At 46.8% G+C, this 66,439-nt stretch overlaps 9 protein-coding genes across 16 annotated transcripts; 4 read left to right on the top strand and 5 right to left on the bottom strand.

Annotated features, from left to right (window-relative positions):
• The first annotated feature begins 8,737 nt into the window (after window positions 1–8,737).
• On the top strand, window positions 8,738–11,561 carry prss23 (serine protease 23). Of its 3 annotated transcripts, XM_011610474.2 has the most exons (3): window positions 8,739–8,877; window positions 8,958–9,093; window positions 10,044–11,561. In XM_011610474.2, exons 2-3 carry the CDS (start codon window positions 9,037–9,039, stop codon window positions 11,196–11,198), a joined length of 1,212 nt encoding a protein of 403 aa, XP_011608776.2. In that variant the 5' UTR covers window positions 8,739–8,877; window positions 8,958–9,036; the 3' UTR covers window positions 11,199–11,561. The 3 variants fall into 3 exon arrangements, with proteins under 3 accessions (XP_003970223.2, XP_011608776.2, XP_029702743.1); XM_003970174.3 differs by having other exon boundaries at window positions 8,738–9,093; XM_029846883.1 differs by lacking the exons at window positions 8,739–8,877; window positions 8,958–9,093 and adding an exon at window positions 9,131–9,930.
• A 211-nt stretch (window positions 11,562–11,772) lies between these two features.
• On the bottom strand, window positions 11,773–17,321 carry cfl1 (cofilin 1). Its single transcript, XM_003970173.3, has 4 exons — window positions 17,163–17,321; window positions 13,669–13,979; window positions 13,506–13,582; window positions 11,773–12,789 (listed from the first exon to the last, which is right to left on the bottom strand). Exons 1-4 carry the CDS (start codon window positions 17,163–17,165, stop codon window positions 12,677–12,679), a joined length of 504 nt encoding a protein of 167 aa, XP_003970222.1. The 5' UTR covers window positions 17,166–17,321; the 3' UTR covers window positions 11,773–12,676.
• Window positions 17,322–18,707: 1,386 nt separating this feature from the next.
• On the bottom strand, window positions 18,708–24,885 carry atl3 (atlastin 3). Of its 2 annotated transcripts, XM_003970200.3 has the most exons (15): window positions 24,729–24,885; window positions 23,467–23,682; window positions 22,887–23,021; window positions 22,636–22,740; window positions 22,514–22,564; window positions 22,355–22,411; window positions 22,176–22,268; window positions 21,962–22,100; window positions 21,762–21,889; window positions 21,618–21,674; window positions 21,457–21,528; window positions 21,198–21,389; window positions 20,881–21,120; window positions 19,993–20,073; window positions 18,708–19,132 (listed from the first exon to the last, which is right to left on the bottom strand). In XM_003970200.3, exons 2-14 carry the CDS (start codon window positions 23,671–23,673, stop codon window positions 20,011–20,013), a joined length of 1,539 nt encoding a protein of 512 aa, XP_003970249.3. In that variant the 5' UTR covers window positions 23,674–23,682; window positions 24,729–24,885; the 3' UTR covers window positions 18,708–19,132; window positions 19,993–20,010. The 2 variants fall into 2 exon arrangements, with proteins under 2 accessions (XP_003970249.3, XP_011608774.2); XM_011610472.2 differs by having other exon boundaries at window positions 18,708–20,073.
• Window positions 24,886–25,166: 281 nt separating this feature from the next.
• LOC115252336 (forkhead box protein N3) lies at window positions 25,167–29,186 on the bottom strand. 2 transcript variants are annotated; one of them, XM_029847227.1, is made up of 6 exons: window positions 29,053–29,186; window positions 27,457–28,073; window positions 27,255–27,376; window positions 26,941–26,996; window positions 26,256–26,588; window positions 25,167–25,832 (listed from the first exon to the last, which is right to left on the bottom strand). In XM_029847227.1, the coding sequence occupies exons 2-6, from the start codon at window positions 28,036–28,038 to the stop codon at window positions 25,642–25,644; spliced, it is 1,284 nt and encodes a 427-aa protein (XP_029703087.1). In that variant the 5' UTR covers window positions 28,039–28,073; window positions 29,053–29,186; the 3' UTR covers window positions 25,167–25,641. The 2 variants fall into 2 exon arrangements, with proteins under 2 accessions (XP_029703087.1, XP_029703088.1); XM_029847228.1 differs by having other exon boundaries at window positions 25,167–26,588.
• Window positions 29,187–29,284: 98 nt separating this feature from the next.
• yif1a (Yip1 interacting factor homolog A (S. cerevisiae)) lies at window positions 29,285–33,711 on the bottom strand. Of its 2 annotated transcripts, none has more exons than XM_011610468.2 (9): window positions 33,455–33,711; window positions 32,970–33,049; window positions 32,464–32,708; window positions 31,890–31,994; window positions 31,293–31,371; window positions 31,165–31,222; window positions 30,919–31,074; window positions 30,735–30,828; window positions 29,285–30,119 (listed from the first exon to the last, which is right to left on the bottom strand). In XM_011610468.2, the coding sequence occupies exons 2-9, from the start codon at window positions 32,998–33,000 to the stop codon at window positions 29,961–29,963; spliced, it is 927 nt and encodes a 308-aa protein (XP_011608770.1). In that variant the 5' UTR covers window positions 33,001–33,049; window positions 33,455–33,711; the 3' UTR covers window positions 29,285–29,960. The 2 variants fall into 2 exon arrangements, with proteins under 2 accessions (XP_011608770.1, XP_003970221.1); XM_003970172.3 differs by having other exon boundaries at window positions 32,970–33,021; window positions 33,455–33,709.
• A 1,642-nt stretch (window positions 33,712–35,353) lies between these two features.
• On the top strand, window positions 35,354–38,426 carry fosl1a (FOS like 1, AP-1 transcription factor subunit a). 3 transcript variants are annotated; one of them, XM_029847230.1, is made up of 5 exons: window positions 35,354–35,370; window positions 35,468–35,860; window positions 36,101–36,355; window positions 37,084–37,191; window positions 37,271–38,426. In XM_029847230.1, exons 2-5 carry the CDS (start codon window positions 35,753–35,755, stop codon window positions 37,814–37,816), a joined length of 1,017 nt encoding a protein of 338 aa, XP_029703090.1. In that variant the 5' UTR covers window positions 35,354–35,370; window positions 35,468–35,752; the 3' UTR covers window positions 37,817–38,426. The 3 variants fall into 3 exon arrangements, with proteins under 3 accessions (XP_029703090.1, XP_029703091.1, XP_029703089.1); XM_029847231.1 differs by lacking the exon at window positions 35,354–35,370 and having other exon boundaries at window positions 35,407–35,626; window positions 35,748–35,860; window positions 36,104–36,355; XM_029847229.1 differs by lacking the exon at window positions 35,354–35,370 and having other exon boundaries at window positions 35,409–35,626; window positions 35,748–35,860.
• Window positions 38,427–39,166: 740 nt separating this feature from the next.
• ccdc85b (coiled-coil domain containing 85B) lies at window positions 39,167–41,686 on the bottom strand. The gene is made up of 2 exons (XM_011610467.2): window positions 41,288–41,686; window positions 39,167–41,187 (listed from the first exon to the last, which is right to left on the bottom strand). Exon 2 carries the CDS (start codon window positions 40,903–40,905, stop codon window positions 40,303–40,305), a length of 603 nt encoding a protein of 200 aa, XP_011608769.1. The 5' UTR covers window positions 40,906–41,187; window positions 41,288–41,686; the 3' UTR covers window positions 39,167–40,302.
• Window positions 41,687–43,367: 1,681 nt separating this feature from the next.
• On the top strand, window positions 43,368–47,088 carry fibpa (fibroblast growth factor (acidic) intracellular binding protein a). The gene is made up of 11 exons (XM_003970169.3): window positions 43,368–43,767; window positions 43,889–43,973; window positions 44,150–44,348; window positions 44,449–44,575; window positions 44,982–45,082; window positions 45,241–45,374; window positions 45,762–45,870; window positions 45,975–46,038; window positions 46,132–46,218; window positions 46,302–46,399; window positions 46,856–47,088. The coding sequence occupies exons 2-11, from the start codon at window positions 43,889–43,891 to the stop codon at window positions 46,923–46,925; spliced, it is 1,074 nt and encodes a 357-aa protein (XP_003970218.1). The 5' UTR covers window positions 43,368–43,767; the 3' UTR covers window positions 46,926–47,088.
• Window positions 47,089–48,297: 1,209 nt separating this feature from the next.
• efemp2a (EGF containing fibulin extracellular matrix protein 2a) lies at window positions 48,298–55,908 on the top strand. The gene is made up of 11 exons (XM_003970168.3): window positions 48,298–48,527; window positions 51,442–51,702; window positions 52,032–52,080; window positions 52,145–52,336; window positions 52,844–52,966; window positions 53,341–53,457; window positions 53,554–53,673; window positions 53,788–53,907; window positions 54,053–54,179; window positions 54,907–55,102; window positions 55,193–55,908. The coding sequence occupies exons 2-11, from the start codon at window positions 51,601–51,603 to the stop codon at window positions 55,364–55,366; spliced, it is 1,320 nt and encodes a 439-aa protein (XP_003970217.1). The 5' UTR covers window positions 48,298–48,527; window positions 51,442–51,600; the 3' UTR covers window positions 55,367–55,908.
• The last annotated feature ends 10,531 nt before the right edge of the window (window positions 55,909–66,439 follow it).

Raw genomic sequence — 66,439 nt, 5'->3', positions numbered from 1 at the left:
GGGTCTCTTGATCGTGTCTGACACTGTGTAAACAAAACTGAATGGGATTAATGGAGCTAGATCCAATATTTGGCAAAGCTAAGATGATTCTTTTCCTGCAAACTGTTCTTTACTTGTGTTTCAATAATCTCATTAAAAACTTCCAGATGAAGAACAACAAACAGGGGAGGTTATTAGGAAGGAAGTAGCTGGTATCATGATTGGAATCTAGTGCAGCCTCGTCTATTTAGAATAAATGAATGATAGAAAAGCTGCTGAGTCAACAGGGGGCTGTTGATGTGTTATTTTCTCTTAGGGGGGATTTGGCTCCATAAAACCGGCTCTGACTACTTTGCTATCTGCTAATTTACTCCTGTATTAAAACCAGCTGTCAACACACACACACACACACACACACTCATATAGGAAGGCGGATATTAATACTTCTGTCCCAACCTGACGTTCAGCACGTCAGGACAGCTTGTGTGTCCACGTGTCATCATGTGTCCCCTGGTGTGAACACACCCGTGTTCCTCTGGTGGCCCCTGAATAAAAGGGTTCAGGAGGCCAGTGTGAAAACATACACACTGATGCAGAGGTTGAATTAGCCCAGCAGGGTGTGTGTGTGTGTGGGGGTGTGTGAGAATCTCCCGGCGCCGCCTTTGTCTCCTAATTGGGAGAAGGACAGCGGATCAGGGTGACTTTTAGAGATCCATCAGGATCTTCCTCATTAGAACGTCCCACTTTCTGTTTGACTTGTTGATTTTTCCCTCCTGCACATCGACTTCTGAAGACCAACTTCATAATCTGCTCCTTTTTCCCCATAAAACATTTTAACAAACGAATCAACAACGAGCACATTGCACAAACACCGGGACGGCCTTCTTTGAAAGTTCTCTAACCCAACAGGAAGGTCGTTAAAACGAGCCCTTTGTCCCGTCAGATCATGTGATCAGCGCTTCTCCTGTGTTTACGTTGGGGCTGTAGGTTGTGATTGGCCCTCAGGTGCCTCTGCTTTCTCCATCCTCACGCTCCAACACGCTCCCTGACCGCCCTCCAGACGTCGCTGGAGTGGAAAAAAACGTTTCCAATTGCTGAATTATTTACCGTGCTCACATTCTGTATGATTATTGCTCAGTCACACCGGACGCTGACCCGGGCCCGTTTGTGTCTGAGGCCAATGGAAAAACGCTTCCGTGCCCTTGTTTCCATCTTTTGCGGACTCTTGGATGCTAAATCCACATTTTGTGTCGATTCCCTCCTCCTCGGGTTCTGAGTGATCTGCTGCTTTTTGTTTAACTATATTGGACCTGCTGTGTGTATGTTGTTCATTAAGACATCAAAATGTTTTACACTTCGTTGCTCTTTTACACCGCCGGCTGGAGCTGGAGCTGTAATTCCAGTTAGTGAGGGATCAGATGGAGGTCAGCACCGGCCTGTGGGGGTTGCAGTGCACCACAAGTCCACCCAGCGTCTCTGGACTACATTACAGCTTTTATCCTCACTAATGGGATCTCTTGGTGGGGAATCCTCGGGGTGATGGGGATTAAGATACCTGGCCTCGCTCCCACGCGCCGCTTACCATGAGGGGTGGGGCAAATATGTTACGCATGCTGAGGCTGCTGCCTTTACATGTTTGGAGAGATAGAAGACAACCAGGGGTGTCAGGACCAGATGGCCGGGGGTGCGCGCTGCACCCGTCTCCGCCTGTGCACAGGTGCAGCATTTCTGCCTCCACCCGGCTGGGATCGGATGACGGAGGCACGAGAGCGGCTCCAAACGCTGAGCGAGAACTTCTGAGCTTCTGTGACATTGTGGGATGGGTTTTGGAAGTTTCCTGGCACCCGAGAAGCAGGAAAAACAAGACGAAACACTAAAGCGAATGGAGAAAGGAGGGTGGAGCTGGTCCCAGTTCTCTTTGTGTGGGTCTTACAGAGACCAGTCTGCGAGGGAGCTGTGTAGGAGAGAGGAGGGCCGAACAGCTCCGATTCTGTGCTCCTTTGTTTGTCGGGTGTGGTGAACGCACAAAGGTGTTTTTTACTGCACAGTGACGTGTAGCAAGGCGGCAGTAGGCAGTCAAGGTCGGGGTGGATGAGGCCTCCTGTGAGGCCAAGATTCGACAAAGATTCGGCTGAATTTGTCTCACTTTCATAATCTCAAAGGCACACCTGCAACAGAGGAGGTAAAGCTCCTGCTGCAGACGGAGGGTACGGTCTCGGATGTCATTTTGGAGGCCGTCAACAGCCTCTGGCAGCCTGTGGACTCTATCCCAGCTCTTTTAGAATCATTTAAAATCACTCCCGAGCGTTTTAATTAAGGCCCACAATTTAACCTTCACTGCGTCCCTGAGCAGCACCCTGAAGGTCATTCACGGGCCGCTCGGAGCCGCCTCTGTCTGGTTTTTTTCCCACTGTTCATCAAACGTTTTGATCCTCCTCTATGCTGACAAGTGTTTCCCTCTGATAATGACTCCATAGCAACTCCAGGAGCCAGGCGGGATCCTCCTGCTCTGGCATTTAATTAGAGGTGATTGCTATTTGTTATGGCCCATGTTCTGTGTTGAACCAGCGCTGCTCCTCTCTGGGGCCGAGCAGCAGCAACAGCGGCGGCGGCGGTGGCGGCGGCGGCCACGCTGGTGCTGAGAGCAGCAACAAGGAAAGGTCAGGTGGAGTCCATCGTTGCAGAGCTGCCAGGTTTGTGAGTTGGGGGAAGCAGGTGTCTGAACTCGCTGTTTCCATATTTTTGGTTCACATATCAAAGGATAAAGATATGATTATAACGCAGTGGGAAGGGCGGCGTGCTGATGGGAGACGCCACGGTCAGGAAGCAAACCAGCAACTCTGACACAGTTCATCCCAGTTTACGGGCTCGGTGGAGAGCAGCGCCTCCGGCCTGGCTGGCGTGGAGGCAGCACCTGCTGAACCGGGAGCCAGGAGGACGCCCGGCGGGTGAAGTGAGGCCGGTGAGGAGGCAGAGACGCGAGACGCCATCTCGGGACGGTGATGTCATTTGCGGGTCGAGGTCAGTTTGACCGTCACGAGCTGCTGGTCTGAGCGACCTTTAATGCGGAAAAGAACGCGCTAAGCTCTCTGTGGCCATCGGGCTCATGTCCGGGTTGGGAAAACGAGCTGATTCTGACTGGCTGAACGATTCTACTGCTCAGCTTATATAAGTGACACATTCCAGAAATCAGAATCATTAGAAATAAAGTCAGCATTTTTAGGACGGATCAGATGGAATTCCTCCATCTTGAGGGAATCCTGAAGCCTTCTTTATTCTATCAATGACAGAAGCTGCTTTATTTCCTGTAGAGGAATCCAAAATGTTCTCTGGATCCTCCAGTGATGATCACTTTACGACCGTTTCATCGACCCACAGACACTGAAGGCGCGATTTTGGACCGTCTACAATCAGGCTGTTTGGTGTCTTTTCGCGAAAAAAAACGTGTCGAGTTCCCATTTATGAGGAAAAACCCTCCTAATTCAAGAGGTTTTCATTTTCAGCGTCCATCCATCACCGTGACAGGAAGGACGGACGCAAACACGAGGACGAGGACGTGCAGCTGCGGCCCAGCCTCGGCCTGACGTCACAGTTTGGCTCCATCAGAGACGCCTGTCCCCCCCCCCCTCTCTGTCCCACCGCCAAAGCTCCGGGGCAAAACCCTGATCGATCCTTCCAAGCGGTTGATTTATTAGATCTGTGAGTCTGAACTCAGATGGGTTTTAAAAGTTGGGCCCCGTGGAGACGCGAGCTTGTTTTCCTTCCTGGTTTTATAGGACGTCTCCTGCGTGTGGATCTGTGGTTGTTGAACGCAGCTCAAGCTTTTCCGTCCAACTCTGGGCTCTGAGTGATGAACAGACGGAGCTTTTGTGACCGTCCAAGATTCCCGAGCAGCCTCCGCCTTTTGTTCATCCGGATCAGTTTCCAATTAACCAGCTGTCACTTCGGCGGCGGCGCTGCAGCCTCCACGTCTGTGTGGGGCGATTATCCCAACTGTCGGTTGGATTTAGAGCCCCACCAGGCACGGAGGCGATGCCCAGCTCCACCTCTCTTCCGCAGCGTGCTCCCGGCGTGCAGGGATGGCGGCAGTTCCAGTTCCCAGAAGTGCAGGAAAAGCTTCCAGTAAAAAGCAGACGGCCAAAACCTCAGTGAATTCCTGACCAGGGAAAGAATGCAGCCAGGAAAGCCGCGCGCTTCCTCTTGAGCGTTGGAAACCTCAGCGAGCTTCCAGAGCTGGCCCGCTCCTCTCTGACAGAGGCTGAAACGTCTCTAAAAACATCCCTGAACTCGACATCCTGGGGAAGAACAGCGGGAAAATGTTTTCCCTTCGCTGGGCCGATCGGTCGGGGCCTCGGATTTGCCAGCAGGGCGGGTCCGTCGGCAGAAAACTGCGAGAAAAATTGGCGATGGCGGGGAGCGTTTTACCGCCACCAGATTAATAATGTGTGTAACTGAGGATTAGCAGCAGCAGCCCAGAACAAAGGGACGACATTTGGCAGCGTCGGAGCTGCAGCTGGTTTATCGTGCGTTCACGCAGAGCAGGAAGGTTCAGAGAGGAGGCCGCAGAGCTGCAGAGTGGCGGAAAACAAAGAATAAACGAGGAAACAGGAAAGAATCGTGTCTTCTTCAAAAGCTCCTTTCTGCTGTTAGTGAGAGCAAACACACACCAACATTCCTGCACTTCTATATTTGTGGGGACTTACATGGACATAACCTAGTGCCCATCTCCTTCCCTAACCCTCCCGACTAACCCCCTGACCCAAACCCAGGTCCAACCCAACCTTAGAACCAAGTCTTAAGCCTCAAACAGTCCTATGGAGTTGTGAGGACCAACAGTCCTTGCTTCCCAAAAATGTCCCCATTTTGCTTGTATTTCTGTATGCATGATGTAGCAAGTGGAACACACACACAGAGGATTGAAATCGTCTCCTAACAAACCACAGTGTGGCCGACTGCAACATTCCTTCTGGAAACTTTAGGGTGCAGCTCAAAAGCGAAGGATTAAAGCCCAAACGATGTGTTTCTGTCAGTGTTTCTGACACTTTAGGGTGCGTTTAAGCAAGTGAAGAGGACGGTGCAAACGTTGAGAGCTATGTTGAGAGATCAGCTCGATTAGTCGTGTCATCAGCGTTTCAGGTGTAGGTTCAGATCCTTGCTGGGTTCCGAGCAGACGCTTGACAGCAGGGAAGGTCCAAACACACTCAGCTGAGCCCACGCCAGAGCTCCGCAGAGCAAATATTGGCCTCTCGCCACCCTGAATGGATGCTAACGTTGCTGCTAACGATGTGTTTCCAGGCGTCTGGCAGCTTTTCAGTGGCAGAAAAGGAGAAAAACCCCTGCGAGTGCGGCTGGAAGCTCCCGTCCTGTGCAGGGTGATGGGCGTCTCGCAGCCTCGGCGGGAACGTCCCCTCCTCAGGCTGTAAATATTTGGCTCTGTTTACAGAATCCTTTACACCGCATTTGTTCCTGCAGCCAAGCGACCCGGGTGCTCTGTTTCCGTCCCCTCCGTGGCAACAGTGGCTTCATCTCCTCTCACGTGGCTCCCAGATCAGCGGCCTTTTCTGGCCACCCGTCGCTCCCGCACGCTTGGCCCGTCACAAGAGACTCATCCGTATTATCTAATCTCACAAGACTCCTCCGATCCTGATCTGCCGTCTGGTTTCAATTAAAAGCAACGGTCGCTCCACTCAGAGACGATCTGGGGAGGCATGAAGGGCGTCTAATTTATTTACTCCTATATGTCTTGTTGTCAGGCTCATCGTGACTCATGTGGTGAAATGATCCGACTAAAAATAAACAGATTAAAGAGTCGCTTCCATCCATCCAACGACACAACAGGCAGCTTGCGTCATCTTTTTTTTTTTTAATCAAGATTTGACTTGTACTTTTGTGATTTATTGTGTTTGGAGGATGGAATCAGTCGTGATCAGGTTGATATTTTCCCCCTCCGGAGACTCGATTTCTGTTGAAACTTGACTCAGCCTCACGCCCGCCTCCATTAATGCCGTTATGACTTCCAATACCACAGACTTCTCTCCTGCAGCCTTCAATCTGCCCAGACTGGTTAAAGATACGAGCAGCAACCCTCCATCTCTCCCTCCTGGTGGATTTCATCACAGCCCAGTTCACATTCCTTAGTTCTGTTATTTCTAACTGTGTTTTTTCCCTTTTTTCTCTCCCCCTCCTCTTCTCTTCGCGGTTCAGGCAGCCAAAAACTAAATGACATCATGTTGAAGGGAAGCTGAGGACGTACCCACAAGGCCCTGCAGGAGAACCAGGCACCAGTGGCAGGAGGAGGAAAGTTAATTAAAATCAGTGAAGGAGTCAATGTTTTATAGTTGGTTTGGCTAGCACTAGCAACATAGCTGATGCTGCCTAAACCTGCACCCATGACTTCTTAGCTAGTTGAAAGTGCACCGCCAGCTATTATTGTGGAGCTCAACATACTTTGGCATCCAGACCGATCCCCCTGCATGCACGTAGGCTTGGACAAGGTCAGTGGCCCGGTGGAATGGCGTATTGTGCATGCAAACACACTCAAAGTGACACGAGCTAGGCTGGAACATTCTTTGCATTCATACGGTCTCTCTTTAAAGGAAAGTTCTGGCTTCGGCCAGAACACTCTGATCAGGAGCTCCGGCAAAGGCTCGCGCCGCTGTTTTGATCACTTGTTTGAATCTGAAACCAATTATGGGATTAAAGAGTCCAGAGAGAAGCCTGTGATCCAGTTGCTAAATCCCCATTTGCTTACAGAAACTGTTGTGGGGCCCTCCCAGCATGGCAGCCGGACGGTCACACAGATCCTGATCCCTCGGCCCAGCGTGACGGCCGGAGCGCAGGCAGAGGCAGCGCGGCTTTACCCACCGCCTGAACTCTGAATAACTGTGACGGGAGCCAGCAGAGATGAGCGCTAACATGCAGGCTTTAATAGAACAATAAAGCAGCGTCCTGACAGGCGGTCACACGTTGACGAACACGCGGTTCTGCTGAGGTGTGTAAGGAATTCTGTTCCTAAGTGAATCTTCCTGGAGTGTGAGTACGCTTCACAGAGAGCGACTCCCAGTGTTGTGGATGGGGGAGTTTAGGGGTCGCTGACCTTCAGGAGGAACCAGCCGCACAGCTTGAGTTTTATCTTGCGCTGCAGATTACCATAGCAACACAAGCTCACGCCGGCGGTTTCGTAGCTAATTTTGTGACAGTTTTGTCTGAGACATTGTTTTTAATGTCACAAGCTAATAAGTCAGCATCTGCAGGAGTGGGAAGGACTCTGAACGCTGAACCGAGCTCATCCCAAAGTGGGTTTTGGATGTGTTTGCAACACAGGGCGGGAGATGACGGCATCCGTTACGAGCTCTGTTCTGAGTCTCGCTGGACAGCTTTTGGATTCCCGTCAAGACTAAATGTTCATTAGTCTCCAGGGGATAAAGCTTCTTAGATTGTGTAATCGTCGATGGGTGATATTTCTGATACTAATGCACATGTCACCACAGTTATCATTGTTTTTCTATGGTGTCATCTGTTCTTCTGCAGATCCAACACACACCAGATATTGTGCAGATGTTAGCATTTAGCTTTAAAGACGCAGGCGATCTATCATTAGTATAAAATGGACAACTGTTTATTTCATCTTGTGCAAATTGGACGCGAGTTATATTCGATGCACCATTACATCATAGATGACAACAACATTCCCAACTGATGTAATTTACATTTTTGGAACATTTTAGGAGAAAAAGCTGCAAAAGGGAAAGAGAATTCCAAATTCCAAGTTTAACAAACAAGCGCACACATATGTGGTCACACGCTGCAGTAACTCTCTGTATACTTTAGAACTAACGTAAATTCCACTTGATCTGCCACCACAACACAGTCCCGGTGCAGAAAGATTCCCTTCTGAAGGTTTTATTACAGGAGCAAGGTTCAGGCCGTGACTTCTCAGGCACGGCGTTTTCTCCGGGGACAACAGCAACGGCATTGTACCGACAGCCCGAGTTGTGTCCTTGTTGGGAGATTCCTCAGCATTCCTGAAAGAGCTGTCGCTGTGACTGAGCGCTCTGTTCCAACACCCCAAGCAGCTTCCGAGGCGCAACTTCTCAAATTCCACATGTTGTCACCTCATGGAGGTGGGAGTGACGTTGACCTGCTGGGGTCACGCAAGATATCCCCCTGGAGTTTAATCATTTATCAAATGGGGAAAATGGTAAGGGAATTCTAAATAATTTTGTCATAGATGATTATTATTTTCTGTACTGCAAAACCTTTGCATGATTGGGACCTTATAAAGCATCATGGAAGGAAAGTAAGAGATGAACTAAATCATTGGGATGAATGCAGCCCACTGATGTTTACGCTGTTTTTATTGGTGCAGTTGCTGTTTTTATTCATTTAGATTTCACATGCATTCCGATGCAAATGTTGAAATGCTGACATGAAGGCAATAAATAAAGGCAATAAATAAAAGAATAAATCATATATTATCTAATAGCAGGTAGCTAAAATGCGCGCTTTGTCCAAATGTGTGTTTGTGAGAGCTTTATAAATAAAGTTGAGTTGATATGTAGCTATCGCGACTTTGCTTAATTTTAAAACATATTAATACTCTTATTTTCAAAGGCATCCCAGGATTATTATCCCCACATAACTATGGTATTTTAGGTGGGTGTAAATGATAAATAATGGCCTTTTATTGGGCAGTAATGAGCTTTTTACGGTGTGTTCTACCGAGCAGCTAGCGATGCTAACCCGGCCCCCTGGCGGACAGCCCGGGCGACCGGGGCGTTAGGACCGGGAGGCGGGTCGCTGCGCGGGGAGCAGACGCTCCTCTCCACACCAGCCGTTTATTTGTGGCTCTCAGACAGAGTTTGAGGAGGATTTCGACGAAATTCTGACGGTGCTCTGGTACGAACGGTACTGAGAAATTAACCTTTTGTCTGGTTTGACGGCAGAAGTGTAGAAAGAAGTTTCCCTGTGGGGGACAGGTAGGACCAGGACCAAGTACCTGCAGGGTAGCGGCGATGAGGCGGACAATCTGGGCAATAATCCCGAAGGACGCGGTTTATGGGACAGAAGAGGCGACTGGGATGTGAACACCGACCACTCACCTCCGACCAGAAGGTACCAGATCAGATTTAATGGTTTCAGATTATGTTGGACCTCCGTGGAGAGTTGATGTGAGGAAAGTCCATCAAGACATTCAGAGAATTGCAACATTTTTAGGCTTCAGATGCAACAAGAATCTCTTTGACATCGTGTTTTCATGCCTGTTTTTTTAAAAAAAAAACAAAAACAAACTGACAAGTCTGAGTTCAATTGAGGAAGTGGATCACCTCTAGAGAGTCAACCTTCTGCCCCAGAAAAGGGTGTTTTGTGTTAGTGCGGTTGCCCAAATCCCAGTTCTGCCCCCCCAGCTTGCTCTTCAGTAATACCCCAGTCTCAGGGGACAGGTTACGTCCTTCCCGCCCTTTGAAATTCCGATTTAATGACTTTCCGCATGGATATGATCAATACTCTTGTCCCCGTGTTCCTGCAGCTGCTGTCCTGGTCTGGAGGAACATCTGTGTCCTCTGCTTCCCCCGTAGCCTCGAGTGGGACAGGAGACGTGTGGACACACCCCAGCCTGTCTTGTGTCAGGATCTAGGTCTCTGTCTCTGCCTCGACTTGTTGCTTTTCACTTAACACACCTGTTCTCTGGGGGCCGGCGGCTCCTCCGAGGGGATCGAGTGTCAGAGTCAATGTTTGATGGATCCCGTCTCCGTGGTTTTTGCTGTAGAGCTTTCTTTCAGGGTGGATCCCTGCGGGGGCTCTTTTACAGGCCGGCGCAGCAGCAGCAGCCTCTCGCCGTCCTCCTCAGTCCAACCTTTTAGTCCCGGGGGAATTTCATAAAAAAACGTGTTTCTCTCCGACGTTCCGAAATCGGATTTCCCTGGTTAATCTCGCCTGCGGGAACAAGAGGTCCGTTGTTGCTGCGTCGCACTCAGATTGTGCAGCCCGGCCTCCACATTTCTGTGATTACTGTGCGTTTGAGTCATGGTTCGAACTCCGCTCTCTCTCGCCTTTATCTGCAGTGTTTTGCAATCACCATGACGACCCCCTGGGAGACCTCCCTCCTGACTCACCTGCTCCTGGTCCTCCTCCCTCTGGCGTTGTCTCTCCTGCAGCCTCCCCAGCGCCAACCCCTCCACGTCCCGGCGCTGCTCCCTCACGCGCCGACGCCTCTGGCCCGCTCCAGGTTCAGCGCCCGGGCCGAGCTGGACCTCACCTCCCACTGTAACGCCAGCTGCTTCCGCTGGAGAGAGCTGGAGACGCAGCGGGAGCAGCTGGCCGACAGGCTGGCCTTCGAGACTCTGTACGCCGACGGCTCCCGCACGCTCACCACCGTGGACGTGGAGGCCGAGGACGAGGCAGACGCGGCTCGCCTGGCCCGCCCTCTGGCCAAGAGGAGGCCGGGGACCAGACGCGTGAGGAGGCAGATCTACGGAGCCGACGGACGCTTCAACATTCAAGGCGACGACTTCCTGCTGGATTACCCCTTCTCCACGGCCGTGAAGATCTCCACCGGCTGCACCGGCGTCCTCGTGTCCAAGCACCACGTCCTCACCGCCGCTCACTGCGTGCACGACGGGAAGGATTACGTCAAGGGGGCACGGAAGCTGAGGGTGGGCTTCCTGACGCCCCCATCCGTGAACGGCACCAGAGCCGGTCGCGCGCCCGCCAAGAAGCCTCTGGTGCGCTGGGCGAGGGTCAAACGTACGCGCGTGCCGAAGGGATGGATCCAGGGCCCTCTGGAGCTCGCCATGGACTTTGATTACGCTCTGCTGGAGCTCCGCTGGCCCCACCGGCGTCCCTTCATGCGCCTCTCGGTGGCCCCCTCCTCTGACGACCTGGCAGGGAAGCGCATCCATTTCTCAGGTTTCGACAGCGACAGATCCGGCGAGCTGGTGTACAGGTTCTGTCCCGTGGAAGAAGAGTCCAGTGACCTGATATACCAGCACTGCGACGCCCGACCCGGCGCCAGCGGCTCTGGGGTGTACGGGAGAGTGTGGGACAACAGTTTAGAGCGCTGGGAAAGGAAAGTCATCGGGATTTTCTCTGGACACCAGTGGCTGGAGATAGACGGGGAGAACCGCGACTATAACGTGGCCGTGCGCATCACTCCTCTGAAGTTCGCCCAGATCTGTTACTGGGTGCACGGCAACAGAGTGGACTGCAGCCAGGAATGAGACCGAACTCACAGTTCTTTTTCTGCTTCTGGTGCCATTAAACACATATTCCTATGAGATCATCACCACGGAATCTTTGACCGCGTTCAGCCACATTAATAATAAGCTCCACGTTGCCACTGTACGAACACAAACCTTTTTGTACGAGTGAAAAACCCCCACTTTGGACACTTTTCTGAGGTCATTTGCGCTGTTTTATGATTTTCTGAGCGGTGTTTTCATCGGTACAAAGGTGTTTAGGGTGTTAAGGACACTGTTGTTGATATGTTAAACTCGTTGTGAGTTGAATATTAAAAGTGGTGATTATATTTTGGTGAAAAGGGTTGATATATTTTAATAAACCTTCGTTATTGCAGGGGTCAACGCTGAGCTTCATTTAAGGAGGGTTGTGGCGCTCCCGTGTGGTGGCGACTGGTACTGCACCACCCCAGATATTTAAAACAAACACCCCCACCCCCCCCCGCAAAATAACAAAAACCCTACATAATCTTCATCTGCAGATTATTTTCAATTCTGTTTCTGTTTCCGAAAGAGACGCATTTCCAAACAGAAGTCGACAAAAAGCATAACGAGTCAGTAGTTTAGTGCTTTTTATTAGAGATAAGGAGACGATACAAAACATCCACCATTCAATATTCTGTCTCAAATCTGAACGCTGGTCCTTCATATAAACATCGCTCCCCATCAAACCATAACACCAGAGTTTGTTTTTAATCAAGCATCCTGGTTTTAACAGGTACAAGGAATGTTGTCTTCTCACTACATCAAATGCTGCGGTATGCTGACCCTGGACTGGAAATAAAAAGGAATCGCTCAAGTTTTGGAATTTGCATGTTTAAAAATGGGGGGAAAAAAAAAACGACAGTGGAATAACAAAACAAAATATATATATAGATATATATATTTAACTGTGTTCCCCAGAGAATGTTTTGTTACATCTTGTGCAATCCAGAGTGAATTAGATCACATTACACCTACCCTTACCTACACACACTTAAAAAAACTTAACTAGAAGTTTGGCAAGATAAAATAATCATTTTTTTTTTAAAAAAAAAAAAAAGGTAGTTGGAACAATTATGTGTAAGGAACCAATATTTGGAAAACTTTCCCTTTCTCCCCCAGGAATCATTGAGTGGGAACATGGAACTAAATCCCTCCATACACATGAAAAATAACCAGTGTGTCACCTCTGTTTATCCCTCCATCTTTAATCGTATCTTAATTTTTCGTTTAGTGCGCGTTTTGCGAATCTCCAAGTTGTGTGGACTAAAATGACAGCCTGCCTTTGTGGAATTTACTTTTTTGTCAGTCGATTTTACCCTGAACCCGCCCACGTCATCCCACCCACACAGTCCCATGATTGGTGCTGATTCTGTATTTTGCCCTTCTCCAAAAACCGCACAGGAATGAACAGCTAAACTCAACAGATGTGTCTGAAAGGCCTCGACTGAAGCCGGCTGAGGGGGAGGGGGGCATATTTATATAGGAGATCCTTCCAGGCTGACCACCGATGAGCCACCGAGCTTTTCTGCTAGGGTGTGCCGGTCTTTGAGGTCTTCCAAACCGTTCACCTGCCACTCGTGCTTAATACCTAAATAAAACAAATGAAAGTTGCATTAGATATGAGAGGAAGGTATCAAGAGATGATACAGTAACTATATAACGAGGGAGCGTGGTGAAGTGTGTCAGCGCGGGCGACTGATGTGCTGCGGCTCCTCAGAGATGAAGAGCAGGCCTAAGAGCTTTGGGACAGCGTGGAGGAGGAAGGAGGGAATTGGGACGCGGTCGGCGGAGGTATAATATTTACTGATGGAGACGTTATTGCAGTCTGATCAGGCTTTCTCTTTAAACACCAGTCTCTGCCATCCGCAGTGCGTTACCAAACCTGACCACTAGGTGTCGCAAGTGCTAAAGCTGCTATAATGGAGTTTTAAAGACCACAAAAAGACAGAGTGAGAAACTCTCCCATGACCTCTGTGAAATATGCTCTGGCTTGATATTAACACCTAGCAGGACAATAAAAACCCATTCAGACTGACCATACAAGTATCCATACAATTATGATGTAATCATGATGTGCAGTTTGTGTAATGAACAGTGCACGTGGTACTGCCTACATCTTTATCAATATATCAATATATAAGTAGGCGTTGCTCTGACTTATCAATAGGACCTTGGCTACCACTAGTAAAAGAATAACCCTCAGTCATTATGACGCTAAGACAAAGATAAGTCTGTCAGTACAGGGTGCCAAACCTATAGATTTGAGCTAGGTTTGTGTCTCCCATATGCTGTCTGCTTATTCACCTTCAAATTTCCTTTTGATGGCATCTTTTGAGCTGGCATAGATCATCTTGCTCTTCAGGGGGGCGTTGTCAGGAGCCCTGCAAATCAAAAAAGCTTCGATTAAGCACACAAGATCTCCGATGGCGTCATGGGTCACCTGAAGAGTGAAAAACCTTGCTCCTACCAGAAGATGAAGACCAGATCCTCCTTCTTTGTCTCCTTGGTCTCATAGGTGGCGTCATACAGGGCGTAGCGGCAGTCCTCTGGTGGCAGCATCTTCACAAAGTGCTGGTAGGGGTCCTGAACGGTGGTTCCCACTTCACCCAGCAGGATCTCTTTACCTTCATCCAGGACAATGTTCTTGAGGTCCTTGCTGAGACAGAACAGAATGGCCTTCTTCCTCTTCCTCTTCTCTTCCTCGTTGGCAAAGGCCTTACGCACCTTCATGTCATTGAAGACTGCGATAACTTCGTCTGTGACTTTCACGCCGGAGGTCTGAGGGGAGAAAAGTGAGTTTACACTTGTGATTCTCAGCAGGAATCTTTCTGATCATCTGTTTAGAAAAGGTGAAGAAGTTAAAGCAAAGGTTGGCAGCTGAGAGCAGCCGTCAGTATTGCAAAAAACAGAACTATTAGTTACATCTGAAAAGAAAGTTTGCTTGAAAAGTGCACGCCCAAAACTGGTTTCATTTGAGGAAGAAGCTTCAACTTGATGTAACCTCCATCGTACCGGAAGGAGCTCGGAGTACGTTGGTTTCCCTTGTGGTTGCTCTGACATTTGCCTGTTCTTCTCATTTCAACCCTCTATATTTAAACCACTTTTTAGCTCCACACGCTAACTTATGTACCAAACGATTCATATTTTAATAGCTGATTAGAGAGAGGGTTGCTGTGATGGTCATGCTGCTATAACATTCCGTTCACTTTCCTTTCTGAATAATCCGTGCACGGCTCCAGAACACATGATCACACGCATAGATGGCCAGATGTGGATGTACATTGCAACAGGGCCATGTCCTGAAGGCCGACATGTGATACAGCATCTCTTTCCGTTCCTGTCTGCTTGTTATAAGTCGGCAGCGGTTGACGTCACACCGCACACGTGGTACGTTGTGGTGTTGAGCGCTGTAGCGGCCAAAGTAGACGGTGTCCTGGGTTTGGATCTACAGGCCCTGCACGGCCTGATGTTTCTTGATTTACTTAAAATTGTTTCAGAAAGCTCCATCAACACTGGAGGAATCAGAAAACATTGAAAAGGCACCGAGCCTCTTGACATTTGGGAGGTCACAAATCGATTATGGCTCAATGAAACCTGTTAGTTTAGGCTTTACTGCGGTCACAGCTGCCTGAAAGGGTTTTGCAACCATCTTGAAAAGGTCATGAGAGCAAACAGGCGCAAACACAGACGCTGCGAAGGAGAAAAGGAGTCTGAGAGGAGAACACATGACTACCGCAAAACCACACGTACTAATGAGCCCCAGTTCAAATGAAAAGGTTTGGCTGTGACCAGGTCGCTAATAGTGTTGATTTCTTTAACACAATGTACAATAAATCACTGCCAACACAGCTCCAGCTATCACCCGTTGGATTTCATTTCTCCTGGATCCAGGACATGAAGTGAAAAAGAAATTTGTGGCAGCCACAAATTGTGTCCAAAGTTCACCTCACACATGAAAGTTGAGCAAACAGGTGTGGCCGTGAGCAACGGGCATAAAAATATTGCATAAGTTTCTCTCTGCGAGCACAAGTGACAGCCATAGAGACCGGCATGTGGGTGAGGTTACAGTCAGGAAAATAAGGTTTCAGTTCAGGGTTCAGCGGCAGACAATGGAGCTTCTGTCAGACTATAGAATTGAAGTCACGTCGCTCAGTCACAGCAGCTCCATTCAATCAAGTCTTCTGACTCAGTTTAAGGCCTCCATCAACGGGGAACGCTCGCTCGGTAAAAGGTGGAGGAAAACTACTGTCCCGCGGGGCGTCAAAGGGGGGGAGAAAAGACAATAATGAAAAGGAAATCATGAGGCAGGAAAGAAGGAAAAGAACCCAGACGGCAATAAACAAAGCAGTATGGAGGAGTGTTTGCTCAGGGCCTGAGGAAGATATGAGGAAACATCCATGCCCGGTTCCTTAATATAGCTGTACAGAAAGAGCTACTTTACAGATCTTAACACCTTTTGTTTGTGTTATCACAATCATTTTATGGACCCAAAGATTGTGTGATGTGTTTTTCACACACGCTGCAAAAAAGTTTCCATTCTGCATTGTACTGGCCTTTCCAATTTTATTTTATTTTATTTTATTGGGGGGTGGGGGGCTGCAGCCTGTTAAAATGATATTGCTGCATCTTTTATGGCTGAAACTGTCAGTTGATTATATAGCCACAGCTGTTAAAACGGCACGACAAACAAGAACGACGTTATTATCGTGCGCTTTCAGAATGAAAAGATAAGCAATTCGGATAAACCTGCTGTATTTACGTATAATAAATGCGTACTACGCCACTAGGGATGCATGTATTTGATGTTGTCGATGGTTTATTTCCAGGTGACATTAGAAAGCGAGTCTTCAAACGTCTTTAATTTCACATGCGCAACCAAAAAAAAAAAAAGAGGAAAAAAAAAAGAAAAGAAAAAAAGATGCGCAGCAGTGACGAGGATTCGGGGCCCGTTAGCTCCAGCTAGGCAGACAACAGCAAACGGCCGTCACATAATGGCGAGAATTCGGTCCAATGTTCTATGTTTTAACCCCCAAAAGGCGAAATCGGAGCTGGTTTGTTAGTAAAGTCACCCAAACTGCGGTTTCCGCCATAATACGACACAACTAATGGTCCTTGCACCAAATTCAGGGTGGGGCCATGAATGCAGCACGCGCACATGTGAGCGCTAGCTTGCTATATAAGGGAAGGCTGCACCCCGACAGCCCCTCGGTTTGTCGATTCATTCATTTTGTGAGCGAGCGTAACTCGACAATAAACCCGTAATTATCCCTCTGAGCTGATGCGAGTGTAAAGTGAACTGATTGGGAGCAATGGGGGACACACAGCGGCGCATATACGTGAGGCAATGAAGCCGCTGAGAGACAAAGAGCGAGTAAATCACAGCTAGCACCGGCCATAATGGGCTTCATTTTATGCCACTGCTAATGTAGCTAGCTGGGCTAACAATACAGTTAGCTAGTTAGCCCCGGGGCGCTGCTGCACCTGCCATCATCCAGAGCCGAGCTGTTATTCTGTTCAATCATCGGCCAGCTTGGGAGGAAATAACGGTGCCAACGATGCGGCCGACAAGACGCTCAAACGCCGCTGAATTAATACAGACAGGACTTTCTGCTTTTGTGGCGCAAACACGGGCAGATAAATGAAATGGCGTCCGGTGTTATGGCCCAACGCCGTTATGTCCTGTACGGGTTGTTAGGGAAATGTTTTCATTCCTTTTAAAACCCCTACAAAGGCGCATTTATTGGACGTCTAAAGCATCGCTGCCGAGGATTCTAACGCAATGACGCTAGCGGCGGATCCTGCGGCACAAGACCGGCTTTTGAGCTCGGGTGCTAAAACCGACAGAATTACCGACAGATTCTACATAAATTGTCCAATAACCTCACCGAGCACGCTTAAGAAATGAAGAGTGTGCGCCAGTGAAAGTCAGCAGGGCAGAGACTGGTGTAACGTTAGACTTACCATTGCTGTAGCTGTGGATAGGTCAGCGTCTGAGTAGAAATTGAATGGACTGTGATGATGAATTGTCGCTCTCGCTCACACACTGGATAATAAAGGGGACGCGCCTCGAAGCGCGTTCCCGCCGCGTGCACGACCGACTGTCCGGTTATACGTATTGTGTTTACAATTGACCTATATATCCTGCCGCTTTCCTTAAAAGGGCATCGAATTCGATTTTTTTATCGATCAAATCGATTATTTCCGGCGTGTTGGAGACGAATAAGAAATGTTAATTGATGTGTCGGGATTTGTTTATTCAATGATCACGTGGTGCCACTACTTTGAATAAAAATTTTTTTTTTCCTAATAGTGAATTTTCAATGCTAGTTTACATTTTAGGACCGTAGGAGTGGACGTGAATGAGGAAGCAGAGAGCATGATGGGAACGCGTGTTTTATAGCGGAAGGAACCCTTTCTTGGTGATTGTGCGAAACCTGACACGCGATTAACGGGAACCTGATGAATAATTAAACTAATGCGCCGTTAGATTTTGATCCATTACAGCCAGTTTCTGTATCGCTGCGCGCACATTCGCACCGTCGCGAGTACGTTCTATCAATTATGACCCTAATGGCGCGGTGAATCATTAATAGGCCGGTTAGGACGCCATAGAGCAGACAGAGCGACTTGTAGGATGGAGGAAATGCTGTGTCGTCCCCTCTCCTCCCTCCCTCTCTCCCTCGCCTCCTCCCCTCGCCTCCTCCGTTGGGTTTTTGTTGGACTCACTTCCAAATATGGAAGCGAACGGCGAGCAGCGACGCTCGGTGCACGCGCCTCGCTCACAGCAGCCGGAGGGGCGGGGCCAGGGCGCCGATCGCCATATAAGGAAACAAGGGACACGAAATATCGCCGGAGCGGATTTTTGTCCACCTCTGCGAGGGGAGAGAGACGCCACACACAGCCGGTCAGTGTGAGCGGGGACGCGGACACGAACGCTCCTTACTCCCCCCCCCCAAAGAGAATTATAATGTACAGCCATATCATTACAGCACAGGCCAGCTCAAGTGATGTCATTGTTGTTTTTTTTTAAATTTAATATGATGTGGGTCGAGATGTAACGTAAGTTCATTACGCCCTATAACACCAATATGTGAAGGGAAAAAAAATCTAGTGATTGCTTAACCGTTTACATTACATTAGAGTCAGATTGTCTCGGCTGGCTTATTTTGATTTTGTTTTTTTAATGTGTCTATAAAGCCTTCAACCTACTGACATCCATTGAATAGAAACCGTAGACATTTTCCAGCTGTGTGGTGTTTGGCACCACCATGCTGCAGAAATACAGATTGTAGAATATCTGCAAACTGTCAGACTCTTGGAGAAGCTACGGTGGCCTTTTCATAACCACATTAATGAAGATTTGCTCTATGGATGAAGGGTTTCCTTGGCCAAAACCCTCACAGTGACCCTTTTACTGGTGTGGCAGCTGAAATCCTCCGAGTCCATTTTTTTAAGATAAAACTCCAACTGAAAACCACGGTTTATAGAACAGACTGCGGAGACACATTTAAGAAGGTCAAACTTTATTCTTTCCAAAAGAAAGGTGCCCATAGCCCTGCAGGAGATGATTACCGGTACATTAGGCTTTACTACACTTTGCATCAGCGTGTTTATTGAATGAGTTGTGTGAGGCGGAACAGGAAAACAACACCTAAGAGGAGATAAAGTGTAAAACCACATGCTTGTCAAAATATGGAAGTGTCCTCTGGAATGGGAATGACTTGTGCAACAAGATAAATGTGGTTTCAGATTAAGAGCCCCCTTATTCCCAGACTTCTTTGTTGGTCCTGTGGTCTGACCGTGAGTCAGACCTATGATACCATGGAATAATCACAGTGATTCTGAAGACCTTTACGTTGCTGAAAAGACGGTGGAATTGTGGATATAAATTAAACGAGGATGAGCCAGGCCACATGTATCATTTCTCCTTCCTGTAATAAAACATTGAAAAAGCCACTCAGCTGTTTTTTCCATAAACTCTGACTAAAGATTATTTATCTTTCTTATTCTTTCTCTAAAACATTCAGAATAATGCTATTCTCTTTGGCTGACAAGTTTAAATATACTGAATATTGTTATGATATCTTTGGAGGTGGAATATGCTACATAAAATGAGCTTATCTGTCGAACCAAAATGTTCAGTTTAACCGTCACAACCTACAAATTGTAACACTTTCCATCAAAAAATGAGCTAAAAAAAAAAGAGAGAAATAAGATTCAACTGAATTCCAACAACAAACATCTCCCAAAACACTTTAGCTAAAATGTGTAGTGTCCTCTTTTGCTAAAGCTAAATATTACAATGAAATGGAATGTTCTTAAGGCCACAAAATAACGTTTTTAGCCAATAAATGTAAATGTATAAGCATTAAAGCTAGCTGGTTTAAAGGTTATGTTTTAAGGATCCGGCGCAGATGTTTCGAGAAGCACCCTGACTGACCCTGCTGAAAGTGAAGCTTTGAAAAGAAAATGTGCGTTGCAGAAGGTTAAAGGTAAACAGAGACGTGTCTTTTTAGACCAGTTGTAAACTCGATAGCAGTGTCTATATAAGATAAACCGCTAGGTTGGGATACTTTGATTTCCTTCCTCTTTAAATCAAATCAAGCTTATATACAACCTGGAACTTTAACAAACTGTGGCGTGTTCTACAGATGCTGGTGTTTCTGATCAACATGTTTTTGCCTTGTGTACCAGTAGCCATTTGTTTGTTCAAGTGGGTGGAATGATAAGGCTTTAGTGCTCGATGTGTGTGCTTGTGTCATGTGCTGGTTGCATTGCACCAATATTACACCGAGGATTCGGGGATTCTCTAGCTAGATTTCTTCTCTTGGATGGCGCTCGCCCCTCTGGATTTGTTGACCATCACGGTGGCCTGAAAGCACACAGGGAGGGTGGTTTACTGGATGCAAGTCTTACGCAACACTTTCGGACTTCGTTATACACTTGTGGGCTCCTGCGTATTTCTGGGAAAGCACTAACACTTCAAAACCACAATGGGCACATGAGAAAAAGTCAAGTTTGACAGTCAAACGTATTTAAAAAACAACAGTTAAGCTGCGCAATGTGAACTCTGACCAGCCATCAGTAGAGAAGAGTAGAGAACAGAAATGAGGAACACTGACGACTCTTCAACCACTGATTGCTCAAACTTGTCATCTATAGCTGAAACTAATGCTGACAAGTGTTACAAGGGACAGTTTCGAAGGTACTAGGTACTAAAAGAGGTGATATTTCCTCTAAATGTAAAATAATTACTATTTATAGGTGCTTATAACTCCACTAGTTAATTACACATTAGTAATGGGCCAAACATGTCAGCCAGTGTGGAACATGGAACATTCTACATAATCTGCCAACACAGCAGAAAACATAAATCTTCCTGTGGGAGCAAAAACACTTATTTATTCTACTTTTAAAATAAATGACGGCCTCCAGCAGCAACTGTGCAGTAAATGCAGAGCAACGAGGCCATAAACAAAAATACATAATTATAAATCACAGTAATATAAATCACAGTACGTAAGCATCCTAAAAGCTGCTATATTTGTCTATATAAAATGTGCCTTGTGCAACAACTGAAGGTTAATTTAACTTATCTTGGCTGTCAGAAGGGATGAAATATAAATAAGAGAGAGGAGATAACAGTGGCTGACTGTCATCCAACCGTCATTAGACTCACCTGCTCCAGAACGACACCTGCTGCTTGGTCGATGGCGCCTCCAACGCTGCGGTATCGGCCAGAGTAGCGAATGAAGGCCCACGTCAGCATGGACATCATGACCACACCCATAGTGCAATCACACACCAAGGCAAAGGTGGTGAGGCCGATGAAGAGCAGCACGCCAGACAGCACGTAGAGGAAGCACACGAGGACGAAGAGCACCGCAGGTGTCCGGAAGGCGCTGAAGAGATTTTTAGACTATGGAGAGAGGAAAAAAACAGATTGAGACAATTTCCAAAACATCAAAACCAGATGGAATTCTGGAGTCTTTTAACCTCATTGTGCTTGCAGAAAGACTGCCACATTTCCTCCAGCTCCTTCTCCAGCTGTGCTTGGTATCGGTCACAAAACTCCTGTCCACCCATCTTCTTGGTGGAGGAGAAGGCGTGAAGGGCCTCTTTGAAGTTGAAATGATGCTTTTCCTCCAGAGATTCAGGAGACACGTAGGGCAAGTCTCCACCACACACCTGAGAAAAATAATTAATACAAAACATTCATGTCTAGAAAGCCTCTTTACCATTTTCTGCGACTTACTTTCTCCATGTTCTTGTAATACTGATCTTTTGCTGTTGCCACGGCTGCCAGGTTGTTGGCCTCTGCCGTTGCCTGGCGAGATGAAATGGGCAGGTGTTGTTATTTATTTATAAAAGAAACTTGTCAAAGCTTGAGTTAATTATGGCTAATTTTGTAAATACCATGAGCATGGTCTTTGGCTGTGGCAGGTCTTCCCCCTGGTAGATCTTGATGTAAGCCTGATAAGGCAATAATTCATACGTTAATCATTTAAAAACAATGGTGTGAGTATATCAGGGGAAAAAATCAACAACTAAAAATGTTACCTTGAAAAACTCCAGCAGGCCGCGACAAGTGACTTTGTTTCCATTTATTTCCTTTTCAGCCAGATGATCCGGATGCAGCAGTTTAGGAATCAGAACCTGCAGCTGGTCTCTGAACTCTGGGGCCACGTCTGACATGACACACATACATCAGAACGCAGCTCAGAACATTACATATTTTGGTTAAAAAAAATAAAAAATACCTTTAAGTTGTCCCTCAAAAGATGGGTTGGTGGCAACCTTTAACCCAGGGTGAGGTAACAGGAAGCAGGAAATTTTGGTGAAGCACGAGTGGATGTGCTCCCTCACTGTCTGCAGCTCCTCATGCTGGTTTTCTTTAACCTTTAAAGACAAATCAAACATTGTGGCCAAACTCCTACACCACCAGTTTTGGTAGGCTCGCTGATGAACTGGTACCTGTAATCGTTTGTCCAGGAAATCGTTGCCTCCATTGAAGCCATACAGATATTCGTAAGGAAAGCTCCAATCTCTGATTAAGAACATTAACGACTGAGAAAAAGAAAATCTTTACTCAACACCTCCATCTGAGAAACCTCATCTGACATCAGCAAGAATGTGTCAAGGTTTTCTCTCACCTGAAAGGGCTTCAGAAAGATCTCATCCATGGCGAGACGGCCGTATTCTGTGAACAGCTGTGAGGGGGAGGCAGCAGTGATGCTTGATAATGAATACTGAGAAGGAAACATCTCCACAGCAACAGTGATGAAACAGCATTTTAATCACAGTACACTCACCTGTAGCTGCTGCAGGTCGTCCTCTTGTATGTTCTGTGACAGATTGTAAATCTAAAAAAACAAAAAAACCCTCTAATATAAGCAGCAAGAGTTGATAGTAATAATAAGGTGGAAATATTTACTTGTACTGAGCTGGTCATGGTGCTGAGAGCAAAGATAGTAGCACAATCCTTCACAGTGGACTGGTTGTCAAAGGCACCCTGGGTGTCCATTAACACTACCGCCACCTACAGGGGGAGAGGGGGACGTACAGGACATTCATCAGGGACCTGCTGAACCAATCAAATGGACCATGTGTGCCCAGTGATCTACATTTATTATCACCTACTGTATTTTAAGTACAGGCACGCCATGATTCCTTTTTTAAAATTACCTCTTCTCCATCATTCTTTGTAATAGGGAAAACTTCACTCCACAGCTGGATGCCTGTCGTCTCAGGTTCAGAACCACCTCTCCAGGAAAATCCTGTCAGTGGCTCATCGTCCTCGCCGAGCCAATCTTCATCGCCCTTTAGAAACACAATTAGCTCTTTTGATAGCATGGCTAGGGTTAGGACTGTATTATATTAAAACGTATCAGATCAGAAGAAGACGCCATGCGTCTGACTACTGAACTAATGTTAGTTCAAGAATTTCTATTGACTAAATGACACAATGAAGACAAAGCCCTCAGAAACTCATACTTGTACACTTAAAGGAAAATATATATTTTTAAGGACACCATGCATATTGTGGATATTTTTATGCGTACTCAACCTAAAACTTTGTTGATAGGAAGGGCTGAAGTGCTGTCCCCTACTGCTGTAGGGCAGATTACACTTTACAGCTCTTGTGTTAACTTGTCTGTTCACATGTTAATGCAGGGAGGATCACTAAAGTTGGAGAACTGGGTCAGGCTTTTTGCTACCTAGAACGCACGTTTTAAGCACAGTTTGAGTCCAAGGTGTGATTTACCTTCCTGTACATGTAACGCAGCATGAAATCAAGCAGGAAGCTCTTGCCCTTCCTGAAGGCTCCGGCCACAGACAGCACCACCACATTTTTGTCTCGGACCTGAGGAGCCAGGAGAACCTTAGCCAACGCCTCGGTGTCCAAAGCGAAAGAGTGGTTCTCCTTACACACTGTGACAATCTGAACTGGGCCTGGTTCACTTCCCATCATTAATGGTCCCTGTGAAAATCACAACACAATATAAAATCAGTGCCATTTACTGGAATCCTCTAAGAAGAGGGGTGAGTGTTATTGTGTAGTTAATATAATTACATCAACCTTTTTGTTGGCTTGGGCAAAAGGCATTCCAATATTTTCTTTTATGACTATTTTCTGTTCTGCTTACCATGAACCTTTAAATATAGCCTGGTCATTAAAATATTTGCACAATGAACCATTACGAAAAGGGACAAATCCCTTAAAGAATCATCTCTCCTTCATTATAGGCATACAAAGCTTGTCTGTGCTCACTGAAAAATAACAAATGTGCAGAACCTTGAATCAGACCACAGTATATGTAAATGCTGAACAGACTGTCAGGCTGCTTGGCCTCTGGCGAGTGAATTCACCATGCTTTGCAACAAACAGCTCATTTCAGCTGCTTCAATGGTCGTTATTGTTATGATAATCCCCCCTCCAACTCGTGATTGTGGAATTGCTTTCATAACCCCTTTGCCTGCACCAACACTGCCCAAAGTTCTGTCGTTTTGCTAAAAACTTGCACTACACACAAACTAGGTAAAGTTCGAGGCGAGGCACCCTGCACCAGCATACCTGACATTTCTGGGCAGTGAATGTGCTACAAGCCAGTTGAGGCACTAAAGCAAACAATAAGTGCAAATAATATTCTACAATTGTACAGCTTGCTGTCAGCTTGTGAGGAAATATCGCTTCACACCTAAAAAAGCGGCACAGTCGTCGCCCGGTCATGAAACCAACTGCCGCTTTGGTTGGTGTGGATGCTGGCGTTGGCCCCAGCAGAGCCCAACACTCCTCTTATGTTAATCAACCCCCTATCCAAGAGGGTGAAAGTAGAAGCTAACACCATTCCCGTGGGTAATAAATGTTTAAAAGGAAAACATTGCAAACCTAAATCTGCTAGCTGTTATGACTGGATATGTTCACGCAAACGTTGCAGCAATGCCCTGTATTCAAGTTAAATCCGTGTAAAATAATACGTATACCACCCGTGGTCAGTATTTCATTGGTCCCAGTATTTTCATTACCTTTGATGTCTTCAAGTATCCTCAACACAAATTTATACTAGCCGAGCAACAACAGGAACAGGAGGTTTTTTATATTGGCATGAAAACAACTATATGAGAACTTTTTTCCACCACGGATTACACTCTCTTCCGTCTTTTGGAGCCGCAATCTCTCATGGGAAACGTAGTTTTAGTGCTAGTTCCTGTTGAACTATGACGCCCTTTAGGACTACATTATCCAATGTGCCTCTCGTGTCGCCACACCTCTAAATTGTAGGAAATGTAGTCTTTCTTGTGATGTTACGACGACGGAACTAGTTAGCTACAGTATGAATACTTTGTACATAAGGTCTGTTGTGTGAACAATGTCTTTAAAAGACGTCGTCGCTTGATAACAATATAGCTTTTCACATATATTAGCAGTGCACAAATGACGACACCATCGCATGTGGAAAAAAGTGAGAATTTTAACAGTGTGTCAGTTTTTATTTTTTAGATTACAAAACTATATGCATTTCAAACATTAAATTTACAGACGGACATAATGGAGGAGAATGGGTGAAACGGCAGTATATCGTCAAAAAAGAACACAATTTTATGTTGACATTACTTACTTTAACATGATCAAATGGTAACAAGGTTTTCAAGAGTCAACTTGAGGCATTTTACGATTCAATACCTGGGTATTTTACACAAAATAAATTGAACATTTATCTGAACAAGAAAAATAGGTTCAAAACCTCTAAAGGACATAGGATCAATGCATATGTGCTGTCGATACTGAGTGCAATCTACAGTCAAAACTGTAGCATATGTTTAATATACAGACTAATTAGTACTACATGTGACCACTTTTAGAATGTTTAGAAACAGAAAAAAAGAACTATTAAATGACTGTACATTTATGCAATATTTTCATTATTACATGCACTTTCTATGGTGAATTATGCATCCCTGAGGCTGAATTTCTTATGTTACTAATCGAGTTGTAAATATATAAATAAACTTTATTGAAGACCATATGGTATGTTGTGTCAATACTCAAAATATCCAGAGTATCAAGTTTACACTGAAGTCTCTGTCCAGGATGTTCATATAAGGTCATAAATTCAGCAGTGAAATTCCCTGAAAATGTGAATAGACCCCAGTTATTGTTAAGAAGCAGCTGACTAAATACAAGTTTATCTAACTAGAAATCAGCACACAAATGGCGAGTATCAAGTAAAACCCAAAAAGCATCACTCTGTGTCATCTGGGTTGTCGCAGTTTTAAGTACTCAGAGTACTTTAAGTACCCGAAGGCAACTGATCTTAAAAATACTTGAAGAGGTTTTATTCCATCCTCTTTGGTTATCTAACCGCTGTTGGGATTGGAAATGACCTCAACTGACATCCTGCATTTTCAGGAATGGGCAAAGCTAAACTGATGCCTTTGACTTATGTCATAATCATGATACAAGGCATTAAAAATGCAATTACTCTCTTAGAAACAAATTAAAAGGATCACCAGCTGTGATTCTTGAATTAAACAAACATTAATACCCCCCACCTGCTAAGTCCAGCAGAGACCCAGCAGCCTCTTGGGCTTCAGCATCAAGCTGAAGGATTTCCACCGTCTCCAGGTCCAACTGGGTGTCGCCTGGCAGAACCAGATACTGCTGAGTCTCATAGTAATGCAGTTCGATGTACCCGCTGTCTGACAGGGGGTCGTTCTCCATTCCTCCGCTGACCTCCTCCTGCTGGTACTCCACCGCCTCTATGGTTACCAGCTCTTCGTGATCCGGAGTCAAAGCGCAGGGTGGAATGTCAGAGAAGGTTGAGTTGTCACTGGTCAAGGATTGTGGTGAATTTGCAGAAAGGAGGAGGTTCTGCGAGAAAGGATCTGCACGAGAAAGACAATCATTACTATCAAACCATGAGGAATCTTGTGTTTGTTTTCTTTTCAGACTCTCCAGTTGGCATGCGTGTCCATGCAGTACACAGGAGACAGGACGAGGGTATGTAAAGTAGACCGCGCTGTTTCCTGGACTGCCACAATAAAAGGAGGTTGTTGCCATGACAAAAGAGCACAAACACAAGAACAATGCTGAACACTGAATACGCTATGGAGCAGGCTAAACACTGCAACTAATAAATATGTCAAACAGGGCTGTTACCGCGGCCTGTAGGTTTAACGAATTGTATATTACAAGCGTTTCACAATGTAAATGATGCTTGTGTGATGTGGAACCAACCTGTAATTTCAAAAGAATCACACACTGCAGGAGCTGCGAAATCCACTTCTTCTAACCTGCACACAGCATGCAGAAACAGTTAAAAACACAACCTAGTAATTACCTCAGACACACCTTCAAAAACATAAAATTTATTTTCAAAGGATATGTTCCTTTTTAAAACCACGTCTAACAAAGAAGCAGGGATAAAAAAAAATATTGTCTTGTCTTGATTAGGGCATAAAGAGTAAATACAATATAGAGTTTGCTATAAACAGCGCCCCCTTCCGGGCAAGCGGTGTAAAAACAGGCCAACCAGTGTAACGTTTACTCACAGTGCAGGTTTTTGTATCAAACCACTGTTTTTACAGTGAAAACTGTGGGTCTTCCTCAGCACCTCGAGGAGCGCCGACCGATACTCCGGACAAACACACCACAGCGAACTGCTCCCCGCCGACTGAAACAAATGCAAATAAACCCGGTCATTGAACTGTTCCAATTAAATGTGTCAGTTAAATGTGGAAGATTTGACCTCACCTGGTTCTTGACCCTCTGGATGCGACAGAAGCTCTTACTCAGTGACAGATTGTGTCGAACAGAGTTCCTCCACCCACCGGTGGCCGTCCTGTAGTAGGGGAAATTCTTCACAATCCACTCATAGATGCCTTTGACTGGAAGTCTCTTCTCAGGTGAATCTTCGATAGCCATGAATATCAGACTGCTGAAGGAGTACGGTGGCTTGCAGGAGGCAGCTGTTTGGACAGGTGGCGGGGACTCTAGCTGAGGAAGAGAGGTCATTTTGGAGAGGGGCTGCAGCGGCAGCAGGTTGTTCCTCTGATGCAGCCAGCTGAGGCAGGTCAGGTCGTCCTCGTCTGGTTTGTTCGCCAGGTCCTGAAACTTCTGTTCTTCGCGGCACTGAGATGCTGCAGAGTGTAAAAGAGGAGAGGAAGACTGGACGCACTCTGCCTTAGCCGGAGAAAGTGAAGCAGGAGACGGAGGGAAAGAGGTGGGTGAGAGAGGGTGTGGGCGACAGCCATTAGAACAGGTCTGCTGGCGGGAGGAGAGCGGCAGCGATCCTGTTGGTGATGAGGGGGGCAGCATGTGAAAGAGATCCTCCATCTTTCTTCCAGGAGGATCGTCCAGCTGCACCACTGCTGAAGCATAAGACAGAAATCGATCCAAAGAAATTACTGGGGAGTCACTTTTCACCACTTTTATAGAACCCTGAATCTAATTTACTACCTAACCCCCATCGATGAAGACCCAACATATATCATATACCCAGAGGTGTCACATGAAAAAGTGCCTATATAAATATAATGGAAACATTCTCATGCTGATTACATAATTGGACACACACCCATTAAATGAGGTTCTACCTCTTATCAATCAATGCAAATGTATTCATCACATCACATTACAGCGACATGACGCAGTTCTAGAAGCAAACCTGGTCCAGATGAAAATGCACTGGAACGAGGTCATTGGTGCCAGAACAGTTGGCCTGACAGGGATAACGTGTTGATCCCAAAGGTCAGAGGTGAATGGCCAGTAAAACAAGAGGTCTTAAAGGATGAAAGATGCGCAAGAGCATCTCTCAGGGGAGGCTTCAACCTTGAGGCACCTGTCAATACTGTCAGTGACGGGCAGGAAGAGAAGCCTGCGATTTCTACTTCAAAATCAACTGTGACCGCGGAGCAGGATTGATTCTACAAGGAATTAAACTACTGAAAACGAGAACAGGTGCGGAGAAACTACATGTTAAAAGTGTCGGTGTTGGAAACGTTGAGTTAAAAAGTTAGCTATCCGTTCCTCTCTGAGGAGCGTCACCTGCAAGTGCAGCGTCCACAGCATAGACCCAAACACCTTCTGTCGTAACCCACAGAAAATAGGGCCGATTGACAGATCCACGCGGCATTATTATCGCTTCTTAAACATATGCAAATTAAGGCAAGCTATTCTTATTTCCATTCAGAGTTTTTATTTAATGCCTGAGCCACATGGCTCAAAACAAAGCTGCAGGCAAATGGCGGAAGAATATAAAGTTTCATTTAGGCATAAAAAGCCGCGCTTACTGGCGCAGGTATCTCCTGGCTCGTGCTTCCAATCAAATCTCATCTCTTTAATACTCACCAATCAAAAAAAGTCCAAATATGATGCAACGCGGCGCTTTTCGGACGCCCTAAAACGTTTGTGGGAGGAATTTGGGCTAAAATTGGTGCGATCGACGGCGACCACCTCTGTCCGCCTGCCCTGTTACCCAGCGGGGTTTCCATGGGAACCGAATGGACGCTTTGCAGTGCGCACGCTCCATAACGCGGAGCCAAATGAGAATAAGAAGCATAAAGGAGTATATGAAAACTGGCACCGGGCAGGAATTTATTGAGATTATTATTGTTGACATCTGTGAAAATGTGCTGTAAATATGACGGACTGTCAGGAAGCTATTAATGCTCAGGCTAATTCAGCTTTATAAACTTTATAAATGAACTAGTTTTGCGTTTAAAATTGCGGTTCTGTTAAAGGCTGCCACTTAAAGAAAGTCCATAAGGTCTAAATTTGAATGCACACAACTCAGTATATTTTACTACAAAATAAAGCTGGGTCAAACGTAGATAAATAAAATACAGAGGAGGATCAATTATCAACACTGGTATATGAAAGCCGACGTGTAAATCACACACTCTTCCGATAAGTCTAATTTATCCAGATACGTTGCATAACAATGAAACCTAGAGTGCATCTGAAAAACAAATATCACTTTTAAAGACCCTTTTTCTGTCAGTTGGGGCACCAAAAATAGAATTTATCCATGTTCTCACAGCAGAAGACAACAATCTGGGAGCGAAACTTGTTTGGCGCCCGTTGAGGTTAATTGGAAGCAACCGCGGCGTCGCCAACATTCAGCCAATGCTGCAGTTCACCACTGTCCAGATGTTTGACTTTAGTGAAGACTTTATAAACGCAGGCGTACAAACACTCAAACACATTTTCTTTTTTTTCCTTTAGAGAATGAATCCAGGGTGTGAAACGCATCATGGTCACCTCACCAAGTGAGAGGTTAACCAGTATATGATGATTGGCTGAAAGACCGCAGTTGCTATGGTGATATAAAGGCGAAAGTGGGGTTTGGCACTGGATCCAGTTCCCATGGAGTCCGAGGAGAGAGAGGGAACGATCTTCATTTTCAGGGATCGGACCTGAAAAACCAAACAGGACTGAGACAAATCGGATTTTCACACCATCACTAACAACATGTATGTTTATACAGTCCGACTCAGGGGCGCCCCATGCGTGGGGGGGGTGTTAGATACAGGATACAGCCAACTATATGACCATCAGGTGCTGCAAGACCTGGCATTTGTAACAGAGCAGAGCAACCAGCTGGGTTACTGCTGGTTAATGTCTGTCAGCGGCTGATAAACACTCTCAGGAGTTTGTTTATTCAAACGAACTGATACATTCATGTGCTGCCCAGTTTGGGAAGATGAAGGCGATTCACTCTGCTCTCAACCTGCAAGACTGTTCTCATGGACTCATCTAGAGTGGAGGAGCAGATCCTGACGCTCAGCTGAAGGCTACGACTCCTGGCCTGTTCTGGAACCTGCTCGCAGGGGGAAAGAGCCCAAACAGGGGGAAATGGGCTCTTTTTGCTTCCACTTATTTGAGTCAGCCTTTCCCCACGTGAAGCTTATTGAGCCCCAAAATGCTGTTCCACAATGACTGAAGAGCCTTTGGACGTTAGTTTGAGGCTGGCTGCACGATAGGACCCTGCCTGACTATAAACCCTGGGCAACCCTGCTCTAAATACTTACAATGAAGAACATTAGGGCACAGGAGGACCAGGCCAGTCCCACAAAATAACCATCACTGCCGAACAGGAGGCCACATAACATGGTGAAGATCATCCTGGAAGAGAGGCAGCGAATATTTCAATGTGGACTCGATGTGTAATCAAGGCATCAGTCTGACCTGAAGAGGATAAAAACTGATATTTACCCAACATATTTGTATCCGCTGTAGGCAATGAGGTCAAAGGTGGAGAGGTCGCTGTGAACCGTCAGCAGGTACAAACTCAACAGCATCACCAAGACCTCGATGACAACCCACACGAGGGCGGTGCTCGCACACAATCCCAGAACCTCTGGACTGAACCTACACACACACACAGACACACACACACAGCTCTTAATCTGAGTCACACACAGCGAGTCAGGAGATAACAGGAGAGGAAGGAGCGCTGACCTCTTCTGTATGCCGAGCGCTATCCCAGCCAGCAGGATGTAGGTGATGAAAGCCATTGCTGGAAGAAACCAAATCAAACGTGCGTCTCATCAATCAGGCCGGCTGCTGCCATTTACAGGAAAACTTACTGGGAATGTAAAGATCAGGCGCATTCACGTCCTGCCTCGGTGTCAGCGGAGTGTCCCTATGGTAACGAACCTCCCAGTCCTGGAACAGACACCGACAGGTGGCGCCAGTGAGCTTCAATACCACAAACACGCTTGTTTACTGGAAGTTACTGTGTTTACACGCTTGTTTATTAGTTTTTCCCAAATATAAATCCTTTTCTGCTCCACAGTGACACTTTAATGGAAACTTTAATAAATAGTTCCACTTCACCACAGCGATACTTCCATCAACCTCTTTTTTAATGTTTGTTTTCTCTATTATTTGGATTTGCAGTATCCACAGTCTTTCCCTCACCTCTCTTTACCTCTGCTCATCCTGACAGTCGGGTTCCACCGGCACCGTGTAGCTCACGCTATCAGGGTACAGAACGTCCGAAAGCACAACTTGACGACAATCTGAATCGGACTGAATTTACTGAACGCACAATCACGGTGTGCAGATACCCTCACAGCTCCGGTCGTGCGTTTGCATAAAAGCTTATCATCACAGTCCCGGCGTGACAAAACGTTCCGCGTCGTCCTGCAGCAGAGAGAAGAGCGGCGGGCGACTCTGATTACCTGGTGTGTGTACGGGAACAGGAGGATCAGGAGTTTCTTCATCACGTATCTGGTGTCGACCGCAAAGAAGTATTTCAGCTTGTTCATGGACATGAATCTGCTGATCTGAAAGGCAAAGTAAGAGCAAACATAACCTTTACAGATGAACACGGCCGGCGGGGAAAAGTTAACGCACTGCACAAAGACGGATCAGTCACTCGCCTTTTTAAGGAGACTGTATTAGTCTGACATTTGAGTTTGAACCGGGAGGAACCAAGTTGCTAATCCAGTTTGTTTTCGCTATTCAGTTTACTGCCTTGTGCAAACAAATGCAATTTACAGGATAAACCCGACAAATAAAGACACATTTGAATAAATATGAGCTAAAACAACGCAACTATGCCAAAGGACTGCAGCTGAGGAGTCAGAGAGCACCAAACTGATACGAAGGATGGAGCAACGACCCTGCACAATGACTTTGAGGAACAAGATAAGAATAAAAAGGAGATTATAAACGTGACAAATCGTTCGGAACACATCTGGCACACGCTTCTACTCGTAGGGCTGATGCAGGTGACATCGTCCTTTTCCATACCTCTTTATTTACCATATCCTTCCCTTGGTTGGCCAGGGAGGACCCGTACATCATTGCAGCGTTGGTCATTGGATCAGCAAACAGGTTGGTCATTCCAGGACCTCCTTGCATGTCATTTGCGGGCCCCCCCATATTGTACCCGGGGGTGTAGTAGCCTTGACTGTTCATTGCTGGTGGACTGGAGCTGGTGTCATCAAAGAGGATGGGATCTCCTGTGGGGGGAGCTGCACGAGCTCTTGGTTTAGCTGTGAAGAGGATGGGATCTGTTGGCCTCAACAACCACCAATAAAGGCTCAAACGACTGAAATTTATATTTCTGCCCATGTTCCCGCAAACACAGGGGCCACACACACGCTCCAATAATAACAGGGTTTGCTGCTATTGTTTAATTTCCTGTGACACATTGAGCCATTTCAGAAATCTAAAGTTAATAAACAGGAAGGTGAAAACATGAGTGGACATTAGGTATTTATATTTCTAAATGAGAGGTCAGGATTTCCACTTACTTGCTCGGTAGCCGTGAGGTGGCAGGTCCATCGTAATATTCACTGACGTTAGCTCAAAAAGAAAGATAATGGCACATCAACTACAGATAATGAGATAATGTTGCAATGATTACCCGACATCACATTTAGCATTCGTGCATTGCGGCTAACGCAGGCAATACCCATTTAATAGTTATGTACAGGCTGTAAACTGACTGTAAACACTGTAAAGGACCCAAACTTAAAGCAGGATAATCTTAATACCTGCTGGCATCACAGCTGACCTACCTGCTCACAGAGCTAACCATGATCTCTGATACAGCCTGCTAGCGCTAGCTAACCAGCTAAGCCTGCAAGCGAAGTCAACAACTTCAAATTCTTTAGCAGAAAGAGTTAAGTAACGCTCCACGTGTGTTAACTGTCTACTCATACCTAGCACACTGAATTCCCACATAACTTATCTGATTGATGAGACTGTTATAATGAAGGAGAATAGGAGTACTTACCCACACAGCTAACGCGGTTAGCAACAGCTAGCTACGGGCTACAGAAGCAGTTTTCCGATCCCACCCATCCACAGCGGTTGGTTGACTCGTGTGTGCCTGCGTGGCAGAACACGGTGCAGGTCTCACACACTCTTTTTCACAGCGCAGGCATGTGCAAATACACAGAGGCTGGCGCTTGCGTGTGAAAGGGTCGTGCTCGTTCATCTCCTGTCTCCAGGTTTGCCCCGTTTCTGCTGGCGCGTTCTTGCACCCTTCGGGGGTCAGATGAGCAGAAAACCAAAGCAAAAGTGGGGGGTAGCTTTACATGCCTGTTCACTCTGCAACCACAACATGATGGTAATGCAGAAGTTTTAATAGTGTGCTTTGACACCATTGTTCTTGCACCTAAATGCACCAGCATGGCTACGTGAGCACCCCGGTTTAACAAGTACTGTGTTCTACCTGTTGTATGAATTGGCACGGTGCGTCTTGCAACGCCCTCTAAACCAAATACATGTGAGTGTATCTGGCACAAAGATGAGTGTGTGGGATGAGTGGGTGTGGGTGAGTTATATGAGTACGCAGCAATGGAATCCAAACCTCTTCCATCCCCAGAAACCCCCCAAGTTTTTAAGTTTTGGAGGGAAATGTAGCAGCACTCGCTATGAGAACATACCCACGTCGAGTTGTTAGAAGTGGTGCGAGAATTTTCCTGAAAATACCAGGAAGCAATAATTTAAAGAATACAGTCAAAGAGCAAAGATGGTTAGCGTGTTGTGACACAGCACAATTAAGGCTAGCAAACGTGTCATCATTGCATTCCTCAGCCTTTGCTCATTAGACCTTTGCCCTATATTACACCCTCGCGCCTTACAATCGACTCTAAAGGACACAACAAGCAAGTCTATCATTACACACTGTGATATCACTGATGTCTGAAATCCAAGATGCAGGGTGGCAGATGAGCAACAGGTAGCTCAGGTGTTGTTGAGGTCCCTCTCCTATTCATCAGGCATGAAAAGACTTAAGGCGCTAAAATGATGTGTGTTTGAATCTACATCTTCCTTGTATTTTTCTTTTGTAGATCAATTAGCAGTAACATGACCCCTTCAAAGGTCAGCCGCTTGACTAAATCCACCTCTGCTGGGAAGTCTGTCCTCAGGGACTGCAGAGTCAGCAGCTGTTTTGTCCCACTAAGCGTATACTGAAGCTACAACATGAGTTTTTCTTTTTTTAAATCAGTACTAGGGTTTAGATTGTGCCTGAAAGTGAAAAACATGCGTTGAAGCAGATGGTGAAATAATTGAGTGGCTTTGTGACTCTGGCCTGACTCATCTTCACAAGCATGTCTACAATGGTGCGCTTTTTTAAAGTGAGAGTGAGCCAAAACACTTCTGGGCACAGCTGTGCCCGCAGTTTAACTAGTAACATGCTGTATTTCATACCTCTGAGCAGTCTAAAAATATAAAGTACACTTTGTACGTTGCTTTACATCATATTTAAATTCCAACCCCCTGAATTAAATTGCTAAACGAGATTATTTGTAATATTCAACGCTATCTTAAAATCTACTACTTAAAATAATCGCCACTATTTTCAAAATTTCAGGTTTGGTTAATCACTCTATTCTAAGTTCAGCTTTGTAAATACCCGTTTACATTAAATTATCGAGTTTCAAGCACAGCATTTGATATACCTTGATCCCCCCCCCCTACTTTTTTTTTTTTAACACCACGTTATGGGGGTAAAATACGACATGTGCTGTTATTGAAACAGTAGTGTACTTCCACTGGAGCAGGAAATTATTAAAACTTTTTAACCACAGAAAAACAGTCAGTGAAAAATATTATTTTTTTCTGTTCAAGGAATCCCGAGCGCTCTCAGGAGGAAACTCTCTCCATATATGGTGAATGACGTCATTCCACGTGGTTTCATTGGTGAGAGATTCCAGACAACACTATTTCCCGTAACTGGAGGGGCGTGGTGAACCTTTCGTACCACTTTAAGAGTTTACAACCTCACAATCATTCCCAGACTTTGGCTTCTGGATCACCGACTAAGGAAGTGAAGATGTGCTAAAAAGAGTTTTATAGAGTTTTCGGACGATTTAAGGAAATACCGAGGAGCTATTTTCTTCCTGTTTCACCCCTTGGAAAGGCACCCTTTTGGACTCTACCGATTTACCGCAATAAGGTGGGCTTACCCCAAGTTTGAAATCACACACAGGATTAAATCTGTAACTAATTTCGTGAGGTCTGACAGCTATATAGCCCCGACTGGAATCAATTTTATTTTCTTTAAAAAACCAAAACAGAAAGGATGTATCGAAACTTTGGGAATCAAGGGCGAGGCAACCCTCCGTACACGGGCAGCGTGTCAGGGACCAGCTCACTGGGAAACACCGGCACTTCAGCCACACAGGAGCAGGTAGGTTTCATTCAATCACAGACTCACTATGTGAAGTACCCTTCTCAATATATTGCACTCCTTTAGGTGTTTTAGTGCAATTGTTACGTATATAATACATTGTTCTATATCCTACATGTACAATATGATATTAGTCTTTAAAAAAAAAAAAAAAATTAGACCTCAGTAAACCTCCCACGTGCTTCCTTTAGGTTAACCTTATTTTCTTTCATTTTGTCTTGTCATTTTCTTTCCATTCAGAAGTTTACGATGGCTAGCAGCAGTCAGTTTGTACCCAGCCTCAATGCCATCACAACCAATCAGGACCTTCAGTGGCTGGTCCAGCCCTCCCTCATGCATCCACCACCGGGTCCTTCAAGATCTCCAGCACCTCCTTACCCGACCCTCCCGGGGGCACATCCGCTGTGCCCACAGCCTTCTCACTCCCATCTCCTCAGACCAGGGGTGATAAGGGCAGCCGCACCAGCTTCCACGAGGCGCCGCAATGATGAACATGTAAGGCAGGAGTTCTTTTTATGAAAGAAACCTTTGATTCTTAGAGGGACCGGAGGCCGTGAGGCGTGGAGCTCGCAAGTTCACTAAACATCCTGTGTGGCTGAATGAGACAACTGGTTGCGCGTTAAGCCTTCCAAATCCCAAGGAAATGTGAAAAAATGAGCTAGTTTTACTCCTTCTTTATCTCGCCATTCCCTCGCCACCTTCAGGACAGAACATTTTCTCTGTTCATGCTCTTTGATGTTGACTTTGACTCAGTGTTGACTTAGCGTAATGTCTCCATGTTGGAACAAGATAATTCAACACCCATCACCACATTGGGTAGCGCCGCCAGAGCACACTGCTTGGCTCACAGCCCTGTAACAGTTGTGTCCTTCCCTGGTGGTACAGGAAGTGGACTGTCATGTGACTCACAGGGCACGTGAGTCACACCTGAGTCACCACAGGGGCCAGAACGTGACTCACCGCGCAGAAAGGGCGGGAAATATTGGGTCAATGGCAAATATTCAGTAGGGCTTCGGGTGAAGTTGGGAGGCTACGAAGGTGTAAAAGAGCGTTTGTTACAAAATGGTCCAGCTGTGATGATTGCGGTGACTCAGGGCGCCCACACGGTGGCGGTGTTTCTCCGGTGTCACGGTGCCTCCGGCGGAATCCCGACGCGTCTAAATCTGAACAGTTTCCCCACCGGGCTCTGTGTAATGCTCCCTAAATGTTCTCATTTCTCCAAGCTTTCGGCAGAAGAATTGGAGAGGCGTCGAATAAGAAGGGAGAGGAATAAAATGGCAGCAGCCAAATGTCGAAATCGCCGTCGGGAGTTGACCGAAACTCTCCAAAACGTGAGTGAACGTCACGCTCATGAACGCAGCACCTCAGATTCAAAACGCCCTTTAACCTGTATTTTTCTCCGCCCTGCAGGAGACCGACCAGCTGGAGGATGAAAAGTCACGCCTACAGAAGGAAATAGCAGGATTACAGAAGGAGAAGGACAAGCTGGAGCTGGTCCTGGAGGCCCACCGTCCAATTTGTAAACTTGGAGACTCGGATTCGGATTCGGATCCAGTTCCAACAATATCTTCTTTGGGCATCAAAATGGAGAGAGAGGACCCAGAGGTTCCTGGCCCATCCACCACGTTACCAGCGAAGGTGGAGAAGCCCAAACCAAAGATAACCATCCCAAGCAAGCCCGTCACGTCCTCCTCCTCAGCTCAAAACAGCGAATCAGAGTCGCTCCACACCCCAGTGCTCATATCCACCCCCTCTCTCACGCCCTTCACCGTTGGAATGATTTTCACCTACCCATCTGCACCGACAGAAACCAGTGCATCCCATTCTTCATCCCAGCAGGGTGGCTCCTCACAGCCTCACGCCCACGAGCCCTGCGGGATCGCCCACCGCCGCAGCAGCAGCAGCGGGGACCAGTCAGACCACTCCCTGCACTCCCCGACCATCCTCAGCCTGTGACGGGCAGCCCGGTCGCGCACGTGTGAATCGACCCGGGAAACGTTGCTTTGTGATTTCATAGTGAACTTTGTGCATGCGGTTCATTCCATTTAGAGATCAGAGTCATTATCCAGAAATGAATGTTACACTCTTTCTAATTTCCATGCATGATATTTTGCTTGCCTGTCAGCTAAAATGGGTGAGGTCTTGTAGGAAAGCACTGCATATGGAGTATAATAATAGATAATTAATACCTCTATCAATAATATATTAACTGCAATAATCCAGTCTCATGCTGGATTCAAAGACCTGTTACACTGTTACGCTGTGTGAAGTAAGAAGCTTTGTCACTATAAGGGAACTAGCGCTAACCAATTAATGGTCCTTATTTTTGTAGAAATCTTTTTAAGAAACTTAATATTGTCTATGCAATTTATTGACCACTAAGGCTGGGCCATAGGAGTTAATACAGATGACATCATTGTGTATTTATTTTATCTAAGAGTGTAATATATTTTTGGTAATGTTTGCCTCTGACAAAGTCGCAGTTTCACTGGGCAGTGCCCGGCTGTAATCTTTTCAAGGACTGTACTACGCAACTAAAATTAAAAACAGATTTATAGCTGTGGAAGCTGTGCGTTGTAGTATTATTGTACTAAATGCAGAAGGTGAGGCTGGCGTTAGATTAAAGACACTGGAATTAAACCAGGGAATAAATCAGAGAACGTGAAACCATTTTCCACTTGAGCTAACGTGAACGTTACCTCACTGCCTCGCTGTTGATAGAAAACAGATACTTTTAAACCTTAACCTTTGTCCCTAGGAGGAAAATAATTTATTTTCTGACTTTACGCAGCTTAAAAGATTAAGAAAGTAAACACCAGGGGCAGCGATGCTACGTCAGCTGGAGCCTAACCGTCAGCTAAAAGGCTCAATGGCGGCAACAAAAGTGGAAAACTCCGAAAATGTGAACGCTCCATTTTTCCACCGGACTGAGATGAATGTGGTTCTGATTAATCCATAAGTGAGGGAACGCTGCTGAAAAGGGGTCAGAGAGCGACACAGAGATGGGATGCCAGTCAGATGGTGATCTGGAGAGCGGGGGAGGAAGGAGTCCACGTTCACGCTGCTATTAAAGGACGTTGGTGCAAAACTAAGTAGATAAAAGCATCAGTACCCTCTGAAGCTGTGCCGCCTGTGCTAGCAGCCGTCCATAAATAAAACTGATGAACCTCCATAAAGTCTGTAGGACGCGGAGGGTTCATCAATCAAGGCCGGTCGATAGGCACAGAGATCGATATTTCATTTGGTCGCGTGCGAATGTAAACAGTGCTTTTCAAAAGTTGGAGACAAAGAAAGGTCAGGACAGCGCAGAGTGTCATACCGACTGTATTTAAAGCTCTTCGATGCACTACGAGCATAGCCCACCAGCAGAACAGCTAAGGACAAAATAAAAACGTGTGTGCGTCACCTACAACTGAAATCTGTTAGTAAAGCTAGCGTTAACACATAAACCGAGAGAAAGGGGCGCAGTTAAGATAATCACTAATGTGGCGTGGGAAATACAAAGCAGGAGTTACAGAAGAGGCTTAGAGTCAACGCAAACAATCTGTGTGATATGCTAATCGACCGTCAACAACAACAACAGAAAGAAAATCATACAGTTAAAATTAAACCGTGTTAGACTTGCAAACCTTCCAGTTTAATACAAAGAGATTCTAGTTTTAAAAGTTTCTCGAGGTCCAAAAACAACGATCACGTCTGATCCAAGCCCTCAACAAGTGTGCTGGCTCTGCCCAGGGTCTCACACACGTGTGTTAATGCACGACAACAGTAAAACCCCCTCACACCGGCCCGCTTAGAAACAGACCCGGAACGCACAAACCGTGACAATCATCATGCACATATGGCACTCCAATCCTATCCTGAGGAACAGAGTGCATGAAATACTACACGTTATTGGGTCTATAGCAAAAGCAATTATCAAATTGTTTCTTTTTTTCCTTTTATCACAACTCATTTCAGTGCTGTTGGTACTCAGTTAACTAAATATGGCTCATAACTGGATTTAAACCGATCTTTAAACCTGCGATTTAAAGATCCGGGATAATGTCGTCCAGTGCAATAGAAAAAAGGCTTTTACCAGTGTAGTCTAGTCCAGTGCATGAGATAAATTTATAGATGTGACCTACTTTCTGGTCCCATTTCTTCATTAACAGACAACTGAAAATGAGTTTCTTCAGAAGAGAAGTGGAGAAAGCAAAAAAAAAACAACCAACAACTGTAAAACATAGCGACATAATCATAAACACTTATTAAATGTCTTTGTAAAGTCCTGAAGGTGTCTCGTGGTAGAATCTCTGAAACCTAGTGGCACACGTCTTGGCAGCATTCAATAGGTCCAAACGCTTCTGCACCAATGTAGTTTCTACTGTCACAAAGTCTCAAACGGGTCAGTCAGGTTCACCGTGCGTCAGAAAAGCCCTATTGTGGAGGTGAACCCATCATCAGTCGTCAGGCGAGCACACCAGGTGGAGCTGGTCTGGGCTCCCCACGCTGCCTGTGCTTGAGCTTCCGTCCCCGAGGTCCCGGGCTACCATGCAGGGCAGGTTGAGCTCGGTGGAGCCTCCTGGGCTAGAGTCACTCCTGCTGACGCACTCCTCCTCCAGGACCAGGCAGAGCTCCTTCAGGTCCAGGTTTTCCTTCACTAATCCGTCCTGCATGCGCTCCAGGTCTGCCAGCTTTTTCAAATACCCGCCCAGGTCCTCCCGCATCACTTTGGCGGCGTGATGGCCGAACAGCTGCCATTCCCTGGCCAGCTTCTTCACTTTCAACCGGTCGTCGTCAAGGAAGCAGCAGAGATCCCGCAGCTCCACATTCTCCTCCTGTAGGCGCTGATTGATGACTTTCAGTTCCCTGATTTCGAGGAGGTGTCCCTGCAGCTGTTTGTTTACCTCTTTTATCAGCCGCCCTCGCTGGATGAGAGCCGATATTTTATCCGATTCCTCTTTACGCAGCCGGCTCACCAGCTCCTCTTTGGAGCACGCCAGCAAATCATCGTCCGACATCTTTGACAGTTCTCTGTTTATTATCTCGCTCTCGCTGCTCATCTCCAGCGATATGATCTCGCACCTCCAATAAAATACCTGAGAAACTAGGAAAAACACTGAGATGTGGCTGGATGTTCGATTCGGGAAACGGGCATCACATCCTCGTCTCCATCTGTGCGCTCCAGATGTTGTGTGTGCAATCACGACAGCAGGCCAGAAAGGCAAAAGCAAGGCAGAAACATGTGATGTATTTAATCAGATTGCGTTCTCTAAGGCGCTGCCGTTTTGTTCCCACGCTGAAATTTTCTGTGATTGTCCTCCGAAGGTTAATGCCTGGATGAGCTGGCGTACGAAAGAGCACCGTTAACGTCAATCTGTCATCTTTTTTGCTTTGAGCCTGCGCTCTCGGAAGGCCTATAAAATGCAACTGTGCTTGTTTTACCTGCTCTTTGCTGTGTTTTGAAGACGGCGGTCGCCTAATTTTGGGTTCTCTTAAGCGCGTAAAAAAAGTCCCATCGAGCCACAGAGGTTTGATCTAGCGGATGCACACCCTGCAGATGTTGTGATTTTCAACGTCGCTGGCATCGGCTCATCGAGCTGTTGTTCCCGCACGTCTCGGCTGAATGAACTCCCGTCGCGCCGGAGGGTGAGTGGTGCGGTGGAGCAGCTTTTGTTTCACAAACGATTCCCCCCTTGGATTAAAAACAGCAAAACGTTCCGCCCTTCACCGCGTTAAAATGGGTGTTTCGCCTGTGTTCATCATCTGAGGCCGGACAGTTAAAAACAACAATGTCCGCCTCCACCACTTTCACCGCTATGAGTCCGTTCAGCAGAAAACTGCGCGTCAAGCGTCATAGCCAAGTTACTGTATGTGCAACCGGAAGTAGGTACTTTGAACATACAGAATAAGAGCTTCAATCCAGGCGTGCTCTTTAAAACCATATCAGATCTGCATTTGTTGATCCTCATTATATCATTTTAATTCATAATAGCATTAATGTTAGGTCATTCTCACTAACATTACAAAACACACAATCCACCGATCATTGTGTGTCATTTTTAAATATATGTATCCGGAAGTTGTCTTTCCCGGTAATGGTGCTTTGACAGATGGTAATCTGAAATGATTGTGGTTTCCTTTGAGGTTTCCAGCAGCTTTCAGATCACCACACTTTCCCTTCCCAAACTGCAAAATAGAATCGACCTGGTCAATGAGCCCAGTTAAAGTGACTCACAGTCATCTGTGATAAATTATGAAAACCATCAGTCTTAAAGTTTGGAGTAAGATCAATGTGCTTTGACAGTAAAAGAGCTCGAGCGCCCCCGTTTGGTTTATCCTGACATATATTTTATCACGTCACGCTGTGAACATTAAAAAATAAACAGGGACACGTACGGGTAACAAATAATTCAGGTTTTGTAGTCATTTACGTCTTTTTTTTAATTTTAAATGTCATTGACGGAAAGTGTGATTGCAGGCATTTTCCTCCCCATATCTGTGCTGGGGCATTCAGCCACATCCTTCCGCCCGCTGTCCCACCTCTATTGTTTCTCTGAGGCCACAACAATGCAGGGTGTTAACAGTGCAAAGGGGAGCCTGGGGTGGAATCAGGGTGTCATACATGGAAACACGTCCATTGAGTTGCAGCGAGAGATCCCACAAAAAGTCACGTTTTCCCTGGTGCTGTCTGTTTTAAAGGACGCATGCAGAAACGAAGAAAGGGAGGGCGAGGAGAGGGATTTGGAGGGATTTATTTAGATTAATGGCCAGATGAAAAGAACAGATTGAGGCCTTTGCACGCAGTAAGCAATGTGAAATGGGAGGATGATTCTAGGGTTTGTATCACAGACCAATACAAAAACTAATAAAAAAACAAGTGTCATCTTAAAGACCATTTCAAGTTTCTTATAGCCCTCGTAATGCCCACTCATAGGTCTAAATTTTGATTTTTTACATAATCTACATACAATTGGCTGTACTTCTCTCTTATGTGATAAAGGCTGCTAACAAAAAAATTACATTTATTTACTTCCAAATTGATGTTCTAGATTTAAATGCATCTACATACAAGGCATACAGAATGAATGTAAAGTCATTTGATAACAATGTAAGGAAAACATCTATTCATGATTTAATCTTTGTTTAAGTGGTTCACCAAAGCATGCCAGAAAATTCAGGGTGTCTATTGGTTTTAGATAAATAAATATATATTTGCATACATATTTCTTTTCTTTTGTATATTATTGATATTTATGTGCACTTCCTACATTTATGTAGCTTTTCGGTAAGATAAATTTCAGGCTTCGGGGTATAACCTTTAGTTAGAGCTGTGATGAAATAGAATTGTGATTTTCACTAAATCTCAACACATTCGGCTAAAATAAAACATTCAATCAAAGTTATACATCGTTTATTTGGTGCTCACGTTTACTTACTTTACTTACTTATTTTATACGTTTTAGCAACATATTTAGTGTCTATTTTTGTTTTAACGGCGCATGGGATCATTTCCGGTGACGTAACGATACCGGAAGTCCGTGTTCGAACACTGCTGTTGTTGACACTCTGAACTTCCAGGACTGTAGTGGAGCTAAAATTGAATACACGTCTTGTTCTTCTTTTTTTTAAACTACATGTTAACTATCTGGGTGCTATCTGGTGACATTTTTTTTGACATTTTAAAAATCATTTTATGGTACAATCGTAAATCCGCTAATCCACTCTGCTAAAGCCAATTTATTTTGCGACTCAAATAGCATTTTCATTAGCCTCTAACGGAAGAGTAGATGCGTTTCGAAACACAGCACAATGAGAGTGGGGTTTCTGCTTAAACATCCTAGATGTTAGACCTTAAAGTATATTTTCTGTCGTAGTATTTGTAGGATCGTATTTGGAACTTGTTAGCCAAGACTCAAAACAAGGTAAAGGTTACTGGCGCAGTAGCCGTGTTTCAGATTTAATATCGTTGACCTGATCCTTCGTGCAGATTTCAAGGTAAATGTCTGCTAATTATCCTTATATCCTCTTCTGACCTCCGCACAGATGTCCGTGGAGCTTGATGTGTTCGTGGGAAACACCACCATTATGGATGAGGAGGTTTACCAGCTCTGGTTGGATGGATATACAGGTATGTTGGAGTATAACTGGATGCTATTGCTATTTTATAAACACAGACTGACACAAAACTAAATCACTTGTGAAACAAATAAAGGCAAAATTCTTACATTTATATTAAATATTTGCTAAACTACCCTAACATGGGTCGTCGTTTGTTGAACTATTATGGTATGGATTGTCTCGTAGTGAATGATGCTGTAAAGGTACGAATGGAAGGAGGAGTGATGGAGGAGTGTGAGGCAAGTGCAGATGTTCTGCTGAGTGACACAATGGACCAATATAGGACTTTCCAGATGTGTGAGCGTTTGCTGTACAGCCCTGCTAAACTAGGCAACCAGCTTCTGTTCCAGATTCCACCTCATCTACAAGCCACCCTCATCGAGAGGTGCAGTAAAAATGTTGTCAGATGTTGTCAGCCTTCAAGGTTCATCACATTTTAGACATCGTCAGCATTTATGCGGAGTATTCATTTTTCTCTCTTAAAGATACTACGCTTTTGATGATGCATTTGTTCGTGAGATTTTGGGAAAGAAGCTCTCCAAAGGAACCAAGAAAGACCTTGATGATATCAGCGCTAAGACAAATGTGACGCTGAAAAGCTGCAGGCGACAGGTAATTCCATTGTAAATGCCACATCGACAGGTGTTTTACTAGTTTTGAAAAGCTCACTGCTAGTAGTGAGATCGGCAGCCTCCTTAATTTATGTCACTTGTTGAGAAACTGTCAATAAAAACACAACAGGGCAGCTTTTGAATCATTTTTGATCTAACAGACTGTTGCTACTCACCCCGTGTATTCTGTTAACCTCAGATTGAATAATTTGGGTAATTTCACAACAATAAATCATGTTTTATAGAGATTATTGATGGTAGAATCGTATTCTAAAATCTGTACAATGAAAACATAAAATATGAGTTGAAGCAGCTTTACTCTGTACAATATTTTATTTTTTTATACAATTTTTCCAGTGTTTGATTGGAATACCTTCTTGACTTTTAAATGTATCTATATATTTTAGTTCGACAACTTCAAACGTGTATTTAAAGTGGTGGAAGAGCTCAAAGGACCCCTGGTGGAGAACATACATCAGCATTTTCTTCTGTCTGACAAACTCTCAAGGTAAATCACCAGACCAGTCACCAGATCCATTCAGATCTATTGGGTCATTGATATGGCCAAACTTGTTTTTTATGTTTGCATTTTACCCTTTCACTAAAGTTGCATTCATCTTTTATGACGTTCAGACCTCAAATATCTCTTTCTCTGGCCTGTTTCAGGGATTACGCCGCCATTGTTTTCTTTGCCAACAACCGCTTTGAGACAGGGAAAAGAAAGCTGCAGTATCTCACTTTTCAGGACTTTGCTTTCTGTGCTGGACAGCTTATCAGCAGCTGGACTGTTGGGGCTGTTGGTGAGTTATTTCAGCTGGTTCCTTTGGTGCACACACAGATGTATAGGTATAAAGAATGCACACAGTTTTTAACTGGTTAATATGGAGAGAAACTATCCCTCTTAATTTATCTTAGTTTGAGTCTTGCAGAGTGAAGAGACATTTTGATTAGAGAAAGGAGTGAAGAGTTAATAAAAGCACTGATATCTCTGTGGGAAAATAAGTGCCAGAAAAGTAGTGTCTTGCATAAGAGCAGTGGTGTGTAAGTGTGTTATGATGTTTAGAGGCTTAATGACCGGCAGTGGCCACCAGAGGGCCTTCACGTTTATAACCTCTCCATAAGAGCTCAGAGGAATAGAGATTTCTGTGTCTGCAAATTATGAGCATAATAACAGCTTTTATTTGTAGATAACATGGTCGAGGACATGGATGTGGATCTTGACAAGGAGTTTTTACAAGAACTGAAAGAGTTAAAGATCTTAATCAATGACAAGGATTTGCTGGATCAACACAAAAGGTACCAAGGAAAAAAAAACAAATACCTTGTTGTCAGGGAGAAAAAACACTGAATGTAAGAATTAAATTTTCTCCTGATTTTTCTGTGTTGTTGCTGCTCTTCAGTTTGGTGTGTGGAGCTCTCAGAGGAAAGACTAAATCGTTTACTGAGATGGAGGCTAACTTCAAGGTGAGATGCAGTCCCTTCCAGCTAAACCTTAATGTAACTGTTGCAAATGGACATTCAAAGAGAAGAAAAATAATGTAAATCTGGTAATTAAAGAACCTTTCCAGAGGACTCGTCAACATAGCTGCCAAGTTAACCAACACAAAGGATGTCAGAGATTTCTTCATTGACCTCGTAGAGAAGGTATATACTTTGTTTTCTGGTGTAAACGTCTGTCTGAGGTGACGTAACATCACCCCAACCTACTTTTTTTCCCCCTCCCTCAGTTTATTGAACCGTGTCGCTCGGACCGTTGGACAGCAGCAGACATGAGACTGTACCTCACTCACTACACCAACTGTGCACACATACTCGACACATTCAAGTGAGTCTCTGACATTTCTATTTCTTTAAACTGACACCGATCTCTCGTCAGTTGTTATTTTAGAGCCGGTGACACATTGAAATACAGTCAGGATTCTGTCGAGTGTTTTGGATAAACCTGCCCAGTAATCTAATAAATCGCAGTCATTTATGAAAGTGGCGGGTTTGGCTCTAATATTGACGTCGCTGTTCTACCAGTGGGTGTCACCCCGTCTCAGCGCTGGTTCCTGAGACTGTAGTCACCTTGTTTCTCCTGCGTACACTCAGGAATGCAGTTAAAGGTTTGCACAGCGCTGCACCACTTTGAGCCTAACAAAGAGATATTCATACACTGAATAAGCAAAGATCGCCTCCTTCACCAGATTTCATAACAACAGTCTGTCATAACAGTTCAGTACTGCGTTGCTGTTTTCACTTACCGTGCGCTCCCTCTCTGTCTCTCTTTTCTGCCCCTCAGACACCAGGTTGTGTGGGACAGATACATGGGTGTCGTCAAAAGCTGCATCTTCAAAATGTACCACGACTAAAGCGTCTTCCTTTCTGGTTCGCCTCTGTTCCCCCTCCTCACACCCGATTATAGCGGCCCCTCCATTGTGTCTAGTTTTGATCAATCTGCAGTCACATTCTTCCCATTTGCACTCATGTCTGTACATTAAATTTTTAAATAAAATGGACAAATTTAAATGAAAACAAACCCCGTTAACTCTTTATTTATCTTCTGCCCAAACCAAAGCCAGGATTGATTTTGTTTCTAAATGTGACAGGAAGCTAAAAAGCAGGAAGATGAGGGAGAACATGGATGTCCAGACACATCTTGTGGCATCTGTGTGGTCACTGGAATAAAGGACTAACCAGGGGGTAGGAGGAGGTTTATCCAGCTGGGGGGGTCCTTAGTGTGACTTTTAACAACATTCCCTATAAAGACAGCTGCCATCTCTGCCACCACTCTGGACAGATAAACAAGCTGAGGTTAAGAAAAGCTCTTTTCTTCCAGCAACACGGGAGAAAAACACTGCTGTGATTCATCACGATTGTGACATCGGTGAATGTAAACAGCGCTTCTCCTCAGGTTTGATTTACGAGGCCCCAAATCTGCATTAGCAGGCCCGCGATGATTTAATCGTGCGGCTTTTACTTTCCAGGGGAGACACAAAGGGGGTGACCTTGGTGTGTGACCGTGCTGAGTCAGGCCCAAACTCCCGATGTGGGTTAAGCAACATCTCGGATCTCGTTTTGCAACACATCCGTCCTCAGTGGGAGCAGTCGTACACGCACTCACGCATTAGTCATGCACGCTCACAACAGTAAAGTTGGTGCGTTGGTCAGAAAAAATATTTGTCTTTAAAACACCAGCGCTTTATTCTGCGAAACGAGATGACAAATTTTCCGAAGAGGTCTCCACACACAGGCACGCGCACGCACGCACACGCACACACACACTCTCTCTCTGTCTTCCACTCTCTAATTTTTGTCCACATTCCATTAACTTCTCTCTGCCGGCTATAAATATCCTGCATCTCAGGCTGGACGAGAGCGAAGGCTTTAGTTGCCTTATGGAAAAAAGGAAAAGATGGGGGAAGGTAAGTATAGATAGATGGGGGGTAAATGGGAGTAGGGAGGGGTGAGGGAGCTTTGGTTTAAATGAAACCAGGTGTGTTATGGGACCAGCAAGAGGGGGTAATTTTGTTCAGGATGGGGGGGCCAAGTGTGCGAATCCGTGTGTTGTTTCGCCTGCGATTTGGATGCATTTGGAATTTGGGTTTTTTTTTGGGCCAGAGACCAGGAATTTTCATCCTGGGGGGTCAGGGAGACGGAAGGGGGGGGGGGGGGTGAGAGTGAAGGATGGCAGCACAGGGGGGCCAGAGGGAGGAAGGGAGGGATGTATGTGGGGGGGCAAGAATGGGCTGTCCCTCGCTCTCCTCTTGGTCTCTTACTCTCCTCCCTCCCTCATGTGTTCAGCTGCTCCAGCTGTCGGGCTCCTCACTCACTCTCTCAGGGTCACGCAGGCGGGAGTTTAAGGGACCACTGCTGTAGGACAGGCCAGCTGGGACGACCGCAGCCGGCCAGACGACACCCACGAACCGAGACGGGAGATCCGGCTGGAACCCCCCCCCTCCCCAAAACCATCCGTGAGTTTTCCTTCTCTTCCTTAGTGTCCACGTATGAACACATGTGTATCCAACAGCAGCGTCTGAGGGTGTTTAAAAGGGAGTTTTAAAGGTGAGACGTGACTCTTGGCCACGTTTACATGTCACAGTCGCACCATTCTCTCCCAGCTCAACTTGGCTCCCTACAAGAGCTGAGATAATGTGGCCCAGAGTCTGTGGAGCTTTCTTTTGGCTCTGTGTGTCAGATAATAGGGGGTTAGACAGGAAGAGAGGCACTGAGTCACAGGGCACGTATTATCCTACAGTATGTTGCAAAATTCTTCCACTTCATCCCACTTGTATCTCAGTTTGAACCCTCGGGAGGAGGAACAACTACAGAGAGACGGTTTGGGTGAGTTCTGAAAGAGAAACAGGTGCCAGCTGCAGGATTTGATCTACACAGAACGCTGCTGTGAAGGCCGGCCCTCTCATCGCTAAATACAGATCCAGGGTTTTAAAGAATAGTCAGGTTTTTTGTTTTTTTTAAAAGCGTAATTGCTGAAGTTTAAAACACTGCAATGAGTTCTGGTGGTCTACTGTGGCTTCCTGGTTCATACACTGTTCCTTATATGTGACGGCTCTGTCGTCGCCCTTAATCACTCAGGTGGGATTAGAACAGCAAGCGGAAGCAGCGGGGCATCATTTTACGCCTCACTCTTGTTTCATGAACACTCGTGATACGGATCAGCGTGAACACGGACCTGCTCAGGCGGCGCCGGCGCGGGTTCAGCACCACAGCTGGGGCCAACCGGCCCACCGTGTGTGTGTGTGTGTGGGGGGGGGGGGCTCCGACCCTCATGGGTCACTCTTAAGATCTGCCTGATTTGAAATTGTGCTGAGTGTGCAGCTCTACTGATCAGTGTCTGGGTTTATGTGCTGGTGGCTGCACTCAGAATCCAGCCTCTCCTTCCTCAGAGGTTTCCCCCGAAGTGTCCGCTCGCTTCTTTTCCAGTACTTTACAAATTTGGTGCCAGTTGCTCTTCTTCCGAACAAAATATGACTTTTGTGTCGCAACTGGAAACAAGGATGTAGCACAGACCCCCCAAAGCCTGCAGCACCTGTGATCATCCGGCTCCCTCTGCTCTGTATGAGGTCGGATCTGGGCCCAATTAATCCCGGCGGTCCTGATATCAACATGACAGCCCTTCCGCATATGGGATTTGTAAACCTCATCTTGCTGCATATTTGCTCTTTTTTTCCCCCATCTTGTCATTTTAAACAAAGGAAGATTTATTCAGTTTGGACTCGAGAAGCGCTCAAACAATGTAATTTGTGTAATAACACATTTATAACACCGAAAAGCAGCCTGGCCCAGGCAACATTCCCCCGCTACTGTGCCGTGACAGTCGTCCCCAGTTCCTCCACATCAGGAGCAGTTGAAAACCAGACAATGAATTCCTGCGCTTTGGCCTCATTGTCTGACGTCCTCCCACGCAGCGGGGAGAGGAGAGTCACTGTGGGGGCAGTGGCTGGAGGTTTGGCACCGCTATCTTATACAAATTCATGGGGGGGTTTCCCAGAACATGATACTCTGGGAACCACTGCTGTGGCAGGGCATCCCAGCTGGGAAGTGGCTGCCACATCCTTGCCACGGGCATTCCAGAGGTCCACCGCCACTTGATGGCCACACCCATGCATCCCTCCTGCCCACGGTCAGCGAGGGAGCAGACCCCAGACTGAGGGTCGACTTGTTTTTGGCCGGTTTTGAGCCGCATTCTTGCTGTTTGTACAGCCTCTGTCGGGCCGACTCAGAGAGGTCACGTACTCCAGCGGTGCGAGTCTCCACCGCCGTGTTATTGCTTTTCAACACGGAGAAGTCCACAGCGCTCTTCCTTGTCATCCGTCATGTGTCTGAGTCCTCGCTGCCCTGCGGCTTTCTGCTTCTCTGACGTGAAACACAACAATCGGCAAAACAAATCCAACACAACCATTTGGCTGTTGCAAATGTGCGCTGGACTCCAGTAGGACATAAATGTCACCTTATTTCGATGCCTGCTTGGAATCTTTGGTTATTACTGCAGTTATTACACAGGCTTTCCTCATGCTAATTGCTAATTAAGCAATCAGCAGTTGTAAAACAAGGAGACTCTTCTTCCCAGCTGCCATACTAGCATGGAATTTCAGGTAACCATGATGTTAATTAATAAAGATCCTCGATTTTTTTGCTCCATTTTGTATCCACTGACCCGGAATGAAGAGCCGGCCTCTCCCTCTGTCTGACATGATGAACTGTACAGAACCTTAACACCTGTGTTTACTCTACTGGCCTTGCCAAACTGGCCTCCGCACAAAAAAAGAAAGTGGATTAGATTTACGTGTGATGGCGCCATGACAGCTCTTTGAAAGAGAACTTTTGCAAAAGCTTAAAAGGAAAAACTGCAGAAAGGTTAAATACCAAAAACTGCATATTTTCCCCCTCCAGCACAGATGCTCCTTTACAGCATCCTCAGAGATTAGTCGGTCACAGGCTGCTGAGTTTATTACGGACACCAAAGCAGCTGCGGCTGCAAAAGTTGCTTTTACATATGTAGTTAATGTCCAGGATTCATTTGCTTTGACCGTTTTTGGCCTGACCGCCGTCCCTGTCGGCGAGCCAATAAAATGCAAGTATTTCTGTCCTGTTGACTTTGTTGATTTGAGCGGAAGGATGGAGCACGTCGCGGTGTCGGCGTTGTTTAGCTGGCAGGGTGATCCCGTCCTCTCCTCCCGTCTCCAGTCAAAGCAGAATCTGTTTGGCTGCAGTCTGAGCTGAGCCTGTTTGCGTTAGCGACCGCTCAGGAAAAACTGTCTTGAGTGCGTTTGCCTAATCACTGTCAGCTGCAGGGACTATTTTTTGCACCGTGTTTCTGATTTTTCTAACTGCTGATTGTGTGTTTTGTGTGTATCCATCTTTCAGACTCTCCTCGGCCGCTCTGCACATCACGACTGCCGCCTCTCTCCTCTACCTGTCTGATAGCTGCGAGTGTGTGAGTGTGCGTGCGTGTGTGTGTGTGTATAAGTGTGTGCATGTTTCCTTTGTGTTACTGTCTAAACTCTGGTAAATCAGTGTGTTAGTATGCAGGGCGCGTGTGTGTCATTGTGGTGCGTGTCAGTGTGCGTGTCTGTGCTGCTCCACGGTGCTTTTTCGCAGCCCCCCACGGAGAGTGACACCTACACGGTAAGGACGGACGACTCTCTCTCCTTCACATCGCTCCTTCTCCGCTACAACCCCCGTTTGTGTTTAATATCATGCGGTGGCGTGAGAGCACTCGGCTCCCTTTTCTCATTCACGCACTGATATTTTGATAATATCTGGAGTGAATTCGTCCAGAATTCCTGGAATTTCTCAGCAACTTTTCTACAACAGCTCCAGGCCTGTTGCCTCTTTTTCATGTGCCACTACTGGGGATTTACTCTGAATAATATTATGCAACGGTTTTGGCTTAAAGAGGCAGGTTGTGTCCTGTGTGCTGTTTTCTCACACTTTCTTCCTCCTCTCTGCTGCAGGAATGCACAGATGGGTACCACTGGGACCCTCGGACCGAGCACTGCAAAGGTAAGATCCGCGCTCTCATGTGTTTTCTGGACCGCCAGCGTCCTGATTCCGCTCCTCTGCTCAGATGTGAACGAGTGCGAGACCATTCCAGATGCCTGCAAAGGGGAAATGAAATGCTTTAACCACTACGGAGGGTACCTGTGCCTCCCCCGATCTGCGTCCGTCATCCCGGCTCCAGAGCCCCCCATCGCTCCCACCGCCACCAACCCCTGCCCCCCTGGCTACGAGCCGCAGGGAGACAGAGGCAGCTGCGTGGGTGAGTGTCTGCCTCGTACCTCGGGGGGGTCGGAGGTGGACAGGTGGCCACAGGATGAGTGATCATTACGCATGTTTGTGCACGCGTGATTGTTCACATTTACTGTCGGCGGTCACAGTTTGCGAGGGGGGACAGGTGGCGGTAGCAGGTGTTGGGACCGGAGGCGGCACGCTGCTGCGGTCTGCGTGGGTGTGAGTGAGTATGAGTCCGTGCGGGGGGGCGGTCGCACAGACAGTGGTGGAATTTGGAAGATTTCGTACGAGAGCAGCTGCAGCGCGCTGAAGACGAGGGTTTTGTGAGGAGAAACCTACGTGGGGCGCAGGAGGGTGAGGTGTTGGTGGTATTTTCAGCTGTCAGGTGCAAAAGTGGGCAACAGAGTGACCACCAACGCCCCCCCCTCCCCAGCACTCGCGCTTCAGTCTGGCCAAGAAAAACCACGCCGCGTTTGCTCGGCCGGACCGCATTTCTGACACCTGTGTCCTTGTCTCACTTCACCTCCCCGCGCAGACGTCGACGAGTGCGAGCGAGATGAGCACGACTGTCAGCCGAGCCAGGAGTGCATCAACACCCTGGGCGCCTTCACCTGCCAGTGCCCGGACGGTTACCGCAAGGTTGGCACAGAGTGCATCGGTGAGGATTCATCCTTTCCCCGTACGAGGAGGGAGAAATGTTTCAATGACCTGAATAACCCGCGGGCCTGGTGTGAATCACCGCACAGGTCAAGATTAACCAGCTACTCTGGTAAATTGGTTACCTGCTCGATCTGATTAGCGGAAGTGGTGCATCGCTGATTGTTCACCGAGGCCTCAAAAACAGTTTGATGGACATGTGACACAGTTTAACCTCCAGTTAGAGTTAAAAAAGAGCATCATTCTTTTGACCTTTATCTGGAAGGATGTGACAGTCTCTCTCTCTCCCCCACTGTCTGTCTGTCTGTCTGTCTGTCTGTCTGTCTGTCTGTCTGTCTGTCTGTCTGTCTGTCTGTCTGTCTGTCTGTCTGTCAGACATCGATGAGTGCAGGTACAGGTACTGCCAGCACCGCTGTGTTAATGTCCCCGGCTCCTTCTCCTGTCAGTGTGAACCCGGTTTCCAGCTGTCAGGAAACAACCGCTCCTGCATCGGTGAGCAGATTTCTGCGCAGCTTTTACTGTCCTTCAGACTTTGGAGGTTGACAACACGCGTAGAAGCTCGTACGGCTACATCTTTTATCTTTCCAGATGTGAATGAATGTGACATGGGCGCCCCGTGCTCCCAGAGGTGTTACAACACGTACGGGACCTTCCTGTGCCGCTGTGACCAGGGTTACGAGCTGGGATCGGACGGCTTCGCGTGCAACGGTGAGAGATTCATCTTTTAAAGGAAGAGCAGTGATATTACAGACTCTGGGATGCTGCTTTGCTCCAACTTCTGCTCCTGGTTCAAACCTGAAATCTGAATTTGTGGCTGTTCAGACATTGATGAGTGCAGCTACTCCAGTTACCTGTGTCAGTACCAGTGTGTCAACGAGCCGGGGAAATTCTCCTGTGTGTGCCCAGAAGGATACCAGCTGCAAGGCACCAGACTATGCCAGGGTAAGCACCCCGCCTCCACCCACCCAAAAAATAAATTAATAAATAACACTGTTAAAATAAGCTCTCTCTGGTCCTAGCGTCAACCCAACTCTTCGACAGCAGCTCCTCTCTCGATCTTACCCCGTGTGTTGTTTTTCCTCCGCAGATATTAATGAATGTGAAACAGGTGAGCATCAGTGTACTGACACACAAACCTGTGTCAACATCCATGGACGGTACCAGTGTGTGGACAAGAACCGATGCCAAGACCCTTATGTACAAGTGTCTGAGAAGTGAGTGACACCTAATGAAAGCCTGTGTGTGCTCATAGGCAAACAGACGCCTTCACACAACCTCTCCCAATTACTTAAATATGTACTGGCCATCACCTCAGACTATAATTAGCGCCTGTACAAACTGGATTCTCTCCAGTTTTCCTCCAGTGTCCATTTATGAGTCCAGGTTGCAGCATTTTCTTTTGACTAATCTCCATTACAGTAAAACACTAATACAGAGTGTTGGATCTGCAGCAAGTGAGGGTCATTATGAAAAGGTCCTGATGTGGTCCGCAATGCTCATAAAAATGTGGTTATAAAAACATAAAGGAAGCAAAGATACTCGCTCTTACCGCAATGTCTCCATCTGGTGGCGAGTTTGGGAACCACACCAATCATTTGCTTTCCCCAGTAATTAAATACATTGAACTGAAATTGCTGCTGCTGCTGTACATAAACTTTGAAATGAAAGTGAAACTTCCACAAGTTCTCTGGTTAAATTTAAAAGAAGGTTTGAGTTCCTTAAATAAATATGTATATGTACTATATCAGAACCCTAGACCTGGCAATGACAGCTTTTACTGACATTAAACTGATGTTAAAATGTGTTTTTCCCCTCAGTAAATGATTAAATGTATTTAGATACGACACTTGTATAAAACCTATTAGATTAAAAGTATTCTAACTCATAACGTAAACCAGTTTGATTGTGCAGCCACTCTCACTGCGTTTGCTCCCGTTTCAGCCGCTGCGTGTGTCCGGTCAACAAACCCGCCTGTCGGGATCTGCCTTTCTCCGTGGTGAACCGCTACATGAGCATCACATCGGAACGCTCCGTCCCGTCGGACATCTTCCAGATTCAAGCCACCAGCGTCTCTCCCGGGGCTTACAACACCTTCCGTATCCGCTCCGGCGACGAAAATGGAGACTTCTACATCAGAGTAAGAGCTGCTGCCAACCCTGTTTGTCAGTCCTGACTTCTGAGAAACCAAACCTCACAAATGTATATTAATATATATGATCTTCGCCAGCAAATCAACAACATCAGCGCCATGTTGGTGTTGGCCCGCGCCGTGTCTGGACCCAGAGAGTACACGTTGGACCTGGAGATGGTGACCGTCAACCCCCTCCTCAGCTACCAGGGCGCCTACCAGAGCAGCTCGGCCCTCAGACTCTCCATTTACGTGGGGCCGCACACCTTTTAAAGAAGGAGGGCGGAGGGACAGAAAGAGAGAGAGAGAGAGAGATGGATGAAGATAAAGAACAAGAAGCTGTAAAACAAAAATGGCTGATGAAGGTCAACCAGTCACTGTGATGTTACACTCTTAGCTTTTCATGATTAGTCATCCAGAGAAAGCCTGACATTATTATACACGGTATACAAGTACAGTAGACCAGTCAGTGGTTCCCTTGTCTTTTATGTGTTGCCGTGTTTACCTTTTTTTTTTTTGTACTTTAAATCTCTTTGTGTGTGTATTTCTTCTTAAGACTTTCATTCTGAAGGATGTCCTCACACCAGTTGAGGTGGGGTCGCTCATATCCGGCATCACTAAGTGCATCTGTTTTATTGGTTTTTACCTGTTTACATCACGTTATCATGATTCAAACCACTCAGACCAGACGTCTTCACACTTCTTCTCGTTGAGCGTGTGTGGGTTATTTTTAAAGGTTTGTCATGTTGCTCATTGTGTTGCTTTTGTTCCTGAATAAAACTCTATAACTTTTCATCTCCAGGTCACTTTCAAAATGATTACGCAATAAGTGGCTGTTTATTCGGGTTACTTTGAAAGTGAGAACACGACTGATGTGTTGACGGGAATGATGATTTCATCCACGACAGGGGGACCCCCCCCCACACACACACACCTGCACCCACGCATGACATTGCTGAACAGGTTTAATTTCTGAGGGTGATTAAAATCCTCCCGAATTATCCTCAAATGTTAAAAGCAAAGGCAGCGACTGACGGTCAGTCGTGCAGAACCTTGTTCCATATCTGCTGTTGCAGGAACGCTGATGGAGACGGATTCTACTGACCCACAAAAATATAGAAAAGGGAAGGAGAGAGAGGGGAAACCCCTCATTTCACAGTCCAACGCTTTTTGCTTCACCCAGTCCAACACACACACACACCTCCATCTGTCCGGCCACAGGGGGCTGATGACTCACACACATCCATGGTTTATGTAATCGGAACAGACTGCATTCGGCCGCCAGGGGGCAGCAGATCACATACACAGATCTGCTCTCGCAGCAGCGGTCCAGGAATAGCAACAACCTGAGGAGAGCAGTTTTATAACATATTTGTTCAGCGAGCCAACATTTGCTCTGGTTTTCTATTAGAAAAAAAGTCACATGTGGGAGGAAAAACTGAGGAAACTTTTTTCCAAGTAAATTCAGTGACTACAGCAAACGGATGTTAACAGGGATCAGAACGATTTTCCTTCTAGAGTGATTGTGTTGCTGCCTGATTATTAAAGCTGTGGGAAGGGAAAACGGTGCATGTGAGGGTTAAGAGTTTAACTTTAACTCCAAATATAGAGGAAAAACTGATGCAGAAATGCCAACAACAGACACACAAAGTAAACAACAAACTAAACAACAACAAAGAAATGCAGAATTACCTAAAAGAACTGTCAATAATTACAAAGAGCCTGTAAATGGGACCATTTGTGTCCATCGCTTGGTTCTGGTTGGACACGGAGCCACTTCTGTCCCCCACTTTGACACATACTGCCGATGCTAAATAAACAAATAAAAGCTAATGCAGCAGCCTGGATGTGCACAAAAACATCAACCACAGGCAAAAGCATTGAACTATTGCTGATAACATCAGCGGTGATGAAACAAAAGAACAAACTAACCATTATCGTCACAAAGCAAAAGAGGACAGGACACTGCTCCAAGATGGGACCGTCCACACGAGGACGTGATCGCTGGAGCGGGGACGAGGCTTCCACGGCGACGGGCCCCGTGAATCATCACTACAGGGGTCATTTCTTGTTAGCTGTGGAAATAATTAGCTTATCAGCCTGGTTCAATGACTGCTTCAATTGCCGGGCCTGTTCATGACCTCCGGTGGGTGTAATCTGGCACCAACACCCTGGAAATGCAGCGCAGGCCAACGCGGCGAGCAGGATATCAGGTCACATGTCGCTGATTAACAGCGCTGTAATTAAAAATATGAGCGTGTAGAGGAGGCTGCTCCGAGCCTGCGTGTCCCACTGATGCAGCTGAGCAACGTCCTCGTGTCTCTGTCGCTCCAGCGAGAGACTTCAGCTGACAAAAGGACTGATATAAAGATGCCAACCGCTCCTGATGCTCTACCTTCCATTTCTTTACTTGTTGCGTAAATGTGGTTACCAAGAAACGTGTTGCTATGGTCGCGTGGGCGGGTGGCGGCAAAAAGGGACCTAAGCTGCAGATGCATTCAGTCCTGAAATGAAACGTTTAAGGTGAGCGAGAGACGCCCAGTGTGTCCACCCTCAGTGTCTCCAGCATCAGTGTCTCCATCATCAGTGTCTCCAGCATCAGTGTGTCCAGCATCAGTGTCTCCAGCATCAATGTCTCCAACCTCAGTGTCTCCAACCTCAGTGTCTCCAGCCTCAGTGTCTCCAGCATCAGTGTCTCCAGCCTCAGTGTCTCCAACCTCAGTGTCTCCAGCCTCAGTGTCTCCAGCATCAGTGTCTCCAGCATCAGTGTCTCCATCATCAGTGTCTCCACCCTCAGTGTCTCCAACCTCAGTGTCTCCAGCCTCAGTGTCTCCAGCATCAGTGTCTCCAACCTCAGTGTCTCCAGCATCAATGTCTCCAGCATCAGTGTCTCCAGCCTCAGTGTCTCCAGCATCAGTGTCTCCAGCATCAGTGTCTCCAGCCTCAGTGTCTCCAGCATCAGTGTCTCCAGCATCAGTGTGTCCAGCATCAGTGTCTCCAGCATCAATGTCTCCAACCTCAGTGTCTCCAGCATCAATGTCTCCAGCATCAGTGTCTCCAACCTCAGTGTCTTCAGCATCAGTGTCTCCAGCATCAGTGTCTCCAGCATCAGTGTCTCCAACCTCAGTGTCTCCAACCTCAGTGTCTCCAGCCTCAGTGTCTCCAGCATCAGTGTCTCCAGCCTCAGTGTCTCCAACCTCAGTGTCTCCAACCTCAGTGTCTCCAGCCTCAGTGTCTCCAGCATCAGTGTCTCCAGCCTCAGTGTCTCCAACCTCAGTGTCTCCAGCATCAGTGTCTCCAGCATCAGTGTCTCCAGCCTCAGTGTCTCCAGCATCAATGTCTCCAGCATCAGTGTCTCCAGCCTCAGTGTCTCCAGCATCAGTGTCTCCAGCATCAGTGTCTCCAGCCTCAGTGTCTCCAACCTCAGTGTCTCCAACCTCAGTGTCTCCAGCCTCAGTGTCTCCAGCATCAGTGTCTCCAGCCTCAGTGTCTCCAACCTCAGTGTCTCCAGCATCAGTGTCTCCAGCATCAGTGTCTCCAGCCTCAGTGTCTCCAGCATCAATGTCTCCAGCATCAGTGTCTCCAGCCTCAGTGTCTCCAGCATCAGTGTCTCCAGCATCAGTGTCTCCAGCATCAGTGTGTCCAGCATCAGTGTCTCCAGCATCAATGTCTCCAACCTCAGTGTCTCCAGCATCAATGTCTCCAGCATCAGTGTCTCCAACCTCAGTGTCTTCAGCATCAGTGTCTCCAGCATCAGTGTCTCCAGCATCAGTGTCTCCAACCTCAGTGTCTTCAGCATCAGTGTCTCCAACCTCAGTGTCTTCAGCATCAGTGTCTCCAACCTCAGTGTCTCCAGCATCAATGTCTCCAGCATCAGTGTCTCCAACCTCAGTGTCTTCAGCATCAGTGTCTCCAGCATCAGTGTCTTCAGCATCAGTGTCTCCAGCATCAGTGTCTCCAGCATCAATGTCTCCAGCATCAGTGTCTCCAACCTCAGTGTCTTCAGCATCAGTGTCTTCAGCATCAGTGTCTCCAGGATCAGTGTCTTCAGCATCAGTGTCTCCAGCATCAGTGTCTCCAGCCTCAGTGTCTCCAGCATCAGTGTCTTCAGCATCAGTGTCTCCAGCATCAGTGTCTCCAGCCTCAGTGTCTCCAGCATCAGTGTCTCCAGCCTCAGTGTCTCCAGCCTCAGTGTCTCCAGCATCAGTGTCTCCAGCCTCAGTGTCTCCAGCATCAGTGTCTCCAGCATCAGTGTGTCCAACCTCAGTGTCTCCAGCATCAATGTCTCCAGCATCAGTGTCTCCAACCTCAGTGTCTCCAGCATCAGTGTCTCCAGCATCAGTGTCTCCAGCATCAGTGTCTCCAGCATCAGTGTCTCAAGCATCAATGTCTCCAGCATCAGTGTCTCCAGCATCAGTGTCTCCAGCATCAGTGTCTCCAGCATCAGTGTGTCCAGCATCAGTGTCTCCAGCATCAGTGTCTCCAGCATCAGTGTCTCCAGCATCAGTGTGTCCAGCCTCAGTGTCTCCAGCATCAATGTCTCCAGCATCAGTGTGTCCAGCCTCAGTGTCTCCAGCATCAATGTCTCCAGCATCAGTGTCTCCAGCCTCAGCGTCTCCAGCATCAGCGTCTCCAGCATCAGTGTCTCCAGCATCAGCGTCTCCAGCATCAGCGTCTCCAGCCTCAGTGTCTCCAGCATCAGTGTCTCCAGCATCAGTGTCTCCAGCATCAGTGTCTCCAGCCTCAGCGTCTCCAGCATCAGCGTCTCCAGCATCAGTGTCTCCAGCATCAGTGTCTCCAGCATCAGTGTCTCCAGCCTCAGTGTCTCCAGCATCAGTGTCTCCAGCATCAGTGTCTCCAGCATCAGTGTCTCAAGCATCAATGTCTCCAGCATCAGTGTCTCCAGCATCAGTGTCTCCAGCATCAGTGTCTCCAGCATCAGTGTCTCCAGCATCAGTGTCTCCAGCCTCAGTGTCTCCAGCATCAGTGTCTCCAGCATCAGTGTCTCCAGCATCAGTGTCTCCAGCATCAATGTCTCCAGCATCAGTGTCTCCAGCATCAGTGTCTCCAGCCTCAGTGTCTCCAGCCTCAGTGTCTCCAGCATCAGTGTCTCCAGCATCAGTGTCTCCAGCCTCAGTGTCTCCAGCCTCAGTGTCTCCAGCATCAGTGTCTCCAGCATCAGTGTCTCCAGCCTCAGTGTCTCCAGCATCAGTGTCTCCAGCATCAGTGTCTCCAGCCTCAGTGTCTCCAGCCTCAGTGTCTCCAGCATCAGTGTCTCCAGCATCAGTGTCTCCAGCATCAGTGTCTCCAGCCTCAGTGTCTCCAGCATCAGTGTCTCCAGCATCAGTGTCTCCAGCCTCAGTGTCTCCAGCATCAGTGTCTCCAGCATCAGTGTCTCCAGCATCAGTGTCTCCAGCATCAGTGTCTCCAGCATCAGTGTTTCAGAGCTCCTCAAACAAAATGAAGGAAACTCTGGTGAAAGATTTGCTGAGCAGATGGTTTAAAGCTAACACTGGACAACTGGACAATGACACGTGAGTGTCCTCTTTTAGGCTCCTCCTCCAGGTTTCCCTTTTCTAGCTGACCTCTGGATGACCTGGTCAAGACACACACACACATACACACACCCTGTGTGTATGTGTGTGTATATCTGTGTGTATATGGGTGGGTGTATATGTGTGTGTCATGTGATCAGGTCAACAGCGTGTATATTCAGTGTGGACGTGAGGGGAAATAGGGACGAGTGGAGGTAAGGACAGTGTGGAGCCCCTCCAGCACATCTCCCTCCCGTCAACCTACTCTCTGCTTTCGTTGCGCAACACCTCACCGTGAGCGCGTGCACGCCGTCATCGTGCACAACAGCGTAAACACGACTGTCCTTCCAACCACACCCGACCCACTGCCCGAAAAAACCCGGGAGGGGAAGATGGGCTGTTAGCTTGTGATGTAACGCTTCTATGCCGCGTCGCCATGGCAACCCCGCATCAGTACCAACTTAATGTGGGGAGAAAGAGCCTGTGCTGGTATTTCACAGTACAGTAGCCCGAGTGCAGCGGCACACGTTGCTCCATAGCAACGGCTACGAGTCCGGCAGAAAACTTTTTCTTGCAGCGCTGATGTTTTACCCGCGTCGCCATGCCGACGTGCCCGTGGATCGTCCCCGACTTCGGACTCCGTCCCCTTTAGAAACATCTCGGCTATTCACAGAGTTATTGTCGCAACGTTCCGAGCCGGACGGAGGGACCTTGGCGAGATGCGGACCTCCGAACGCACCTTAAGAGCTCTTGTGGAGCAAATAAAGGCCCCTTCTGCCCCTTTGTGAGCCGCGGCTGCTAAAAATAAACTGGATATTGAAAAGAGAAAATGTACAAGGCTGCCGCCTCACAAAGCCCCTGCTGGGAGGAGGAGGCAGGGAGTGGTGGATGGAGCAGGAGGAGTGTGGGTGGAGCCGCGCGCGTGGGCGTTTGGACGCTTCACATTGGCAGGATGGAGTCTGACAGGCTTCATATGCGGCACCGAGAGGTGGCCGCTGGTGGCCAGCGTGCACGTGGTGGCTCCAGACGCTGCCGTTGCTGCTGCGCCGCGCTAGAAACCGGACTTTGGTCCACGGACGCAGGAAAAGGCTCTGGTGTGTTAATGCCAATCCAGCTCCACACACACACACGCACGCACACACACACACACACTGGGGCTCTAATGATGTGCATTGTGGGTAAATTATGACTCATCACAAAGACAGAAGCTTCCAGATCGCAGATTTAAACAGAACCTGGTGGGAAACTACAACAAAGGGCACCAAAGCCGTTTCCCCACCAAACGTTGCCTCTGACAACGTCCAGTGCTACGTTTTTGCTGCACCTTTGACCCTTTTCTCTGAAGCTGACCCACCTTTTGACCCGCGTTTCCATCCCATCCTGATGCTCCGAGCTGTAACAGCAGTCGTACTGGTCCAGCAACAACTCTCTCATAAACACGGAGACGGAGAAAAGGACAGAAAAGATGCATCAACGCTTCCACGAGGACCTTTGATAAACGTTATTTAAACACGGGGCTTTAACATCCTCAGTGAGACCTCAGGTCCTCCGAGTGCGTCGCCCAGACGTCAGCCACCTTCTGATATAATCCTCTTTGTTACCTTTTCCCCTCCGCATCTACGTGCGCTTGAAAAAATAAAGGCCAGATTTTACTGCCTACTAAAAATAGCTAACCTTTTTTTCCCTTTAAGCACAAAGTGGTTCTGTTGTGGGACCAAACCTTTGATTACTGGTTGTGTTTTGGTTAGTTTTTGTACTTATTTTAAAAATTGTGCCTCTTCAGCATCAGAAAGGCTCCTCTTCACATGTCAGAAATGAATGTACGATGAAAAGATGCACTTTTAAGTGTGTAATAACACTCACCCTAGAAGAATAGATTCATTTGAATATAGCTGGGGGGTTTGGGTTGATCCCCCACCCTTTAATGAGCACATGCACACCTCACATCTACCTGTTGGCGTCCCCACCAACTCTTCTCTTTGCTCCTCATCCTTTCTCTCTTTCTCACTCTGTTGCAGGAGTGGAAGATGTTGCTAGGCGACAGATTAGCTCCTTCCTTTCAAGAAGCAAAGTGCAGACCTTGAGTCTCTGGGTGCAAAAAACCCCCAGTCTTAGATGAGAGAAGTATTCAAAAGACACACACACACACACACACACACACACACACACACACACACACACAGAATCTCTTCTATCCCCGATTTCCGCATGATCCCAAAGTGATGTGGCATTAATTCACTCATATTTTTAGGTCTCTCATTTACATTTGAGATCTCTTGTCCTCAGAACGAATGTTGACATTTTGCCGCCCTGATGATCCATCCTCTCTGTTCTCTCTAACGTGATGACTAAGGTTATGGAGGAACATGATGCTCATCCCTCATCCACGGTTCTGTCAGCCAACGACCGGACCTGTGAAAGTCACACCTGTTGGACAGCGTTACTGAAGAGTGTGTGTGTGTGTATGTGTGTGTGTGTGTGGACAGAGGGAGACAGAGTGCTCCTGCACATTGTACATCTGCTTGCTGAGTGGAGATCACAGAGAATGAGTGTTGGTGAATGGCTGTGAAACTGCATGAATAACCATGAATAAGTGAGTGAGTGACGAGGGTGGCGAGAGAATAAACGGGTGAAATGCGAGTCGGCCGTGCTAATAAGCAAACCTGTGTGAGAGGAGGAGAAAAATGCTGGAAGAATAGATTCAGCGTGCGCCTGCAGTGTGATTTGGTTGTTTAAAGGCACTTTTTATGCCATTTTGCAGCGATGAGATGAGCCCTTAACTGCGGCCGAGTGGCTGCTTCTCCATTTTGGTGTGAGCTGCTCAGCTCTGCCTGAGAACTTCCAACGTTACAGCTCTACACGGCACATTTTCCCTGCCCGAAGTGACTAAAAGACATCTATTTTTAAAACTCAACATCTCTGTCCTCAAATCACGACGCTGTGATTTGGAATCGTGCGCACATCTTTCTTGAGCAGTTTCGCTTGAGAACCAGGCGGAGAAAAAGCCGGCTGATGTCTCCATCCTGGAGGAGACAAACTCCAAATGGAAGCTGGAGCTAAGAGGTGAAATATGCATTTGAGCTGATGAAACAGCAGAATTACCTAAAACCACGTCAGTGCTGCAACTTCGGGCCCCACAAACATGTGAAGACGCTCGCATCCATTAGCTCACATGCTAATTACGCTCAATGAAACCTCCTAATGACTAATAATTGAGGGAGGTATAGAACGAGGAAACTGAAGTCCCCAGTCTGGAAATACGCTGCATGAGTGATGCATAAAGAGGGTTAAAGGAATAATTGAGCCTCCACGTCGAGTGCTGAGTCAAACCAGAGTTTCTGGCACAAAGACGACCCACTAATTGAATTCATTTGGGTCCATTTGCTGTCAGGGAGACCGGGTACTCAAGCCCGCGACCCCTCGCTCTTCACTGCCATGTTCCTCTCTGCCTCCCACCTATGACATCAACACAACCCGGCTCTCATAATGGCAGGAATTATCATGACAACTACGACAATGGAGATGGGATTGTGTAGGACAGCGGGACGACTTGAGTACTGCTGCATTTAAATATAAACAAACAGCACTCGAGCGGAAGAGCTGTTGCATAAAGACGTGCTCAATGTTTGATCAGATGGTCGGATGGAAATCCAGAGAAAAGGGAAACAGCTCCTGCTGGAAAATGCATAAGAACGTGTCCAAATGGACACTGTTGCTACACAAAGAATCAGAGGGTGGAGAAGCTGCACCATCATGAAATGAAAACACACAGAGATCCAACTAATTGTGCACATTTAGCTAGGGGAGAGTACAGGGAGCTCTGCACCGCTGGAGCGACCACTAACGTCATGTTGTTAATCTTCCAAGTCTCTGGACATGTTATGATGTTAGCTTGGCTATTAGCACAAGCTAAGATGAGCATTGCCAGACAAATAGCATGTTAGCCTGGTAGCATGCTAACAGCCATCATCCCCGGGTGAAACTGATGCAGTCACAGACGTTCTCAGACAAATCGAATCAAAGTAACTCCCAAATATAAACCGACAGATTTTTCTCCCTCAAGAGCTCAAAATATTAAAAACCACAATGAACAAAATGACCCAGGTAGCAACATTTTTGGTGGTTAAACACAGCTGACAGCTCAGAGGGATAAAGACCCAGGATTCCTTATAAGCTGCTTAACCATCATTCAAACTTAGATCTGTCACATTTAAGACAGAAACCAGACCTGCACCGAGAGTTCTACAGATATCTGACTAGGACGTAAACAACAGCACAGACTTGGTCACTCTTCACGTCTGACCCTCGTGCGCACTCACTGGATCACAGGGGAGCACGGCGGGTGTTGTAGGTCACCCGTAACAGAAATCAAGAAGAACAATTAAGTCTGAGTTAAGCGCTGATGAATGAGCGCTGCTGCACCCAGAATAGAGAAAGAAGAATGAATGTCACAGGAGGGGGGGGGGGGGCGTCATGGCTTCAGCTTTAGCAACAGATGGGTGTGTGATGTCCTTCTCTCTGCTCTGGTGCTGCTCACACGTCGGATGTGCAGCACAGATGACACATTCACATCTCTCGCTTTTGCACCTTAAAGATCAAATTGGGTTCATTTGGACGGCACCGCCTGAACCAGAGCGGATCCAGTCCGTCCCAGTTCTTCTCTGACCGGTTGGTAGCATCGCTGTGTGGTTTGGGTCATCGTCAGGCACGAGCTAATGCTGAAATACAGCCGTGGCCGAGGAAGAGGAGCAGGCTGAGTCATCCAGTAAGAAATATGAGATGTAAACACACACACACACGCACACGCAGGCAGGAGCAGTTTGGCCCGGAATACAGAACACAAAGCAGACAATCAGAGACAGAAGCGAGTAAATGTGAAGCTGTCCAGCCACATGCAGGGTGATTCATCCAGCAGGTCTCCTCTGCATACTGAGAAACACCGAACAGTCGCTCACATCCGCTTTTAAGGAACGTTCCTTCCAGACAACACAAGGGGCTCAAAATCCCTTAAAACTGTGACGTCCCTTCATCGTTAAAGACGATTTTCAGGCTCACAAAACATGCAGGATGCAAAATAGTAGGGGAGGGGGCTCGGGCGTGTGCGCGAGCACGTGAAACACACCCTTCAGATCTATTTTTGTGGGGGGAAGAAGATGTAAAATCAAGGTCTGGGTGAGCGGGGGCGCGTCTCCCAGTCCTTGAGTTGGTCACCCGTGAGTTCTATTTTTAGTAACAGCGACGTTACCTCGCGTGAGGCAGGTCGCGCGTCACGAGAACTGGCTTCCATTCAAATCTGGACGAAGCTTCTGAAGATCATCATCATCATCATCATCATCATCATCATCATCATCATCATTCCCAAAAGGCGCCAGAGACCTTCAGTAACACACCCGGAGATGAGTTCTGAGAGGCTGCTGGTGTGTGACGCTGCAGCTCACAGTGGTGGACACTGTGTGTGTGTGCGTGCGTGCGTGTTGTGACGTGATTAGCAAATTGGCCAAGTATTAACAGCAGACACGTAAACGTCCCACGCTTTGTTTTTGTTTCCATTTGTAAATTCCAGACGCGAGCGTCTGCGACGCTCTTGAATTCCCTCTGTGGCGGTTCGGGATCGGGGGCTTCATTCATTACGGATTCAGCTGATGTTCATTCATAAAAGGCGACGCGGAGACGACGTGAAAACCCCCCCCAGCACCGACGTCCGTCTCCCAGCCGCCTCCCGCTGCTCTGCGAATGTGGGGAAAATGTGGTTAAAAATGAAGCTAAGGGACACGTGACATGATCTCTGACAGCTCCGCGGCAAAGAGGCAGC

The sequence above is a fragment of the Takifugu rubripes genome, chromosome 14 (genome assembly GCF_901000725.2).
Source record: "Takifugu rubripes chromosome 14, fTakRub1.2, whole genome shotgun sequence".
Classification (NCBI taxonomy): Eukaryota; Metazoa; Chordata; class Actinopteri; order Tetraodontiformes; family Tetraodontidae; genus Takifugu; species Takifugu rubripes.
The sequence above is the reverse complement of the archived record's forward strand: the minus strand, read 5'-3'. Positions and strand labels throughout refer to the sequence as shown.

Excerpts from the sequence above, each read along its gene's own strand:
- yif1a (XM_011610468.2), bottom strand. The coding sequence starts at position 33,000 with ATGGACCTGCCACCTCACGGCTACCGAGCAA. Across the intron at positions 31,075-31,164 it reads GCGCTCGGCATACAGAAGAG|GTTCAGTCCAGAGGTTCTGG; the intron begins GTCAGCGCTCCT and ends GTGTGTGTGTAG. Across the intron at positions 30,120-30,734 it reads GTGCCCTAATGTTCTTCATT|GTCCGATCCCTGAAAATGAA; the intron begins GTAAGTATTTAG and ends TTGGTTTTTCAG.
- atl3 (XM_011610472.2), bottom strand. The coding sequence starts at position 23,673 with ATGATGGGAAGTGAACCAGGCCCAGTTCAGATTGTCACAGTGTGTAAG. Across the intron at positions 21,890-21,961 it reads TTTTGAGGGACAACTTAAAG|ACGTGGCCCCAGAGTTCAGA; the intron begins GTATTTTTTATT and ends GTGTCATGTCAG. Across the intron at positions 20,074-20,880 it reads CAGGTGTCGTTCTGGAGCAG|GCCACCGTGATGGTCAACAA; the intron begins GTGAGTCTAATG and ends GTGTGCTTTCAG.
- fosl1a (XM_029847230.1), top strand. The coding sequence starts at position 35,753 with ATGTATCGAAACTTTGGGAATCAAGGGCGAGGCAACCCTCCGTACACG. Across the intron at positions 36,356-37,083 it reads GGCGCCGCAATGATGAACAT|CTTTCGGCAGAAGAATTGGA; the intron begins GTAAGGCAGGAG and ends CATTTCTCCAAG. Across the intron at positions 37,192-37,270 it reads TGACCGAAACTCTCCAAAAC|GAGACCGACCAGCTGGAGGA; the intron begins GTGAGTGAACGT and ends TCCGCCCTGCAG.
- LOC115252336 (XM_029847227.1), bottom strand. The coding sequence starts at position 28,038 with ATGGAGGATCTCTTTCACATGCTGCCCCCCTCATCACCAACAGGATCG. Across the intron at positions 27,377-27,456 it reads TCCAGAGGGTCAAGAACCAG|TCGGCGGGGAGCAGTTCGCT; the intron begins GTGAGGTCAAAT and ends CATTTGTTTCAG. Across the intron at positions 26,589-26,940 it reads TGATTCTTTTGAAATTACAG|ATCCTTTCTCGCAGAACCTC; the intron begins GTTGGTTCCACA and ends TTTCTCGTGCAG.
- fibpa (XM_003970169.3), top strand. The coding sequence starts at position 43,889 with ATGTCCGTGGAGCTTGATGTGTTCGTGGGAAACACCACCATTATGGAT. Across the intron at positions 44,576-44,981 it reads TGAAAAGCTGCAGGCGACAG|TTCGACAACTTCAAACGTGT; the intron begins GTAATTCCATTG and ends TATATATTTTAG. Across the intron at positions 45,375-45,761 it reads CTGGACTGTTGGGGCTGTTG|ATAACATGGTCGAGGACATG; the intron begins GTGAGTTATTTC and ends TTTTATTTGTAG.
- prss23 (XM_003970174.3), top strand. The coding sequence starts at position 9,037 with ATGGGACAGAAGAGGCGACTGGGATGTGAACACCGACCACTCACCTCC. Across the intron at positions 9,094-10,043 it reads CACTCACCTCCGACCAGAAG|TGTTTTGCAATCACCATGAC; the intron begins GTACCAGATCAG and ends CTTTATCTGCAG.
- efemp2a (XM_003970168.3), top strand. The coding sequence starts at position 51,601 with ATGCAGGGCGCGTGTGTGTCATTGTGGTGCGTGTCAGTGTGCGTGTCT. Across the intron at positions 52,337-52,843 it reads AGACAGAGGCAGCTGCGTGG|ACGTCGACGAGTGCGAGCGA; the intron begins GTGAGTGTCTGC and ends CTCCCCGCGCAG. Across the intron at positions 53,674-53,787 it reads GGACGGCTTCGCGTGCAACG|ACATTGATGAGTGCAGCTAC; the intron begins GTGAGAGATTCA and ends GTGGCTGTTCAG.
- cfl1 (XM_003970173.3), bottom strand. Across the intron at positions 13,583-13,668 it reads GATCTGGTCTTCATCTTCTG|GGCTCCTGACAACGCCCCCC; the intron begins GTAGGAGCAAGG and ends TTTGATTTGCAG. Across the intron at positions 12,790-13,505 it reads CATCAAAAGGAAATTTGAAG|GTATTAAGCACGAGTGGCAG; the intron begins GTGAATAAGCAG and ends TGTTTTATTTAG.
- ccdc85b (XM_011610467.2), bottom strand. The coding sequence starts at position 40,905 with ATGAGCAGCGAGAGCGAGATAATAAACAGAGAACTGTCAAAGATGTCG.